Raw genomic sequence first — 72,089 nt, 5'->3', positions numbered from 1 at the left:
AAAATACAAGTGAATAGGGTGTGTGCGGGAACAAGCCCTTGGTTAGAGGCTGTAAAAGAGGATGTGTAAATGTGAAAGAACCAATGAAAAGGTGAGAAGAATCTACTGGGAGAGAATAAAGGGTAGCATGAGAAGATTTAGGAAGTGTGGAGATATTCTGGGAAGTGTGGAGATATTCTGGGAAAAGTGAAGAGGTGGAGAGAATCAAGGAAAAGAGGTGGAGTGAATCATGGAGAAATCAGTGGGATTTGATGCTTGATGTAAACTCTATAAATTGAGGCATTGCCCTAATGAGAATTTGCTAGTTTTTGAGTATCCATGCCTACATTAATCTATTTGTTAATGATGTTGATTCTAGTGTTTGATCCACCATAGCTCATCACATTGCTCAAATTTCAACATGGTATCAGAGCCATGCCTAGAATCCATCAGATTTATGAGCCCATTATCTAATTAATTAGGATTAGTAGATAATTAAGAAATAATCAAAATTTTAGTTATTTTTCACTTCACCCCTTCACCCCCAACCAGTGGAGGATCTCATTCACCTTGCACACATAGAATTAGGGCAAACCCTTTAAGCATATTGTAGCCAACTCACTTGCCTTCAAGCTCATCAAAACGGCACAGCAAACCGCCAGCGAAGGAGGGAGAAATCGTTGTTGCCATATACATAGGCAGTGATGTGTGTGAACACACTTAGGACCACCGGGGTACTTTTTCTCTCTTTAGGAGGTTTTTTCCCCTGGCTTGTATATACGCCCATCATTCTAGGGCTAACTTATCTTTTGTACATTGACACAATCTAATACACTTTGTGTTGTGTGCATTCTTGCTCCTTCTTCTCCAAGCTTTGTGTGCTTTCCTGCAACCCTAATTCCAACAATTGGTATCAGAGCAGGCATCGGCTCCCAGGGCTACATCGCCAGCACCCTCCGACTCACGTTCTCCGATTGAGGTGAGTTTTCACGAGTGCTTGCAGGTCGTTTCGGGCTCCGTTTTTGCATTTCAAGTTCTGCACAGGTGTTTTCGTCATTTTCTACAGAAATTTCGACAGTGTAGTTTTCTGCAAAACAGGCATACGTACTCTATTGTGGATCGTGCTACATAGCACGAGTTGTTTTTTGTTCAGTAGTTGCTTCATTACAGGTAGCTTTTGCATCAGTTTCAGTCAGTGGCCACCATGGCTGATAACAGCAATGATGTATTTCGCATGTTGTCTGCTGAAGACAAACTGGATGGAGACAGCAACTACCCACTTTGGGCATACATGATGCAGCATGTTTTGGTTGCAAAAGGAGTGTGGAACATTGTGCAGGGTATGGATGTACATCCAGGTTCTGTGGATGTAGGATCTGTTGAGGATGTTGCAGGTTCTAGCAGCTCTACTGTTGCTGCTGTTTTACCCACTGCTGAACAAGCTCGTTGGGATGGTAAAGATGCGCAGGCTCATGCCTTGATTGCACTTTCTGTCAAACGTAACATCACCCCACATATTCGTTTAGCTAAAACAGCAAAACAAGCTTGGGATATTCTAGCTGGTTTGTATGCAGGTCGTAACGAGGCAAAAATCGCTTACCTGCATAAAGAGTTAGAATTGAAGATTATGCAGGAAGATGATGACATGAATGTTTTTCTTGCTGAGATTAAAGATCTCAAGGAACAATTGATTTCTGCAGGTGAGATTATTCCTGATCATTCTCTTGTGCAGACTATTCTTGATGCTTTACCTGAGACATATCAGACTTTTGCTTCCACGTGGAGACTTCTTAATGAGGACACACCTGATGCTGTCAAGTATGATACTTTAGTCAACAAGCTCTTGCAAGAAGCGCAGTCCAGGCAAAACAGGGCCAGGCAGCGTGCAGTAGATTAAGCATTTATTGCTGCCCACCAGCAGCAGCAGCAGCAGAGAAGAAGTGGTAAGGCAGCCCCTTCCACTATTTCTTCTCCTATTAGTAGGTCTGCAACTTCTTCTCCTTCCACAGGTAGCAACAATAAGTCTGAGAAGGCTCTTGATAAAGGCAAGAAAAAGACCAGGTGCAACTATTGTAAGGCAAATGATCATGTCATTAAGAATTGCCCTAAGCTAAAGGCTAAAGAGGCAAAGAAGAAAGAGTCAAATGCAGCCACAATAGCGGATGCTTCTACAAATGCAAATTCTGCAAATGTTGTGCAGGATACAGAATGGGCGTTTAGCGTGTATTGCCAGTATGACCCATCTGTACATGATGCATGTTTGGCAGTTTCTGTTGACTCTCATGTATGGTATTTTGATAGTGGTGCTACAAAGCACATTACCTCGCATCGTAATATGTTCACTTCTCTTGAGGCTGTCCCTAATGGGAATACTATCACATGTGCCAATAATGCTTCTTACCCTGTGAAGGGCATTGGTAAAATTATGCTTACTGCTGCAAATGGCAGCGCTTTCACACTTTCAGATGCTTTGTATGTGCCAGGGATAAAGAAGAATCTATTGTCTATCTCTGCGCTTACTAGACTTGGACTTGTAGTCAAATTTGTGGATGACAGATGTATTGTTCATGATTTGACTTCTGGTGATACGATTATTGTATCTGGCACCTTGTTTCGTGGGCTGTATAGGCTCAATTATTATGACAAGTGTGTGGAAGATTCAGCAAATGCAGTTTCTAATGAAAAGGCAGTTTCAGATGCAAAACTATGGCATGCTCGTTTTGGTCATCTGAACTTTGCTAGTTTGCTGCGTTTGCAGAAATTTGATATGGTTGCTTCATTGCCCCCTCTTGAGGCACCATTGAAACATGTTTGTGAAGGCTGTATTTTGGGCAAAATGCACTATTCTGCATTTCCAAAGGATGGTTCTGTGCGGGCCACTCGCAAATTGCAATTTGTACATAGTGATGTATGTGGGCCTATGCAAACTCCATCATTTGGTAAACACTTGTACTTCATGACTTTCATTGATGATTACTCGAGGCATGCATGGGTATATCCACTGAAGGCAAAGTCCGAAGTGTTTTTGTGCTTCAAACAGTTTTTTCTTATGGTTGAAAATGTATCCAATTGTACTGTGGGCACCCTCCGTTCTGATCGAGGGGGGGAGTACGTCTAAAGAGTTTGATGCATTTCTGGCTAGTCGTGGGACAAAACACCAATGTACAGTGCCGTATACCCCTCAGCAAAATGGTGTTGCTGAGAGGAAAAATAGGTCACTTATGGAGATGGCACGATGTATGGTCAAGAGCCAAGCTTTGCCACATGCGTTTTGGCTTGAGGCTGTCATGTGTGCTGCATATGTACTCAACAGGTGTCCCACTAAGGCCTCGCAGTCTATTACTCCATACGAAGCTTGGCATGGCAGGAAGCCTTCTATTGGTCACTTGCGTGTCTTTGGTTGCTTGGCCTATGCTTTAGTGCCTGTGCAACAACGCAAAAAATTGGATGATAAGGCTGTCAAATGCATTTTTGTTGGTTACAGTGCTGAGAGCAAGGGTTACAGATTGTATCATCTGCAGTCAAAGCGTATCTTGATTAGTTGAGATGTTGTTTTTGTGGAAGATGCTGTGCAGCCCTTGTTATCATGTACCAAAGAGACAGGTGTGAGCTCACGAGATGTATTTGATACGTTGTTGCCTCTCTTTACAGGTGAGAATTCAAATGTAAGTCCTAATGAGGCAAATATAGCCTATGCAGATTTCAAACGACATCATAGATCAGCCTATTTCTGATGCAGATTTACAGGATGTAATTCATGAGGATAGGGCTGAAAATGAGCAGGCTAGAGGTATGCCTAAATGGCTGGTGCAAACCTTGCGTGATAGTAAGATTGATGCACCTATGACTAGTCGTACTCGTTCAGGTTTTCAGCATGCCTCTTATACATCAGATTGTTATGCTTTGGCTGTGTCTAGTATGTGTGAAAAGGAAGAACCTCTTTCGTTTGATGAGGCACAAAATTCAGAAAATTGGTTGGCTGCAATGCAAAGTGAATATGATGCTATAATGAAGAATGGTACATGGTCTTTGTGTGATTTGCCTATTGGTAAAAAGGCCATTGGATGTAAGTGGGTTTTTAAGTTGAAACGAAAGCCAGATGGCAGTGTTGATCGCTATAAGGTTAGACTTGTTGCAAAGGGTTATGCTCAAGAAAAGGGCATTGATTTTGATGAGACCTTTGCTCCCACTTGTCGTATGACTACCATTCGTAGCATTTGTGCATTGGCAGCTCATAATGGTTGGAATGTACATCAGTTGGACATAAAGACTGCGTTCTTGAATGGTGATTTGCATGAGGAGGTGTATGTATCGCAGCCTCGTGGTTTTGTTCAAAGAGGGCAGGAAAACAAAGTGTGCAGGTTGAAAAAGGCTTTATATGGTTTAAAGCAAGCTCCACGAGCTTGGTATGAAAAGATACATGCATATTTGACTGCACATGGGTTTCAGAATAGTCCAACAGAAAGCACTTTGTATGTTAAACGTGTGGATGGTGTACATCTAATCATTGCTCTCTATGTCGATGACATGCTGCTCACAGGACCAAATGAGAGTCATATTGCTGATTTTAAGGCTGATTTGAATGCCTCTTTTGAGATGTCAGATTTGGGGCATTTGCATCATTATTTGGGGATACAATTTAAGCAGTGTGATGGAGGTATTGCTATGTGTCAGACAAAGTATATTGAGACATTGTTGCGGAGATTTGGCCTTGAAGACTACAAGCCTATTGCTACTCCAATGGAGACAGGTTTGAAGTTGAGTCTTCATGATGCTGGAGATCACTTTGATGTCACACTCTATCAGACAGCTATTGGTTGCCTCATTTATGTATGCATTACGAGGCTAGACATTCAGTTTGTAGTCTCACAGGTGAGCAGGTTTATGCATAGCCCAGGGTCTCAGCATTGGAAAGCAGTTAAACGCATCTTTCGCTACTTGAGTGGCACCATACATCTTGGGTTGTTTTATCCCAAGGGGGGATCGTTGCCGCCAGATTTACATGCTTTTTCGGACTCAGATTGGGCTGGTTGTTATGACACAAGAGTGTCCACAACAACAAGTGGTTTTTGTTTCATGCTCGGTAGCTCATGCATATCTTGGTTGAGCAAGAAGCAACCTATTGTGGCCACTTCTAGTTGTGAAGCTGAGTACAGGGTAGCTTTCACAGCTACGGTTGAGTGTGTGTGGCTCAGACGGCTTATGGCTGATTTGGGTGTTGGATAGGAGTCTGCCACCTCTATCTACACTGACAGTCAGAGCGCATTGGCAGTTGCGAGAAACCCAGTTTTTCATGCTCGCACAAAGCACATTGAGGTGCATTATCACTATGTCAGGGAGAGACTCTCAGCAGGAGAGATCAGCTTGGCCTATGTGCCAACACAGGACAACCTCGCCGATCTTTTCACAAAGGCGCTTCCTCGTGAGAAGTTCGAAGCTTTCCGCAAAGCTTTGGGCTTGCTCCCCTTTGTGGATTGATCTACTTCGGGCATGGCACTCCCCTATACATGAGTGCCAGCTCTCGTTCACACCATCACTCCCAGGGGGGATTTGTTGCCATATACATAGGCAGTGATGTGTGTGAACACACTTAGGACCGTCGGGGCACTTTTTCCCTCTTTAGGAGGTTTTTTCCCCCGGCTTGTATATACGCCCATCATTCTAGGGCTAACTTATCTTTTGTATATTGACACAATCTAATACACTTTGTGTCGTGTGCATTCTTGCTCCTTCTTCTCCAAGCTTTGTGTGCTTTCCTGCAACCCTAATTCCAACAATCGCGTTTTTACCAGGCACCTTTTTTCTGAGTTGTTTTTAACATTACTACTTCCACATATCAAAGGTCTCTAATTCCTCTTAGCCCAAGGTGTTTTCAAGCATGCTCTACAAGCTAGTGAAGATAGAATTCAGTTTCATCAAGTCTACAGTGAGATCCAAGCTCTTCATCAAATCTGCAGGTGACTTTGGTAAAACAGAGATTAAGCTTTCAATATTTGGTCAAATCTTGTGTTTCTTGGCTTAATCCTCTACTAGACTCATTGCTATTGATGCCTTTGAAAGCATTTGAGCTCATTTTAAGTCTAAGGCACCAGATCTGGACTCCCCGCATACTCTGTTTTTTGTACACAAAACAGAGCATTAATTTGCTAATCAATGATTAATCAGTGCTAATCACTATATTTTGGTGCAATTGAGGGTTCAACTTAACCATTAGGTATCTGATACAGATTCCTATAACTTCAGATTGCAATTCAGAGTTGGTTTGATACTCCAACCATCCTGTACAAATTGGCTACCCTTGATTTAATGTAATTTCTGGGAAAATTGTGCTGATAAATTTGTGATAATCATCATTTTGCATCTAACCCTTGGTTAATGCCTGTAAATCTCACTCAAAATCAAGATTATTCACAACCAGAGTTGCATTTGGGAATGTGCATAAGAATGGATGCTATACGCATTATGTATTAGGCACATGGCATCAGTGTAAATATGGGATCAGACACTGCCCTTGTCCAGAATAAGGTAAGAGGTAAGACCTTCCGCATAAATTTGGGTTTGCATTGCATAATGACACAAGATGAACATCAAAAGCCCAAAGAAACTGTCAGCAAAACATTGAAACATGTTGCTCACATGGAGCAAAAAGACCTGACGGACAAGCTCATGGCCCCAGCCATGAAAGAAGAAGAATATCTCTTTCCAAGAAGAAGATCCACACCAAGAAGATCTAAAGGAAGACATGGACATGAGAAGAGAAGCTGCCACGACAAGAAGACTGAAGACAAGAGAAGATGTGAGGCTCCAAAGAGTGAGGAGCCATGTGAAAATCTCAGAGAGAGAGAGAGAGAGAGAGAGACCCCACAACCCAATGTAACCTACCCCAACAAAGTAAAACCACCTCTGAGCCACCGATGATGTAGTCCAAGTGGTAGATAGATGTATGTGTGAGCACTTTAGTCAAGGTCGCGGGGGCACTTATAGTAGCCTTGGACACATAGAGAGAGAGAGTGTCAAGGACTATGGAGTTTAGGGACTTGAGGCACTGGTCGCGGGCTGTCAAGTAAGAAAGAAACTTGATACAGGGTCCAAGTGTGCTAAGATAACTTGAGGGGAGGTGTGCTCGGCATAGAGAGAGAGTGTGTCAAGGACTATGGAGTTTAGGGACTTGAGGCACTGGTCGCGGGCTGTCAAGTAAGAAAGAAACTTGATACAGGGTCCAAGTGTGCTAAGATAACTTGAGGTGTGCTAGGCACTAGTCGCGGACTATCAAGTAAGGGGAGGCAAACTTGGTATAGGGTCTACTAGGAGTATTCACTTGAGGGGAGGTGTTGAAAATACAAGTGAATAGGGTGTGTGCGGGAACAAGCCGTTGGTTAGAGGCTGTAAAAGAGGATGTGTAAATGTGAAAGAACCTCTGAAAAGGTGAGAAGAATCTACTGGGAGAGAATAAAGGGTAGCATGAGAAGATTTAGGAAGTGTGGAGATATTCTGGGAAAAGTGAAGAGGTGGAGAGAATCAGGGAAAAGAGGTGGAGTGAATCATGGAGAAATCAGTGGGATTTGATGCTTGATGTAAACTCTATAAATTGAGGCATTGCCCTAATGAGAATTTGCTGGTTTTTGAGTATCCATGCCTACATTAATCTATTTGCTAATTACCCACTAATTACGTCTTAATTATTTGCTAATCACTTTGTTAATGATGTTGATTCTAGTGTTTGATCCACCATAGCTCATCACATTGCTCAAATTTCAACAACTTTAGCACATGTGTATGCAATTTCGACAGATCTTCCACTTGCAGAGTGGTGGAACCAGGGCCACGTGATGGTTAGTTTTAAACCGTTTTTATCATTATGAGCATTTATGTGAATAATATTTTTTGACTCTTCCTTAATCAGAATATTGTGCAGATCTTCAAACTTGTGAATGTGCCTTCTAACTTGAGAACATGTATACCTAGGCCTAGTCAGCATGTACACATGCAAACCAGAGAGCACTTTTCTAAGTTTTGGTCTAAAAATCTAGATTTGGCCATCTGATTACTTCTTAAAGATGTATATTTTTGGATTTTTTATTTGATAGCATGCTTTATCTTTCTCTAACCTATCTAATAATGTGTACAATGCAATCTAATGGTTTTTATATAAAGATTAATGGTAAGATTAAGTTGTGAAATAAATAAAAACTTAGAAAATTACAAATGCAAGAAAGAATCAACCAAAATTAAATGAAATTGAATTGAACACTTACTTCTATCCATCTCACCCACACAATCCCTCATCATGCGTGCAACAAAGAAGAGGAAACTATGTAAGCAACTCATTTGTATAATGCCCGATTGTGCCCAACTAATATCTCAATAAGCTAGTTTAGGGGCTAAATTCGTAGTCTAAATGTACATCATCGGCATTACACAAGTTGTAAGCTCAATGTTTGGAATTACACAAGTCGTAAGCTTGGAGATTTCCCATAATCGTTATACATGAAGTGCATTGCATAGTACAAAAATATGGCTTGAAAAAGTTACAATGCATGGAGTAATGCTAGCCAATGTGGTTAACAAATGGGTATACATGTTCCATACATACTAAGGGGGCTTTACCTATGCCTTGGGTGAAAATGCAAAAATCCCCTAGATTTACGTTTTCATTGCATGATTAAGGTATATTTTTGCTAGTCTCTTACATACTAGATTCATGCTTTTCATAATTTGGAGCTGACACATTTGTTGAGATTGGTGGAAATGACTTTGATTTTGATTGCCAAGGGATATTTCTTGGCATGGGCGGACACACTTATGTTGCACATGTTGAAAACAATCGTCTCCCTTGCCCATGTTGGCATCTTTTACAATTACGAAAGCCTTGGTGAGCACATTTTGAACTAAAAGCTTGTCAAATATTTCATGTTTTCCCATGATGCCCATGTTTCAAACAATTAAGTACCTTGCCATACCCATGGTGGCATCTTTTACAATTACATATTTCAAACTAGAAGCTTGTCAAATACTTCATGTTTTTTTTGGTTGTTGTTAAAGAATTTTGGCATAGCCAAGGAATTGACTATGATAGTCTTTTTCCAACCCTAGTTTGGTGCCTATAACATTTATATCTTGACCCTTGGTTAAAGCTCTCATGCTACTTAAAACTCTTAGTGTGCAAATAAACATGATACCATGCACACAAATGGTTGAAACATGGTTAAGCGGACCCAAAAGTAGCGTCGTCAATGTGTGCTTTGTAGCACAAGAAGTAAAGGTTTATTTTTAAAAGATCAGGGATTAAATTTCAGCAAAATTTTATTTATACAAGAATTAAAGAGTTTTTATAGGTATGCCAAAGTTAATTGTCAAGTACTATGACATGGATTATTATTAGATACATTTATTTATGTGAGAACGTACCAACTCTCTTTTTGCTATAGAATTGAACTCTCTGTTGTGCTTTCTTCTAGCTCAGTGACTTCTTGTTATCAACATTTCTTTCTTCTATGCTCATTTTATCATCCTTCCTTTCTTCTAGGCTCATTAATTGTCAAGTACTATGACATGGATTATTATTAGATACATTTCTTTATGTGAGAACGTACCAACTCTCTTTTTGCTATAGAATTGAACTCTCTGTTGTGCTTTCTTCTAGCTCAGTGACTTCTTGTTATCAACATTTCTTTCTTCTATACTCATTTTATCATCCTTCCTTTCTTCTAGGCTCATTAATCATTGTTGTATGCTTAGTAACTTATTATTCTTAGCCTCTCTTTCTTTTGTGCTCAACAACCATTGTGCTGCTTCTATATTCTCTTGCTTCTAGAGTTAGGTGTTGTTGATTATTTATGATCCTTTTAAAAAAATGCTAGTGAGAACTAAATTGAAAGATATGTAATAATGTGTTGTATAATATTATCTTTTATGTATCGGTAAAAGATATCAATGTAATAATGTGTTGAGAACTAAATTGAAAGAACTTGTTCTCACATTTTGGATAGAGAAAACTCATGTATAACAGGAAGTATATTTAAATGTTAAGAAATTAGAAGAAAGCAGTTCTTACATCACTCCATGTTAAAGGGTGTAGATGTGCTTGTGATATATTTGAGCCTCACATTCATAAAGTGTTCTTTTTACATATTGACTTGTATCTGAGGTTTAAAGCCCATTTCTAGAGGCTAGCATTATTAGTCAATGCTCTTTTGAGAGAAGTTGAAATCATCCTTTTTACACAAGTTAAAGGATAGAAATACATGTTATTGTATTTCTCACATTGAACGGATATACATAATGAAGGCAATGCATCATCATAGTTGCATAGAGTCTTTTAGGTTACATGGATCATTATGCTATTGCTCTTGTGATATCTATTCTTTAAATGAAGGATTGAGTGAATATGGAGCCTATGACCATGGTGATTCACACAAGTGTGGGAACCTTATTTATATCCAAGACCTACAATAGCATGTTTCATAAGTTGAAGTGCCTCATGGGGGAATGCATGAACTTTGTTATAAGAAAATTTAAAGTTTGCACACAAGAAGATGTAGAGACAAAAAAACTACTATAAAGTTGTCTGAGGTTATTGACAATGGTGTAATGGATAAGGGAAAGAAGAAAACTCAAAAGATCATATCTGACAACAAGTAGCTTTGAGTAAGGAGTATAATGCAAGGAGCATATAGCTAAATTCGTTTTACACAATTTTAGATTCAAGTTGCAAGCATACTAGTTTGAGGAGTGTTTGAGAAACTTTTCAAAAGATGTGGTGTCTGTCATTGATTTTACTAAAATAATTAATATTTTAAAGAGTAAAATAAACGATAAGCATGGCATATTGATCAATGTACTATACTCATTCATATTATTTGAGACAATGTTGTAATCAAGGAATTGTATGTTCACATTTTAGGTGATAGAACACATGACACCATCTTTGTTTAGCATTTCTTTTTGCTTCATTGCAACTGGATGCATGATAAAGATATTAAGATGGTGTAACTTCACAATCATAATTAGGAGTAACTATGCCACTCTACTTTATATGTCAACATACTTTGGGTTGAAAAGTGCAGAGATAACCTATATTTTTTTAAAGTCAATCCGCTCAAGCCATGAAAAGGAGGAGTATGATTGAGGAAGGATAGTGAATAAATGAGCCCTAACACATGAACATTTAAAGACGAATGGTACAATGCCAAAGCATGCGATATTGTGTGCTTCTTGGGAGAAACATTAAAGAAATGGATTAAGTAGCATAAGAAAATAGATGTCAAATGAGTATTTTGGTAGGTTACAAGTAGAGACATAGACAAGTCAATTACATAGGGATGTGCAAGAGTTTGAGGGCCTCTGTCTGTGCATAGCATGTGTGGTTTTGCAAAGCATGATTCCACATAAATAAGGAAAAGATAAATAGTAATGCATGTATGTATAAGGTATAGAGAAGTCATATCATTAAGCCCTACATCCAAGAGTGGGTACATGTCCTTCATCCTAGAGTCAATGGATGAGAATGTAAGTGTTGAACCAATGTGAAGAGTTTCTTAGTGATTGGTCGTTAAATATGACAATTTTATTGTAAAGGTAGATGTGTGGAAGATGCAGAGTTCTACCGATTCTAAAATGCATGCATAGCCACCCACGTGCTCAAAGACATATGTTAGACTATGGCAATATTTTCTTTCGAGATAATACTATGTAAGACAAGATGAGCCATCATAGGACATGCATATTGCCTTAATCTTCTTGCATCTTGTGTTCAACTATGTGTTACTTTGCACATCTTGCTTGCACAAAGAAAGACCATCTATAAAGACATAGGACTGATACATCAATGCCCCACATTGGTCAATGAGGCATGCATATGCTGCTAGAGAGAAAAAGATGCTCTTAGTCAGCAATAATTTATTGTTGGCTAATAAATCCTCTAAAGTGATTAACTGATTAACCAGCGGGTCACATTACTGGATGGAGTCTCATGAAAGAAAAGAGGAGTATGTATTGTTATGATTGTTTTACAAAATTCAAAAGAAAAAGAGGATATTTCTTCTACTATTTTTTATTTAGCACTTGTACATAGATGGATAGATAGATTGGTTTGTTGATTGAGAGAGAGAGAGAGAGAGAGAGAGAGAGAGAGAGGTTCTAGGGTGGATGATATTTAAAAGAAGATTCCCCTCTTGATTATGGTTTGCATGAATTAAAGTGGTATGGAAACCCACCTTGCAAATCCATTTCTCTAATACATCTACTCCTATCTTGATTTCACTAAACACTATCATTAATTTCACTATTGATGGTCCAATTTTTAACAAGGAGAATGCTAAAGCCTTGTCTTTGTCTTTTACCATTATTTGAAATGATAATAATTGGATCATAGAGGTTTGACATTAAAAGTAAGGCATGGATTCTCCAATGAATTGTGTCAATAAAGATGAGGTTATCACTTAATCAACCATCTCAACACTAAACATCTAAGATGCCTCATGAATGGCAAGATACTTAACTTATTATATTGAGACTTATGCCTCCATGCAAACATTGTAGTGTTGCTACTAGAATCACCACTCCTCTATCCACCCTCAATGTGATAGTACACACAACTTGATCATCACTCATTGTTGGTCCAATGTGACCTTATTTGATACAACGTACCCTTACCTCTTGAAATGCCATAAGTTAGCCTTAAAATCAACATAGCTTTAAAGAGATGGCTCTTAATGCCACCAAAGTCTCATAAAATTGTGACTAACTAGATCTTCAATTTGCTTGAAACTTGGATTGTGCATGGTGGGTAGGCAAAATCAAACTTTGCATATCGAGTTAGGGTTCAAGAAACAAAAATAGCCAACATGTTTTAGGCATTTCAATTTTATTTAAAACAATTTGCATGCCCATGGGACGACTTCTTAAAGTATACATGTCTTGCTCCCTCTCCTTAGCATTTGTAAATCTTTTTTTCATACATGGTGTTCACATGTATGGTATTCACATACTTGGGACACATGCCATGTTTGAGTTGTTCACATGCTACATAGTTTTTGGGTGTTGTGGTGGAGGGTATTTGTGAGCATTCCTTGTTGTTGTCCACACACTTATGTGTCTTTCACATGACTTTGGATTGACTTAGGCTTATTCACGTGAATTAGTGTATTATGGACATGTTTGCACAGCTTGTGAACATGTTTAAACATCTTGTGTGCTTTGGGGAGTGTTTCCATACCTAGAGGTATTTTGTAGAGATTGTTCATACGCCTCGTGTTTTTTGTTGTGAGCCTTTTTCACATGCCTCATGTTTTTTGTCACTAGCCTTTTCACATGCCTAGTATTGAGGGCATGCATTGGGGGCTTTTGTTTCACATGCTTTGTGATTAGTGAGGTGTTTTTTACATGTTTGAGTGTGTTGGTTGGTGTTCGCACACACTATGGGTCATTCTTATCACCTCTATCTTCTTATGACCGACACACTAGAAACTCTCATCTATCACATCAATATCACTATATTAACATCTTAAATCCTTATCTTAGGAGTGTCACTCATGCATTGACTTCATGGCTCTACAATCGATCTTTTGAGTTCTCATTTTGTGTCATGGTTCACATACCTTTCATCGAGTTCACACATACTTTTGGTACTTCGAGGCTTAGACCTCTATACCCTCATTTGTTAAAAAATGCTATGATGAGGTGGCATACTCATGCCATGGTTGGATGTTCGAGCTTGTGGGTTAGTTGCCTAGTCATTTGAGGTGTTATTTGGATGAGGATGATATATGTGCCACATGGTCCGCACATGGCAACTTCATTAAGTCATTGCTTGGTTACCCTGACATAGATGGTTCGGCATTGTTTGCATGGGATGAGTCTACTTTTGATGACCTATATGAGTTTCCTACACTCTTGAGCCGCCATGATTATGCTCTTGTGATGGTATAGATTACATCGACATTGAACTAGAAGAAGATGATGATGTATCTTATACACATGATGATGTATCACACTCACACACATATGATGATATTGATGTATCACACACACATGCACATGATGATAGTGATACATGTGCACATGGTAACATGGACACATGGACACATATGCACATGATGATGATGTATGTGATTGTGAGATGTGTGAGCTAGATCATGTGGGCATACGGATGCATTTGATTATCATTTAGACCAACATTCGATTAGTGATACATCCATTACACACGAGGTTAGAGATACTCCATAGGATACCCATGAGCATACGATGTATCATGAGGAGAATAGGCCTAAGTTTCTTGTGTTAGATGTGTTAGGCTATTCCTCTAGGGCTTTCACATGTGGGGATATGCATGAGTGTAGTGATGACTTCACTATGGTGAGACCTCATAGGAGAGGCACAATTATACACAGGGATCACATGGATCTAGATAGCTCTGCATTTGACGTAGGCATTCTTATAGATCCAATGATTATGGAGGCACCATTGATGGAGACATATTATACTTGTGATGATATAAGAGTTTTTGATCCGAGCATTGACTTGGATTATGATCCATTTTTGTGTGATGCTCGTGGATGCTTATGTATTGATATGGATATAGTTTTTTGGGCATTCACTTTGGTCATACCAAAGATCACTGTATGTATTGATATGAATATAGTTTATTGGTCATTCACTTTTGGTCATACCACAGATCACCTTATGTATTGATATGAATATAGTTTATTGGGCATTCACTTTTGGTCATACTAGAGATCATCTTATGTTTGATATGGATACAGTTTATTGGGCATTCACTTTTGGTCATACCAGAGATCATCTTGAGAGCCTTGTGCTTATTGATACGGTACGTCATCATGATACATTTAGCTTTGACCTTGGTGGATATCTAGACCATGATACATTTATCTTTGACCTTGGTGGATATCTAGACCATGATCTTGGTGGTGTATCTCATGGATTATTACTTGATCCAAGCTTCCTTGGTGACCACCTTTCGACGGTGGGGCAGTATTATGTCATATTTGATCCAGGTGGGCCATTGCATGTTGGTGACTTGGGGTGATACCACTTACCCTTTTGATCTAGGTGACACGTGATTTATGGCTACGATTAGGCGACTCCTTGGTTTCACATTCAACCTCGAAGGATGGATTGTTTGCTTCATCATACGTATTGCACTACATTCCTTTCCATTTGATTCAAGAGGGGTCATACACCCTTGATGATGACATTGACATTTGGCTTTGGATGTGATTTTTGGCTTTGTATATAGTCTATTGTATGTGTTTGTTATGCACGACCACCCTTTGATTTCAAGGACGAAATCATTGTAGGAAGGGATGGTTTGCAATAAAGCTATTTTCCACTAGCACATTGGGGTTGAGGCACATGGGCTTTGGGAATGGGCTAGTGTGGACACATTTTAGGGTAAGTGGCTATGTAAGTCACTTAGTAGACAACTATTGTACCTTTGTGACCCTTTTATGACTATTACGACTTTTTGATCATTGATCATATTTTTCTTGGAGCTCATGATTTTATGGCTAATTCATGGCAGTCTTCCCATATTTAGGTGCTACTCCCTATGATGAGTGGATCTATGGTATTACTCCCTTCATTGTTGAAATTTGAGCATAATGATGAGCTATGGTGGATCAAACACTAGAATCAACATCATTAACAAAAGTGATTAGTAAATGATTAAGACGTAATTAGTGAATAATTAGCAAATAGATTAATGTAGGCATGGATACTCAAAAACCAGCAAATTCTCATTAGGGCTATGCCTCAATTTATAGAGTTTACATCAAGCATCAAATCCCATTGATTTCTCCATGATTCACTCCCAGAATATCTCCACCTCTTGCCTGATTCTCTCCACCTCTTCTCTTTTCCCTGAATATCTCCCAGAATAACTCCACACTCCTAAATTCTCTCATGCTACCCTTTATTCCCTCCCAGTAGATTCTTCTCACCTTTTCACAGGTTCTTTCACAATTACATCTTCTCTTTTACAGCCTCTAACCAAGAGCTTGTTCCCACACACACCCTATTCACTTGTATATTTCAACACCTCCCCTCAAGTGAATAATCCTAGCACACCTAGACCCTATACCAAGTTTGCCTCCCCTTACTTGATAGTCCGCGACTAGTGCCTACACCTCCCCTCAAGTTATCTCAGCACACCTGGACCCTATATCAAGTTTCTTTCTTACTTGACAGTCCGTGACCAGTGCCTTAAGTCCCTAAACTCCATAGTCCTTGACACTCTCTCTCTCTCTATGTGTCCAAGGCTACTATAAGTGCCCGCGACCTTGACTAAAGTGCTCACACATACATCTACCACGTGGCCTACATCATCGGTGGCTCAAAGGTGGTTTTACTTTGTTGGGGCAGGTTACATTGGGTTGTGGGGTCTCTCTCTCTCTCTCTCTCTCAGAAAAGATGATCCGACTCCACTTCCTTTGGAGCCTCCATGAAGTTTGCCAATGTCGTTCCTTCTTCACTGGGTTTGCTGTAGCAGTCTCTCACCATGTGTCCTGGCTTTCCACATTTGTGGCAAGTGAAGGTCCTCCCTCCTACTCTGCCTCTTCCTCGTCCTCGTCCTCGAGAGAATCCTCCTCGGGTGAAGAATGCTTTTTCTTCTCCTGATGTTGAGTCGAGCCCTTTCTTCTCTTTGCCTCTACTCTCTTGCTCTAGTAGAGCTGCTTCTATCTCGTGTATCTTCAATTCAGGTACATTCTTTAGTGTTGCTACAATGTTTTCATAATCTCCTTTGTCCACACTCTTCAGAAGTACAGCTAATGCTTCATCATCTTCTACCTTTTTGCCAATAGCTTCCAGCTGTTGCTTAATGCTTTTATATTTATTCAAGTGTGTGATTAAAGGTTCACTTTCCTTCATGTCCAATTTGTAGAATTTCATTAACAGATTTATCTTGGAATTTTTTGCTTGTGTACCAAATAATTTATTGAGTTCATCCCATGCATCTTTTGCCCACTGTATCCCTGTGATGTGATGCATGATTTCATCATTTAAACTGAGTGCAATAAGTCCCAATGCTTTTTCATTCCTGCTCTTCCACTCATTTTCCCCTCTCTCTGGGCATTCATCTCTCCCTTCAACTAATCCCCACAGATTTTTCCTCATCAGCAAATACATGGTTTTTGTCTGCCATGTATAAAACTGTTCCCCATCAAATTTGGCTATTTCTTGTGCTGAACTCATGGTGATGTGAAGGGGGTCTTACCTCTTGATCCAATTTCAAGATTCAAGGGCAGTGTCTACCCTTTTACAACTCAATCTGGTGTTTAATAGATGATTACAACAATTTTATCAGCATAAAATCACCAGAAATTACACTAAATTAAGGGTAACCAATTTGTACGGGATGGTTGGAGTATCAAACCAACTCCGATTTCCAATCTGAAGCTATAGGGATCTGTATCAGATACCTAATGGTCAATTTGAACCCTCAATTGCACCAAAATATAGTGATTAGCACTGATTAATCACTAATTAGCAAATTAATGCTCTGTTTTGTGTGCAAAAAACAGAGTATGCGGGGAGTCCAGATCTGGTGCCTTCCACTTCAAATGAGCTCAAATGCTTTCAAAGGCATCAATAGCAATGAGCCTAGTAGAGGATTAAGCCAAGAAACACAAGATTTGACCAAATAATGAAAGCTTAATCTCTGTTTTACCAAAGTCACCTGCAGATTTGATGAAGAGCTTGGATCTCAATGTAGACTTGATGAAACTCAATTCTGTCTTCACCAGCTTGTAGAGCATGCTTGAATACACCTTGGGCTAGGAGGAATTGAAGCAATTTGATTTGAGCAAGGAGAAATCTGCAGTTTACTCAGAAAAAAACGCGCTGGAAAAAACGTGGAATTCTCTTGAATGCGCCAACGGTTTGCTGCGTTTTCTTGATGAGCTTGTAGCCAAAGATGTTAGCTACCATATGCTAGAAGCTTGTGCCCTAATTTAGAGTGTGCAAGGTGCTAGAGATCCTCCACTGGCTGGGGGTGAAGGGGGAAGTGAAAAACTAACTAAAAATTTAAATTTTGCTAATTATCTACTAATCTAGATTAATTAACTAATGGGCTCATAAAACTAATTGATTCTAGGCATGGCTCTAATACCATGTTGAAATTTGAGCATAATGATGAGCTATGGTGGATCAAACACTAGAATCAACATCATTAACAAAAGTGATTAGCAAATGATTAAGACATAATTAGTGAATAATTAGCAAATAGATTAATGTAGGCATGGATACTCAAAAACCAGCAAATTCTCATTAGGGCTATGCCTCAATTTATAGAGTTTACATCAAGCATCAAATCCCATTGATTTCTCCATGATTCACTCCCAGAATATCTCCACCTCTTGCCTGATTCTCTCCACCTCTTCTCTTTTCCCTGAATATCTCCCAGAATAACTCCACACTCCTAAATTCTCTCATGCTACCCTTTATTCTCTCCCAGTAGATTCTTCTCACCTTTTCACAGGTTCTTTCACAATTACATCTTCTCTTTTATAGCCTCTAACCAAGAGCTTGTTCCCACACACACCCTATTCACTTGTATATTTCAACATTCATGAGTGCATCCTTCATCTCTATCCCTAGATCCCTTCATTGCATTGGTATCAAAGCCATGATTCCCTTCATTGCATTGGTATCAAAGCTATCTCAACTTCATTACATGGTTCTTGAAACAAGAGTACCATCTTCACTTTGCTCCACCACACAAACTTCACATGAGAAAATGGCGAACAACTTTTTTTAAACACCCTACTCTCTCCCTCCCTCTCATATTTTCTCTCTACAGATTGCACTCTCTCTAACACACACACAAGACATTGCATAAATTCTAAGTGAATAATAGTAAATCCTTTCTCTCCCTCTCTTTCTCTCTCTCTCTCTCTCTCTCTCTTCCCTTCAGGATAGCCTATGCATGACGACTTTAATTAGCCCAACCTCATATGTCACTCCCATACCCCACATAATCTATCCTCTTCAACACTATCAATAACAAAAGGGCTCTATTTAAAGTTGCATAATGGCAGGGTGAAGATTAGCATTTCGCACACTAACATCATATGTTAGCCCCCATTCTCACATAAATCTTTAATAGAGCCATTTGTGAAGGTTCCTTCCCCCTTCCCGTGCCCTGTGTTGCCAGACCACAAACACCATTGTTCCCATCTATAAAGTAGGAGACCCCATGGATTTTAATAATTACAGGATTACCATGATGTTTAGTTTAGCTTTATAGTGTTTTCCTACATATACAAGGATCTAAAAGGAGTGGCATCAACACAAGATTATCTACTTGAAGAGCATGCAACATAAACCAAACCAAACAACCAAGTTTAAAATGAATTCTAACTATGTTGAATATTTAAAAAGGTAAAATTCTTAAAGATAGAAATCATACTTCTTATGAAAGATGCAAAATGGCTATTTCCCATAATTATCACGTCCCAAAGAGAATGGGAAGTTGAGAGTTTGTGTAGATTAACATATTATTCTCTATTTGAAGAGCATCATGCAACATAGGATTCTCTAAGAGAATGTAACACGCGACTCTCTACTTGAAGAGTATGCAACATAGGATTCTCTACTTTGAAAAGTAGGTAGCACAAATTAAACCAAAAGAAGTGGATCCCAAAATGCATCAACACATGATTATCTACTTGAAGGATCTAAAGGGGTGTATCCCAATTTTCATCAACACAAGATTCTCTAGTTAAAGAGAATGCAACTCAAACCAACCAAACAACCAAGTTTAAAATATGCCAAAATTTTGAAATGGAAAATGAAAAAACTCTTTCAAAAATTAAAATGGAAAAACTCTTATAGGTAGAAATCATATTTCTTATGGAGGATGAAAAATGGATATCTCCCATAGTTATCATGTGTCCTAACAAAAAGAACTCCTAAGAGAATGGGAAGTAGAGAGTTTATGTAGAATACGATTTGAATACAATCAAGTGTTGACGGTGTGCTAATACTCTTTGTAGTTGAATGGGGAGCTTATGATAATTAAATAAAGCCATTTGTATTGTGTAATTCTAATGTAATGTTTGATAGAAGAAAGATTAAAACATTCAAGGAATATCTCCTAGAATTTATGAAGACCTTTTTGGATGATCTTACTATCTTTGGTAACTAGTCTAAGAACTTAGAGTTTTTACAATAATGCTTCAAAATATGTAAGGAAGTAGGACTCAATCTCATGGGAATCACACAATATAAACCAATATCATTTTTTATTTTTTTATTTTGTATGGAATTGTTACATGTATATAGCATTTAAATTCTTTATTAGCCCCCCTTACACTTAGGTGCTATGTTACATATGTATAAAAGTGAACCCCTTGAGAACTTTTTTCCTAGAGGACTTAGGTTTAAACCATGAAAAGAGGTCTTTTGCTATTATCTTTGATGTCTTATTGGGAACTCATATATTTTTAAAAAAAAGGAAATGAAGTTGATACTAAAAAGATAAAAGTAATTTGACTAAATCCCCCTAATAAAAGATTTATGGGACATGGGTTTTTTAAATCAAAGATACATTAAATACTATACCAATATTTCATTTTGTCTCAGTAATCCAACAAAATAGGATTAGCAATAATCGGTTCAAGGAACATCAAATAGCTTTTCATACCTTAATGACAAATTATCTCAAGCACTATGTTACAACAATTTGAATGGAATAAGGAATTCCATGTATATGGATGCATCAAACATGGTTGTGTACTTAACTAAAAAGAGTCAAACAACAAGGATTAGCCCATCTACTATGCCAACAAATGGCTATCCAAGGCTAAGGCACCCTATAACTCTAAAATTTAAAATGACACACGATGCACAAAAGATCATGCAGCCAATTATTAATGGTTTTATAAGGTTCGCTCAACTTTGCTTTATCTAATCACCGAACCAATTTTGACAAATAGATTAGCATGATGATATTGTGAGAATTTGTTTACAAAATTCTCACAATATCACCAAACCAATTTTGGCAAATAGATTAGCATGAGGATATTGTGAGAATTTGTTTATAAAATAGTAGTCCATGAACAATAAATGCACCATGTACTACCACACTATCTTTCTAAAGACCCTTAAAGTTTTTCACGAGTGAAAATAAGAATGAGTGAAAAGTCCCTTAAAGTTTACAAAATAGTAGTGCATGAATAATAAATGCACCATGTACTATCTATCTAACGTCTTGTAAAGTTTTCCACCATGTACTACCACACTGTCTATCTAACGTCTTGTAAAGTTTTCCACCAAGTGAAAATACGGATGAGTTAATACATGAAATTTTTGTTTTGCATTTACAATGATATGATTACATGTTTGAGTTTCTTAAATTAATGAGAATAACAATATGTTCAAGGTTGATTGAAGAAGAATCAAAGAAGGTATGTTTAGTGAAGTTTCCAAGCTTAGATAAAGTAGAATAAATGCAAGGTTAATGTTGTTCAAAAAGATAGAAAATTGGGTTTGACAAGAACATTGAATTTTGGATGTTTGAAACAAGGGATGTTGTTCTTCTTGTCCATATAAATAGATGTTAAAAGTAATAAGGGAACACATTGATTGACAGACTAGAGATGGAGTTCTTATTTGTGAATATGTCAATGGATTTTTGCTAAAACACTACTAAGGTTTTTCTTTTCAAGCAACGGTCCATATAAAAATTAATAAGGGAACATTTTAGTTAGAACACTAGGTGAAAGTATTCTTGTCCATATAAATAGATGTTAAAAGTAACAAGGGAACACATTGATTAATACCTAGAGATGGAGCTCTTATTGGTGAGTATGTCAATGGATTTTTTTCTCAAATACAACAAAGGTTTTTCTTTATAGTTGGTAAATTTTATTTATTATGAGAGAGTAAATTTAAAAAAGAACAATTAATCCAATATTACATCAAATGTGTGTGTAATAGATTCAAGTACTAATCAGCCTTGTGTTATCAAAGGAAAAATCTAATCAATAATAGATTTAGCATCGAATTCTGATGCTTTTTTTTGAAGAGCTTAGTCTTTACGAGTTAGCCAACAAAATAATAAGATTTGTCTTTATCTTCTCCCCTCGTGTATGCACTTAGGGAGTTTTTATCAATGAGCTACCTAACAAAATGGTGAGTCTTCTTTTGCTTTTACTCCCCTCCCCTCCTCCTAAGTAGAAGTCATTTGCATCAATAAAAACATCCCCACAAGCACATATAAGATGCTTGGACACTCTCATGCTTCATCATATAAACCAAGTGGATTCTCCTTTTAGGAATCCTCTATCTAAGTCAGAGCATCCAACAATAATACATGCACCATAAAAATGGGGAGAGAACACATAACCGAATTCTCAACTTCACAAGGCTAAGAGTTCCTCTTAGGTTACATATGTTTGGGCAAGGAACCTACGTCTCACGACACTCCTGCGATAAAACACCTGCTAACCGAGATTTATGTGCTCTAAACACCGTTTTGAGTATCTCATTGACCTTGGCCAATCTGCTTGTGTTTCATATGTACACATGAAAAAAGCTGATGCACCAATCTAAAAATCGATGAGCATCTTTTCTATAAATCACATAATGCAGTTTTCGACAAAAACAACATCTCTACTTAACCAAAATCCGCTTTGAGGTTGGATGGTAGAGTCTATATTCCTTGCTTTCTAAACTAAAAATAACACTTTTATAATAAAAATTTCCATTATGCACCTTTCTATGCATAGAAATTAAATTCAATGAAAACAACACTTTTATAATAAAAATTTCCATTATGCATCTTTCTATGCATAGAAAGATGCATAAAGGATTTATTTATTTCAAAAGTGTTATTCTCATTAAAATTGATTTTATGCATAGAAAGATGCATAAAGGATTTATTTTTATTTCAAAAGTGTTATTCTCATTAAAATTGATTTTATGCATAGAAAGATGCATAAAGGATTTATTTTGATTTCAAAAGTGTTATTCTCATTAAAATTGATTTTATGCATGAAAATATGCATAAAGGATTTATTTTTATTTCAAAAGTGTTATTCCCATTAAAGTTGATTTTTATGCATAAATAGATGCATAAAAGCATTTTTATAAAGGTGTTATTCCCACTGAAGTTGATTTTCATGCATAAATAGATGCGTAAAGAATCTTTATATCAAAATTAGAACTCTCTTAAATTCTAATGTTTAAATTCTATGAATAGATGTAATAAGATGTGATGAGAATCAGATAGATGTGAATGAATGGATGGATGGATGTGATGTGAATAGAGGTAATGAGATATGAAGTGAATAGATGTGATGAGATGTGATGTGAATCAGATATGTGTGAATGAATGGATGGATGAATGTGATGTGAATAGATGTGATGAATCAGATATGTGTGAATGAATGGATGGATGAATGTGATGTGAATAGATGTGATGAGAGGTAATGAGATGTGAGGTGAATAGATGTGATGTGAATCAAATAGATGGGAATGAAAAAAAAAAGCTTCACGGACCTATCTCACATCGTGTGAAGTAGAGACTATCTTGCGCCGTGAAGTAGCTCGCATGAGGTAGATTTTTTTCTTCTTAGGACCAATCTCACACCATGAAGTAGAGGCTATCTCACATTGTGACTTAACTTGCGTGAGGTAGTTTTTTTTTTTTTTTTAACTTCACTGACCTATCTGACGCCGTGAAGTAGATGCTATCTCATGCCGTGAAGTAGCTCATGTGAGGTATATTTTTTTTATTTTTACTTCACAAACCGATCTACTGTCGTGAAGTAGAGGCTATCTCACGCCGTGAAGTAGCAAACATGTTGGACAAGAAGTGAATGAAACAAGCCCAAGCCTTAGAGGCTCCCTGACCCCATTCAAAAGTTAATCATAGAACCAGTAATAGGAAACCTTACAGCATGCCAAAGGCCATAGCCAAACTTGTAACCATTCTTAAGAAGATACAAAAAGAGCCAGTTCAAGAGCCTATGCTTGTGGAACTAATTCAACTGGATTTTGCATTACTAGATTTAGTGAAGGAGGACAAGACTTTCATCATAGAAGAGGGTCATACACCATGATCCTCAAAAGGCCTTACATAAGAGATGTAATGCTGGTTCATGTGATTAGGAAACCAATTAAATTTGTATAGCAAGGATAACCAGTCCTTGAAAATAAACTCAAAAATAAGAAAGACTCATCCCATGGTCAAGGCATTCTCGCCAATGTGTCTGATACAATTGCCCAAACCACATCAATTGATATTTGTAGAGCTTGTAATAGGATGTTGGATGGTGAAGATGAGAACCAAGAATATAATATGAGCCTGTCCCAAAACCTACTGACTCTGAGGATTGGATTTGTAACCATAGACACTCTTCCACAAAAACTCAGGACAAGGTTTGGATAATTAGATGGTGGCAAAATCACATCCCTATTCGTGCTTAACACATTTGAAATAGAACTGGTGGTGGTGGAACACGGTTGCCTTCAGCTAGAGTTCCCCTCCTAGCTGCCTTGCGAACGTATTTTTTTGCCGAGCAATTTCCAACAAGCGAACGTATTTTTTTGCCAAGCAATTTCCAACAAGCGAATCTTCCTTTTTGGCGAGCGCTTTTTTCCTTTATCTCTCTCTACTCTCTTTGTAGTATGTATCTCTCTCCCTCACTCACATTCTCTCCTCTCCATACCCAATCCCTACACTCCCTACCTCTCTATTGTCCCACTCTATCTCTCTCTCACTCCCTAATTTACACTCTCCCTCTCCCCCTCTCTCTAACATCTCTCTATACACCACCTCTCTCTGCCCCTCACTTATTCTTACACACCCTTAGAACAAAATATTAGTACAACATCCTTGCAACAAAAAAGTGGACAAATAAATTAGTGAAGAAAGTGTAGCATTCTATTCCATCCATTAATCATACATAATGTTTAAAGTGTTGCAATCCCTTCCATCCATATTAATAAAAAGTCATGTCATTACATACAAAAAAGGTCTTCATGCCCTCAGTGGACAAGGACATTAGCCATTGAAGTTTTGGAATCCCTTTGCATCCATATTGTTCAAAAGCCAAGTTCAAAAAACCAAAAAAAGGTCAGCTTAATAATACAAATATTTGTACTTACACTCTAGGCCAACTCCGGGTATGTCCTGTGTCTATTCAGAGCCTCAGCGACATCACTTTCAGTCAACATTGGTTGATGAATAAACCTTGGCTGAGGTCGAGAACCCTCAGGTGCACAAAGTATAGGTGCTTACATGCAAGATATGGATTCCTCTTTTCAATCCTTCCCATGAAATCTGGACAAGTGCATGTTGGATGGCCTTTGATATGCACATAAAGTAAAATAAGCTATTTTTTCTTGAGATGTATTTTGAGCCCCAAAAAGCTACTTTGAGTATAATCAATTAAAATACAGCAAGAGGAAGTGTGGGCTTACTCTTATGCAGGAGAAAATCGAACCCAATCTTGTGTTCTTACCTCTACTCTTTTATTTTTATGAATTTAATATTTGAAGGATCCTCGTCACCACCCAATAAGTTTAATATACTAGTTAATTATATTGCCGTTTCCAACAAGTAGTCCATAAGGGTTTGCATAAAGGGAAACATTCTCTAGTGCTTCCTAAAGAGCACCTCTAAAATTGATTTCAGAAAAATACATGTTTTAAACATTCTTTGAGTTTTGAGATTTATTTTCTATATTTATTTTACTAGGCTCACATGAATTGACTCACGTGTTGAGTCTCACCCCTATTGATTCACGCTTCTTGCTTCATGTCTAGCTCTCACGTGTGTTGACTCATGCCTATTAACTCATGATGTCTATAGGCTCACGAGTGATGCCTTTTTTGTTTGAACTTGGCTCATGTACTTTATTTTTATAAAATAGGCCTACTTGGGACATGGAATTTTATGCACTAGACTTATGATAGGGTTGGTGTATAATTATTGGGAAATAATTATACTCTAATACTCCAATAATTACAAAGGACAAGAGTTTTCCTTGAAAATTGTAGTTGGGTACAGATTGTATGACAAGAAAATCCTCAAAGGGCATGAGTAAGTATGTCCTTACAAGTCTTTAAGGCAGCGATAATTGATTAGTATATTATGAGGTATACCTACCTTTGGACTTATATATGGAGTCAGTATTAGGTATACCTACCTTTGGACTTATGTATGGAGTCAGTATTAGGTATACCTACCTTTGGACTTATGTATGGATTCAGTATTAGGTATACATATCTAGTTGATTAGGACAATATTAGGTATACCTACCTAATTGATTGGTATAATATTAGGTATGCCTACCTCTGGACTTATGTCAGGTCTTCAGACGATGGCTCACATGTTCAAACTCACTGCTCACGTCTCCAAGATCACGGTGGCTCAGATCTCTAGGCTCGCGTGTGTTGACTCTCGTGTTTACCTCACATCTTTTTTGCGAGACTATGGGCTCATGTCTCTCAATGTTTGGTCTAATTTTTAAAGTTTTTTAAGGTTTTTTAGGCTTTATGAGAGATGATTAAGGATCCTTATCGTAGCTAATGGTGATTATGCAAGTGTTTAACTTTTTGATTGCTTTTTTGTTGGTTCACCATGCTTGTAAGTTATTAATTCCAACAATGTATGAAAATTTATAAAATGCGTGAACAAAAATCAATTATCCTACTCTAATCCACACTTAATGAAGCTTAATGCTTATGCTTTCAGGGTGGATAGCACTTCTCATCATAATTGGTAAGCTATTTCTTGGCTCATTGCACTGAAATCTAAGCCTTTTGGGCATGCAAATCAACAAAAGAGAATGCCCTAATGTAAATTAACTTCAAAACACAATTAAAAGCAACAAAACCAACACATTGAACAATGAAAAACCGTATGTTTTTTGAGGTGTGACCTCTTAATATCAACACTAGGTAATATTGGGTAGTCTTAATAGCTTGGAATGAACAGATGAATGAGCTAAGTCCTAGACTAGTTACCATCAGTGGCGTAAAAATATGTTCAAACCTTAGCCTTGCCTAAGCATATGTCGTTGGGTCTTGCCTTAGAGAGGCAAATACAACTTCTCAATGTGGATGCATCCGTCATGTCCTCACTCAATTATCACACCTTGGAATGCTCCATACCGATGGGGTGACGGGAGAGCTCTCTTCGCCTAAATGGAGGCAAATAGAGATTGTCCTTCGTGATGGTCCTCTCACAAAAGGTGGAGAAAGAAGAAGCTAATGAAAGAGGGAACCTACAAGAAAACCTATTCAAGCAAGCAGGTATATAAGTCACTTATATATAAGTATACAAGCATGAATCCAATAGCATACAAGCAAGCATGAGTAGAGAAGAGAACAACTTACAAGTATTCTATTGCAAGGGAATAATTGTATATTGCTTATTGTCAAAAATGACTTATATACAAGTGAGTAGTTTTTACACTAAGCCAGCCAAACTTAAAAATGGTCCACCAACATGTATTGTTAGTCTTAAGCAAGTATGTATACGAAGTCCTTAGACTTTCCTTATTTGACATTAAGCACAAGGTAAGGCCACTTTATTTATTCCACTGCCATCTTACAAAAGGTAATAAGTGCCCATTTGAACAGGTAAGATGAAAAAGTGCCTTAGGATAGGTCAAGTGGGTGAGACCATGTTAATCTACGAAGTAGTTAATAACTTGTTGGAAAGCTCCTAGTACCTATTCATTTTGCTTCAGGCAATGCCCTATATGCCTCTATTTCTACTTTCAAGAAAAGTCAACCACTTCAAGTTGACCCATGAAACAACATTGAAATCGAGAGGTATATGGCTTGAATGAAAGTTAATTGATGAGGCTTTTAGACCAAGTTCAGTCCACATAGATTTTGACCAAATTAGGGTTTTATGTCCGATCAACTTTCTCTCTCATTAACCTAGAATTCGTTGAGGTTGACGGCTCATCTCATAGCTCTTGGATAGTGCTTTCTAACCATTATATTCATTCCATAAAAGCTCGAAGAATCCGTGACTAAAGTAGGGTTTTGTACCTCAATTGTGAGCAGTCAAAATTACCAAAATATGAAATTCTTCTACAACCAATACAATTGGAATGTGTCAATACATGTCAAATGATATCCAAAGCATCATCCAATGCATAAGAAGGCCTCCCATGATGTCATATCCGATACATGTGTTCAACCAATATGTCAACCGTCCATGCATGTGACCTCTTCAATGCCTTTATTTGCCTTTGTTCATGAGCATCAATACATTCTCATGTGAACCGAGTATGTAATGAGGATAAGTTTACTGTTGATGATGAGGTTATCCCATCTTCCTCCACACGTATCTAATCCTCCCACTACCACCTTTTCAAAAAACACTTGTGGATAGCAAAATTTAAGAAAACTCTCCCTCTTGGCTCCTCTTCCATCTCTAGCCAAGAGTACCCTCACAACATACTAAATTCTATGAACTTGGAATTGAAAGTTGCAACATAAAGAGCTTGCAAATAAGGTTTATGGAAAAGAGCACTTACAATCCATAGCATGGATTGTAAGTGCTTCCACCATTTTCATAATCCATATACATGGCTCTCAATTCCAACGACCACCATTGCATCAACACATGTCAACCAAGAAATGTGCCCTTATGAAGGCATGTATACTTGCTTAGAAAGGTAAAGAATTACACAAGATTCTTCCCAGTGCATTTAAATGCTTCCAAATCCATCAAATTGCTTCAAATACCCCTCACTCACCTATGCTTAGGCAAGCCTTGAAGTAGTAGATCTAAGTGCATTTATTGTAGGCGACCAAGAAATGTGCCCTTACCAAGGCATGTATACTTGCTTGGAAAGGTAAAGAAATGCACAAGATTCTTCCCAATGCATTCAAATGCATTCAAGATTCTTCCCAATGCATTCAAATGCTTTCAAGTCCATCAAATTGCTTCAAATAACTCTCTCCCCCTTAAGCTTAGGCAAGCCTTGAAGTAGTAGATTGCTGTAGGTGTCCAAGAACAAGCTCCCCTTCACCTCAAAATCCGCCACCTTTTGCTAGCCTTTTTGCCTCTTGCTATTTCAAGTGCCAGAGATGAGATCTAGCTTGGTAATGCTCCAAAAATGCCTAATACTTCTTGTGTAAGCTTGGGAACGCTTGTGAGAAGCCTAGGGTTTATGAAAAGGCCTCAAAAGATCGTAAAGTTTTCAAAAACTCAGGAAAATATTGTAGAAGTCAAAATTGGTAAATCTAGGCATCTCCAAACAATTCAAGAAAGCTTCTGCCAAGCTTTGGGAAGATTGTAGAGAGCTATGGTTTGAAAATAATTCAAGAAAAAATTAAAAAATAAAGGAAAGACCTGAAATTTAAAAAACTAGGGTTCGTGGAGCCTTGATAGCACTGCAAGAAATAAAGGTTGCACTCATCACATAGAGTACACACATACACCATCTCATGAGGGAGAAGGTCACAATGGAAGCTTTGAGCAAGAAGATGATTAATAAAATGATCGGTGATTATTAGTTATTGTGAGTAAGGTTTATATATTTGTCATATATACCTTTTACCCCTTTCCACACTCACTTATTCTCTTGGGCCCCACAAGTAGCCATGCCCATGGCCCCTTCAGCTTGACCACCTGTACATTACAATATCAAAAAACTAGTCTTACTAATACATCTCATAAATTATGGATTATACACTTCAAAGTAGCATACGGAACTTGAGTTTACTCATTAATTAGGGTTTGCAAGCTTTTAGGCCAGATTAATAACTTCATAGAAATAGGGTCCATAGAATTAGCCTGCAACCCGCAACCTATTTAGCCTTGCCCTCCCTTTCTGAGAAAAGAAGCACAAGCTGAGTTGTACACAAGCATCAAAAGCCTCACTGTTCATAGTACCCCAATAACTATCAGTGTTTGTTTCTGTCCAAAACGAACTGATCGACCTGCCTCTTCAACCTACTGCATATCGGTTCGTGACTTCACGAGAACATGTTAATGCTTGCAGAAGAAGGTTACTCTACCATAGAATAGGCCACATCAATGAAACCCTAGGGTCATCTGGTTGCTTAGCATAGCGCCAGAAACAGTAGACAGAGTTTATTATGCAGAAGAAACAGAGCCAAATGGCATCTGTTACAGAAAACAGAAGGGGGAACCCTGGAAAAGCAGTGATACAAAACCCTAAGATTGCTAGCAGAAAGCGAAGACAAAATCCTAGACAGAAATCCTGACATGAGAGAAAACCTTACCCAGCAAGCATATACAGGGCACAAACCCTAAAAGAGATCAAACCCTTCCAACATTAGTTCCGGTTGGCAATTCTAAATACACAATGGGCCCTTCAGTGTTCAGAAAGCAGATGAGCATTTTCTTGGTAATTTCCTTGAGAAATCTCCTCCACCTCATTTCCTCCCAAGAAATCCTCTTGAAACTTTGTACTCAATTCAAGTGCTCCTGCTGTCTCCTGTTGCAAATCTTCATATTCCGATTGAAGTAGTGCCTTGCCCCGATCCTTCGGGTAAGTCCAATATAGGAAAGTATATACAACACAGCAGATTGCCATAGGTGCTCCAACTGCTGTATAAAGAGCCTCAGCTAATGCTTTTGCGTTTCTCCGATCAGTTAAACCCTGGTCAGCACCATCAGGAAACAGGACATACCCGTACACCTTCTGAGCAAGTAGACCGACAACTGGAGGAGCAAAAGACGCAAGCACCGACTCAACTGACCGATCCAATGCATAGACGGTGGCTCGTGACTTCTGTGGTACTATTTCCGCAAAGATTGGGCTTTTCATTCATACAAGCCAGCATAATTAGAAGGATATTATGCACATGTTTACAAAGGTTAGAAATTGGACTGATATGATGCAGCATGGTAATGGGGTAGGTATGAACTTACTTGTTGGTTGCTGGTGCATTCCAAGTTATACAAAAGCCGACAATGAAGAGGGTAGCCCCATGGAGTAATGGTATAGCGGGATATATAGGTAAGCCTAAGAGTAGAACTGCTGCCAAAGGAACTGCTAGACCTGAGCTAACTTGAGAAAGAATGATTCTACCTGAGTTGGGTAGGTGTCTAGAGAAAAGGTCGCCCATATATCCTCCAAACAAGCCTCCAAGTGATCCTGCAATTATGAATATGCCCATGAGCAAGGCTGTCATATTGTGGGAGAAACCAATAGCCTCTAGCCACATTGGAGCAAATGCCAATGCTGCCCATGGAAAAGACCCTGCAATTCCTTGCGCTATAATGACTTGGAATGTCCGGATTTGGATCACCTGCTTTGCCTCCAAAAACATCTCTTTAGTACTTGACCACACCGTAAATGCATCTCTTCTGCTTCCTGTATTGCTGAATAACATACACACAAAAAAAACAATGCACATATCCATTAACAAAGATACTCTACTTTGTAAAATAGTTCTTATAAATCTCTCTTTCCATTTTCAGAAACTTCTCACTTGTGTGGATACCCTCCACAAAAGAAGAGCCCCAAAATTCTAGGGTGTGTTGTGTCATGTGTACAGCAAGCGAACAGCCCCCATTAAGGATGGTCTACTTGGGAGAGCCACAAATTATTAAAGGAACAGAAAACTTACCGAAACACAAGAAACTTACAGCTACTACTTTTTCCTACTATATATATATAGATACCTAGATGAATCCAGGAACATGCCCAAATTCACCTTTTAGGAATGTGCATGTTATATACTCATGGTAGTCAACCCACAAGACTATATAACTATCAACTCCATTATGCATAGTATGGACTAGATACTATGACATCCCCACTAATGTCATCAGTGCCCAATAGTGGGTGTAGAACTCTCTATCAAGATATGCTCTCACACACGCACTCCACCCACCCCCCGCCCCCACACACACACACACACATAAGAGCATATATTCACACAAAGCCCTTCGTACTGAGTTTCTGTCAAACCTCCGGAGATGCAGGGCAGACTCAACCATAATGAAGCCTAGCACTAAGGGAAGTAGCAAATAGAAAGAATTAGTACAGCAAATAAGTAGTTGATAGGGCAAATGCACCGCTAAAGATAGAAAGAATAAGCACAATATCAACTGGCCGCAACTTGAACGAAAACTTCACAATGTGAAATCCGCATGTCCGCTAATACGGCTGAATTATATACCTAGATGAATCCAAGAACATGCCCAAATTCACCTTTTAGGAACGTGCATGTTATATACTCATGGTAGACTGTAGTCAACCCACAAGACTATATAACTATCAACTCCATTTGTTGGAAGGTTGGCGATTTCGAGCGTGTGATCTATGGCTGGAAGGTGCCTTGGATTATCCCATAAGTGGAAGCATGGGAAGTTGAAGAGCCATATATAGGTTAGAGTGGCACCTTGTCATAATCATCTCCTCCGGCCGGTGTTTTGGGAGGCAGCTCACCGAGAGATGGGAGCCCGGTGGAGGGATGTTGCAGTGCCCGTTGGGGGTGTTCATGGTGCTCGATGGTGATGCGTCTCCTACGTGCGTTAGTCTTCCGCTGCGCATTCTGACATGGTATCAGAGCCCGGGCGTGTGTGGTCTTGGGCGGCTCAGGCGTGTGTGGTCCTGGGCGACCCCCTCGCGCCTCGGTGGCTTGCCGAGCTCGAATCGAGGGAGGGTGTTGGAAGGTTGGCGATTTCGAGCGTGTGATCTATGGCTACAAGGTGCCTTGGATTATCCCATAAGTGGAAGCATGGGAAGTTGAAGAGCCATATATAGGCTAGAGTGGCACCTTGTCATAGTCATCTCCTCCGGCCGATGTTTTGGGAGGCAGCTCACTGGGAGATGGGAGCCCGGTGGAGGGATGCTATAGTGCCCGTTGGGGTGTTCGTGGTGCTCAATGGTGATGCGTCTCCTACGTGCGTTAGTCTTCTGCTGCGCATTCTGACACCATTATGCATAGTATGGACTAGATACTATGACATCCCCACTAACGTCATCAGTGCCCAATAGTGGGTGTAGAACACTATATCAAGATATGCTCTCACACACGCACTCCACACACACCTACTATATCTCTAAACAAGCCCTCTATGTAAAAAACCTGTCAAAGTGACTCAATGCTGACAAAGTAAACCTAGCAACTGATTTTCCCGCTAAACCCAAGTTGCCAAGAACCACTACAAACACTGGCTGATAAAGGAAAAGGAAAAACTTAACGGTGAATTAGGAAAATTTGCTGTACCACCAGGCTGCTCAGATGGGAGATGTTGGAGAAGTGAGGGCTGGAAGAATGAAGAATAAGGGACTTGGGGCACCCTTCTATAGGGGAACACATGCCCCTCTTTACTGGACCCTGGTTGCTGGTCGTGCAGAAGAGAGCCTGTACAACCAGCCCTTCTTGCCCCCAAAAGGGCCTGCCCTGTTTCACTGGCTGGCTGGCTGGCTGGCTGGCCTGGCCGGCCCAAACCTGGCCACCCAGCACCCATTGGGCTAGATACCCATGGGCCATCCTGCTGCCCGCCCTAGCTGTTGACAACCCTGTGAAACCGATCCCGTCAAGTGGGAAAGACTCCGTTGGACACCCACACGCTTAATAGCACAACTTTAAAACCACAAATATGAAATGGACAACTTAAAACAACTTGAAATTTAAATGAAATGAAATGGAAAGATGGACACCAGCACTGGGGCCGGAACGGGCCGACCCCCCCCCTCAATATATGATATATTTATTGGGAGTATTTAATGAATACAATGCTCCATGGGTTCCAAGAACCAGATAATGTCCATGTACATATGAAAACAGTACCAAACAAGTAGGCTCGAATTTCGATGTAGAAGCTCGAAGCAGAACGACCACTAGTGTGGTCCAATCGCTACGGTCCTGTGCTTTCACTGGACTCCGCAGAGAGCGCCTCACTGGTGTTCCGAGACCACGCACAAACAGGCGCTCTCGTACTAACGCCTGGCTCTCCCGATCTCAGCACCTTTGGACCGAGGTTCGCCAATATAGCTTGGACAACCCGGCACCGAACGGGTGTTGGCCGAGCGGGATGAATCTTTTATCAGATTTAAACATAAAATACTTTATTCAAATCTGAAAATCACTTACTTGTAGATGGTTGATAGAAAACCAATACTTGTGGAGTTTGTGTGGAATATGAAGTCACCCTTGTTGAAGAAATAGTTGCCTCGTGGTGAACTATCAAGATAAGCACCACCACGAAAGACCACAGCCGCCTGCTGTGAGAGAAGGAGCACAACTTACTGGTGGAGGACAATATCCTGGAAGCAAGATGCCAATGGTTGGTGATGCACACGCAGCCTGTGAGTGATGGACACAGCCACCTGGGGGAGCAATTCAGTAGTAGGCTTGGTGTGCAGTTTAGTAACGCCTGGCTGCAGTGCACAGCCGCCTGGGGGAGCAGTAGAGTTGAGACGTGGCCTTCAGATGGTGGCAGCCGACTCCGTGTAGGCAGAACATGTGATGGGCGCCTGGCTGGGAGGAGAAGCAGCCACCAGCAGTCAAGGTGTAGTTGCCTGTATGTGAGGAGAGCAGCCGCCTGTAGTGCAGTACAGCCAGCCGCCTGGGAGAGAGAGCAGCGTGGAGTAAACAGTCACCTGCAACAACACTCAGCCACCTGTAGAGGCAGGCGCAGCCAGCAGCAGAGGGTACTCAGCCACCTGTAGAGAGGTACGCGCAGCCAGCAGCAAAGGGCACTCAGCCACCTGTAGAGAGGTAGGCGCAGCCAGCAGCAAAGGGCACTGCAGCAGTCGTTGAGCAGGGAAGGCAGCCGCCTATTGGAGGAGCAGCCGGCTGGAGGATATGGGTGGTGGAGCAGCTGATTCGACAGCAAGCGTTGGTGATCACCGGGTGATGAATCAACGCCAGAGAGATGCGATGGATCCATGCTTGAAGAAGGGAGTCTCTTTTTAATAAAATTAAAGTGAAGATACAACTAGAGATTTCCCACGCATGCATGAAGGGGGACTAGTGGGGGTAGGTGACCATGCCCACCCCCACACTCACTTAAAAGTGGGGCTCCCCACCTTGGCCCCAAAGTGGGTGCCCAAAGGGGGTGCCCACTTTTAAATAAGTGTGAACACCTAACCTTATAAAACAAAGGGGTTAGAATTAAATATTAAAAACTACATGTGCAACATACTTACCACCTGTTCACATGCACTAAAACTCGTCAGAATACAGAGCAGACTTCACGACTCACTGGCAGGCGTCCCCGCACAGTAAGTAACACGTCAAGCAGGCAAACACACAAATACATGTCATGCGAAAACAGTTTCAAGCATGCAAATCATGTGTGCATGTGCAAATAGTAACATGGACATATCTCCCGTTCATGGAACAAGTACAAAATATCTGTCGGCACAAAACTGGCACGACATAAAACATAAAAACCTGGTCTTCCTATGGAGTGACAGTCCCATAGGTAAGACACAGTTCCAGGCACGAGTTTCCCTATGGTGTGACAGTCCCATAGGCAAAACACGGCACGAATACTGGCTCTTCCATGGCGTGACAGTCCCATGGGTCGAACACAGTCCAGGTCATACACGGGTGGCACTGGTCTGGCTCCCGTCCATACGACACCATCCTGCTAACACACGAGTGGCACCAGTCTGGCTCCCGTCCATGTCAGCAAAATACTGGTCTCTTCACACGAGACACTGGCCTGGCCTCAACAAGTGAACGAGACGCAAAAACTAGGAATGGACCAAATGGTCGGCCAATTGGTGACATCCCCCCGGGCTTCTAAAGAGTTGACCTCAACTGAAAAGCCTCAAGATATGCCTGCAACAACTGCGGATAATCTGCAAAATAATCCTCATTTACCCATTTGGCATCAATAGGCAAATAATTCTTAAATTTCACAAGGTATCTCCTGGAAAGCTTTCCTGCAGGTAGCTTTCTCTCCTTGTGAAAAACAATCTGTTCTGGCTGGAGGATCTCCTCAAGCTCTTCAATCTCTGGCGGATCTTCTGTGACAGGCTCATCAGGATCTGGCCCCACATATTTCCGAAATAGACTCACATGAAAAGCATTGTGAATCTTCCAATGACTAGGTAAAGCAAGCCTGTAGGACACTTCATTGATCTTGTGAATCACCTTGAAGGGTCCATAATAGCGAGGAGAAAGCTTAGGATATGATCCTTCTCGTCCTGGCCTCTTCCGAAGCCTAGCCTTCTCAAATTTCAGCAATACCCAATCACCTTCTTTGACTTCCATGTCCCTTCTATGCTTGTCAGCAGGCATTTTATGCTTATCCTGAGATCTTGCTATGGCTGTCCGCACCTGACCAAAGGCAACATCTAAGTCACGAACATATTCATCAGCTGCAAATATCTCATCCTTTGTTCGAAGGATAGGTGGCAAGACCACTCTGCCATAAATAATCTCAAACGGAGCCTTGCCCGTGGAAGCATGGATCGTATTGTTGTAGGCAAACTCAACAAGTGGAAGATACTTCTCCCATGCAGTCTTTTGATCTGCCACATAACACTTCAATAAATCCAACACAGCTGAATTTGCAGCTTCACTTTGGCCATCCGTTTGGGGATGATAAGCTGATGAAAACTCAAGTTTAGTACCCATATTATCAAACAAAGCCCTCCAAAATAGGCTTGTAGTCCTGGGATCTCTATCCCCAACAATGGATTTAGGCATACCATGATGCTTGAAAATATTAGCAAGAAAAAGCTTTACCATATGATCAGCTTTGATGGTTTTCTTGACGGGCAAGAAATGAGCTTGCTTGCTAAACCTGTCCACAATAGTCCAAATAGCATCATTCCCATGCTGGGATCTAGGCAAATCCATAATAAAATCCATCGTGATACTTTCCCAAGGTTGCGAGGGAATAGGCAATGGCTGAAGCAAACCTGGAGGCTTTTGCCTGTCAAATTTCACCTTTTGGCAAGTAATACATGCACGCACATAAGCCTCAATGTCTTTACGCATGCTTGGCCAAAAGAAGTACCTCTAAATCATGCGAGTAGTAGGCATAATACCTCTATGACCAGCATATGGTGGGGCGTGACATTCGTCCATAACCTTTGGACGCAAATCCTTCACCACACATAGGCAATTATCCTTCATAAGATAACCCTCGTTGATAACATAAGAGGCATGTGAATGACCAGCCATCAAATCAGTCCATATATGGCAAAAATCAGCATCCAAATGATACAAATCTCTCATAGCAGATAGATCTCCATGAGAGGCCACTAAGACTGCAGCAACATAAGGCCTCCTAGATAATGCATCGGCCACTACATTTTTCTTTCCTGGAGTATGCACAATCTGAAAATGAAACATGGAAAGAAAGTTTGCCATTCTCATCTGCTTCTCTGAAAGCTTTGTTTGAGATAGAAAGTATCTCAAGCTTTGATGATCTGTCTTGACTACAAATTCAGCCCCAAGAAGGTAGTGTTTCCAAATCTTTAAGGCGTGAATTACAGCCAAGAGCTCTTTCTCATAGATGTCCATATGAAGCTCAGCATCATGCAAACGACGGCTCTCGTATGCAACTGCATGCCCTTCTTGATTTAGGACAGCTCCTATGCAATCACCACAAGCATCACATTCAACCACGAATGACTTGTGCAAGTCAGGAACAATCAATACTGGACCGCATATGATCGCATGCTTGAGCTGCAAGAAAGCATCCTGTTCCTTTGAAGTCCATTTAAAAGTAGTTTTCTTCTTCGTGAGATCATGTAGAGGAGTGGCAATCATAGCAAAATGCCTTATGAAACGCCTGTAATACGAACATAATCCCAGAAAACTACGTACTTGATGTACGTTTTGCAATTCGGGCCAATTCCGAATAGTCTCTATCTTTGCAGGATCCATTGTAACTTCATCCTTGGATACAATATGTCCCAGATAATGAATCTCTGAAAGGAAAAACTCATTTTTCTTGGCATCGACGAAAAGTTTATGCTTCCGCAACTCTTCGAACACTGTGACCAAATGAGTTCTATGTTCCTGCTCATTCTTGGAGAAAACCAAGATATCATCAAAGAAGACTCCTGTAAACTTGCGATGGGGTCGGAATATCCTATCCATCATTCGATTAAAAGTAGCAGGAGCATTGGTGAGACCAAAAGGCATTACCAAGAATTCATATAATCCGAAGGCTGTCCTGAATGCAGTCCTATGGACATCTTGTGGCACCACGCGTATCTGGTGATAACCACTCTTCAAATCAAGTCTGCTAAAGCAAGCCGAACCATCAAGCTTATCCAAGATATCATCAATACGTGGAATAGGAAATCTGTTCTTGATGGTAAGCTTGTTCAAAGCTCTATAGTCCACACACATACGGAATGATCCGTCCTTCTTTTGAACAAGAAGCACAGGAGAGCAGTAAGGTGAGGAACTGGGCTGAACCAAACCTTTCTCTAAAAGCTCGTTTACCTGCTTCATAATTTCTTCTTGTTGTGCAGCACTCACTCGGTATGCGGGTTTGTTAGGTGGAGAACTACCTGGCACAAGATCTATGCGGTGATCTTCGGGCCTTTGGGGAGGTAATTCACCTGGCAACGAGTCACCAAAACAGTCGTTGAATGCATTAAGAAAATTCAGCCTATCATTAGACATAGCATCAACATTTTGATGATTTGGCACAAGACTATCACGCACAAAAACCAAGTACGCTGAAAGACTCTTTTTCATTGCTTTATTAATTTGGATGTGTGATACAACTGGGATGGAATCCCCTTCTTTGCCAGCATCAATAAAATGCATGCGGCCTTTGTGCATAAAAGAAATCATATTAGACTTGTAGTCTTTGCGGGGCTCAAGCCTATGGTGCCACGGCTTGCCAAACAATACATCACATCCGTTCCGTGGAGCAGCCCTGTATATGGATGCGCAACTTCCCTATCAAAGGGGTAACCTGCACCTCTTTACCAATAAATGCAGCTTCGGCTTCAATCTGAGGTCCCATGTTTTCAACCTCAATACCCAATGCAGCTGCCATTTGCATAGAGATGAAATTGTCAGTTGCACAGTCATCAAACATGAAGAGTGCGGGCTGATCCTTGATTTGCCCCCATGCCTTGCAAACCATACGCTCTTTTGCATCATGACTTGTATTACCTTGCACATCAGGAACTGCATGAACATTTGCTTTGGTGTGCTTGTCCTCGTGCTTTGGTTTGCGATCTGGGCATTGCCGAAACATGTGGTCTTTGCTACCACAAGAAAAGCATTTTCCATCCTTGGCATATTGCTCTCTTTGCTCTGACGTTAAGCCGAATTTGTTCTTCCTTGGGCCCTGTTCTTTAGATGTGTTATTTTCAGCTTTACCACCCTTGTAAGGCTCCCGGAAGTTCTTTTTAGGTGGTTGTCCACCCTTTTGCTGATTTGGGACAGCCTTGTCCTTCCCCTTGGAACCTCCTTGATCCTGCTTGATCTTGAGCACCAATTGCTCCGTAGCAAAAGCAGAAGCTGTAAGTTGTTGCAACGTATGTTTCGGGTGCAATTCAATACCCGATCTATATGCAGGTTGCAATCCAGAACGAAACTTCCTCTTTCTTTCATCCTCTATGATTTGCATGAAGGGAGTCACTTCCAGCAACACTTTCCAGAATTTGTTAACATACTGTTGCACACTTTCATTATCTCTTTGTTCCAGCCTGTCCCACTTTTGAGTGAGAGTTTGCTCCGCATTGGGTGGCAAGAACTGAGCATAAAATCTATCTTTGAATTCCTTCCAAGAGGAGATGGGATCCTTGGTGATCTTTTCAGTGATCCACCAATGGACAGCAGTCCCTTTTAAAAACATGCTAGCATGGCGCACCTTTGACTTTTCTGTGAAATCCTCATCGCTAAAAGCAATGTCGAACTGTGCCACAAATGCTAACACCTTAGAGGCATCATGTTCACCATGAAAAGCATCAAATTTGACAGATTTATCACCTGCTTTGAATTCCTTGAGCTTCCTAGCATGGGGCTCATGGTCTTCTCTTTTTCTTTTCCCCTTATCCAACGGGGTAGCCCTATCTGCATGGGCTCCATGGGCCGTCATAGAAGCTTCATGGGGCACGGTGGCATGTGCTCCACGAACTCGAAACTCAGATGCATGTGACTTACCTGCACATGGCATGGTCTCTCCGTGAGACAACTCAGAAGGCAAAAATTTTCTGGAAGTAGACCTGTCACCATGAGATACATGTCTGGCATGCATGTGACTTTCATGCCCTCCATGAGCACTGGCATACAAATATCTATCAGGCTTTGTGCCTTGTGGAGAGGATGCATGTCAAGAGGTGACAGTCACCTCTTCCTTTTGCATAAAAGATTTCAGCCTTTGGGATGCGGGATCTCCATGCTTCAAACGAGGTGGATTTCTGAATTTCAGCTCTCCGTCATCCCCCTCTTTGATATCACCTTTGCGAAGGAGATAGGCAAGTGCCAACTCCCTTGGTTTCTTGCCCACTTCACAAGCCATTGATTCAAAGGTTACATCAACCATAGCATCAGCCTTCCTGGCTTCAATAGCACTTTGTAGATGGGGATCTTCATGCAAAAACTTTAATTCTTGCTCTTGAGCCTGCAAAAGTTTTCTCATATGTTCCATTTCAGCCCTCATAGCATCAGGCTCTTGTTCAAGCATAACTGTCTTCCCTGGAGACAGTTGACCCTTGGATTCACTATCCATAACCCTTTCAAGGGGCTTGTGCCTACCTCGCAGGGCATCAGACCCACGAGAAGCACTAGATGGACCCCTCGAATTTGGTACTTCCAAAGGGTTGCCTTGGCTGTCCATTGTGTTTTAAGTTTGCTAAAAGCGGGATGTCCAGTACACAGGTTCGTTTCCCCACTAGGAAGAGGGAAACAACCGTGCTCTGATGCCAATGAAACCGATCCCGTCAAGTGGGAAAGACTCCGTTGGACACCCACACGCTTAATAGCACAACTTTAAAACCACAAATATGAAATGGACAACTTAAAACAACTTGAAATTTAAATGAAATGAAATGGAAAGATGGACACCAGCACTGGGGCCGGAATGGGCCGACCCCCCCCTCAATATATGATATATTTATTGGGAGTATTTAATGAATACAATGCTCCATGGGTTCCAAGAACCAAATAATGTCCATGTACATATGAAAACAGTACCAAACAAGTAGGCTCGAATTTCGATGTAGAAGCTCGAAGCAGAACGACCACTAGTGTGGTCCAATCGCTACGGTCCTGTGCTTTCACTGGACTCCGCAGAGAGCGCCTCACTGGTGTTCCGAGACCACGCACAAACAGGCGCTCTCGTACTAACGCCTGGCTCTCCCGATCTCAGCACCTTTGGACCGAGGTTCGCCAATATAGCTTGGACAACCCGGCACCGAACGGGTGTTGGCCGAGCGGGATGAATCTTTTATCAGATTTAAACATAAAATACTTTATTCAAATCTGAAAATCACTTACTTGTAGATGGTTGATAGAAAACCAATACTTGTGGAGTTTGTGTGGAATATGAAGTCACCCTTGTTGAAGAAATAGTTGCCTCGTGGTGAACTATCAAGATAAGCACCACCACGAAAGACCACAGCCGCCTGCTGTGAGAGAAGGAGCACAACTTACTGGTGGAGGACAATATCCTGGAAGCAAGATGCCAATGGTTGGTGATGCACACGCAGCCTGTGAGTGATGGACACACAGCCACCTGGGGGAGCAATTCAGTAGTAGGCTTGGTGTGCAGTTTAGTAACGCCTGGCTGCAGTGCACAGCCGCCTGGGGGAGCAGTAGAGTTGAGACGTGCCTTCAGATGGTGGCAGCCGACTCCGTGTAGGCAGAGCATGTGATGGGCGCCTGGCTGGGAGGAGAAGCAGCTGCCAGCAGTCAAGGTGTAGTTGCCTGTATGTGAGGAGAGCAGCCGCCTGTAGTACAGTACAGCCAGCCGCCTGGGAGAGAGAGCAGCGTGGAGTAAACAGTCGCCTGCAACAACACTCAGCCACCTGTAGAGGCAGGCGCAGCCAGCAGCAGAGGGCACTCAGCCACCTGTAGAGAGGTAGGCGCAGCCAGCAGCAAAGGGCACTGCAGCAGTCGTTGAGCAGGGAAGGCAGCCGCCTATTGGAGGAGCAACCGGCTGGAGGATATGGGTGGTGGAGCAGCTGATTCGACAGCAAGCGTTGGTGATCACCGGGTGATGAATCAACGCCAGAGAGATGCGATGGATCCATGCTTGAAGAAGGGAGTCTCTTTTTAATAAAATTAAAGTGAAGATACAACTAGAGATTTCCCACGCATGCATGAAGGGGGACTTGTGGGGGTAGGTGACCATGCCCACCCCCACACTCACTTAAAAGTGGGGCTCCCCACCTTGGCCCCAAAGTGGGTGCCCAAAGGGGGTGCCCACTTTTAAATAAGTGTGAACACCTAACCTTATAAAACAAAGGGGTTAGAATTAAATATTAAAAACTACATGTGCAACATACTTACCACCTGTTCACATGCACTAAAACTCGTCAGAATACAGAGCAGACTTCACGACTCACTGGCAAGCGTCCCCGCACAGTAAGTAACACGTCAGGCAGGCAAACACACAAATACATGTCATGCGAAAACAGTTTCAAGCATGCAAATCATGTGTGCATGTGCAAATAGTAACATGGACATATCTCCCGTTCATGGAACAAGTACAAAATATCTGTCGGCACAAAACTGGCACGACATAAAACATAAAAACCTGGTCTTCCTATGGAGTGACAGTCCCATAGGTAAGACACAGTTCCAGGCACGAGTTTCCCTATGGTGTGACAGTCCCATAGGCAAAACACGGCACGAATACTGGCTCTTCCATGGCGTGACAGTCCCATGGGTCGAACACAGTCCAGGTCATACACGGGTGGCACTGGTCTGGCTCCCGTCCATACGACACCATCCTGCTAACACAGGGGTGGCACCAGTCTGGCTCCCGTCCATGTCAGCAAAATACTGGTCTCTTCACACGAGACACTGGCCTGGCCTCAACAAGTGAACGAGACGCAAAAACTAGGAATGGACCAAATGGTCGGCCAATTGGTGACACCCTGAGCAGCCGGTCTCTAACAGAAGGCACAAGTTTCTACATGTTACATTGGTATCAGAGCTCGATCTTGTGACGTATACAAAGAGGAGCCCTAGTTTTTTTTGGCTTACTTTGCTCCGAGCAGGGAACTCATGAAGTGTCCCAACTCCTCACTTTTTGGGGATGGTTTGTTTTGCTCCGGGCAAGAACTCATGACCCACCCCATCCCGTTTTTTTGTGGATGATTTGTTTATGCTCTGGCGAAGTCGTCGCACCTCTAAGGGGCAGATTGAGAGCACCAACTTGGATGCAATGCCTTCCTTACCCGTCCTCGTTGCAATGAGTACCAATCAACTCATTACCTAGATTACACCTATGGTGACCGAGATGATGCAAGCCTAACAAGGGTAAGCCCAACGGAGCGTGCAGTGACAGATGTAACCACATGTATGAGAGAGAAAGATAGAGAGAGAGAGAGAGAGAAGGGGGAGAGAAAGACGGGAATAGGGGTTTTGCACAGTACACCACACTGCTGAGCGGGGAACGGGCCATGTGTCATGTGCAAAGGTTTTGCCCATGGACATGTCCTGAAGCTAGTCCTGAAGGGGCAGCCAGAAAAGGAGATTAGAACCAGAGTTTTTGGAGCAGGACGTGCAGATTTGGCAAGTGTTGGACTAGGAGAAGGACAAGGAGGACTTGTCGGCTACAAGGTGTCTTGTCGGCTGCAAGAAGCTGCTGTTGGCTGCATGGGACAGGTCGGATCTGCTTTTATGAGGAATATGTCCAGTTGGCTGGCCGACCAGCAGTCGGCCAGCACTCTAGTTGTCCAAGGGGCCTATATAAAGGCACTAAGGCTCATTGTTAGATTCATTCACTCCCCCTTCGGGTGTGGGTCTAGACTAGGACTAGAATAGGTATTTTACTACCTTTTCAAGGCAGCCCATGGCTGTAAGGATTATGTACCTTTTTGTACCATATGAAATACTGGATTTCCAGCCATCTCTCTCTCTCTCTACTCTCCCTTCTGTCTGCGTTTTTGCATCAGCATGTTCTAAGTGGTGTTTAGGGCTGAAACAAGACTCTCAGAGCTTCCGCGTGTTACACCCCGCCCCCTCTTCAGAAATTATTTCAGGAACAATCCACGCACTTTTCCAAGCCAGGACCAATACAACAAATGAATACAATGTCAAACAAAAGTGTCGATGTCAAGATCGGGCCGAAGTCGATGTCGGGGCACAAGATAACCGATGCCGAGCTCACCACGAGGATGACCCACAAGAGTCTTACACCGGGCTAGTACCAAAATCCAATGTTTGATGTTCCCAAATATGCACAAGGCTCTTTGCACTCAATCCGGACGAAAGGTAATCCCAGGAGGTTCACACCACGATGGTGAATATAGGACTTCACACGATAACCCCTCCTTAAGGGCAAAGAAACTGGCAACGTTGATACTCTTAGAGAGGTACTGGGCTGATAGCTGGCGCTAGTACTGGCGCTGTCTAGAAGAGCAAGCCGCAAAGATACTTGTTCAGAGCAAAAGCGGTGCTCTGGTGGTACACAGGGCTGAGGCTGTGCACAGGGCAGAGATAGGCGAGGTGGTGTAGGTGATTGCTGTAGACAGAAGCGGCGCAGGCTTTTCAGGGCAGCGCCAGCTACATGCAGAGGCGACGCTGCTGCGGGCGGAGGTGGCGCTGCTGTGGGCAAAGGCAACACTACTGTGGGGAGAAGAAGTGCAGGTGGCGCGGAGACTTCAAGGTGGCAGAGTAGTGGCACTGCTGGGGTGGCTATCACCGGCTGAGATGGAAGAGATGGGTTGTGTGAGAAATAGGGAGAAGATGATAAAACTTCACAAGATCTTCTTCAAAAATCCCCACGAGAACTTCCTATGCCTCACCAAGAGGATATTGGCTCCTTATGTGCTTGATGGGGGACCATTCTTTTGCTTTTCTTTTAAATATTATTTTAATAATAGCCAAAGTTCTTAATTTGCTTTTACAATCTTTAGGGCCTTGCTTTTTGGCCTTGGAGCAGCTTTTTGAAAAAACGGCTTTTAGCTTTTGATCCAGTTCGATGTCCTTTTTCCAATGGTGCCCTCAGCTTTTTGGTCAACAAAGTATGACTTTTGCTTTTTCCTGCTTTTTGACCAAGACGGGTGCTTTTTCCAATGCCAGTATTAGGAATCCTGGTTCCATGTGTCCATCATCTTGTCCATGTGTCCGAGCATGAGTTCTATCACGTGAAAAGAGCTTGGAGGACCAAATAGTTACAACAAGCCTCTTCTCCCGCATTGGCGCCCATCCCCAAACCCGAGAATATCTTATAGTTTCGGAATGATTTCAACAAGAGCACGAAAAGACTATGGAGACTTTACACCTCGAGTTTCAGTCAAAGCGGAAACATGAGGCAGAACAGAACAAACTCCGTTTGGAATTTGAGATCGAGCTCTTCTATCAAGAAGCCACGACAAACAACAATAGGCAGAGTACCATGGACTCCATGAACAACGATGTGAGAAAGACACTTCGTTCCTCGGCCAATTTTCTCAACACTTGCTGCTCCGAACCATGTCAACCACTTCCCTGAAAAGATAACATTCAATAAGTATGCTGGTAAGCTTGACCATATTGTTTTGCACTCTTGGGTTCATTAATTTGAAGCTGTCCAAATGTCTGATATGGAGAAAGTTGTTTTAGCTAATTGGCACATCTCAAGTGACATGTGTATTTGGTGGCAAGATTGGTCCTAGGGCCAAATAAACCAAGAGGATCAAGGCCAATATGAAGGAACTAGTTCATTTCCAATTAAAAAAGACAGTTCCTAACACCACAATATCTCTTGAGACTTTCGTGGGTTGCATTCGAGCTCGTAACTAGTGCTCCAATACGCAAACAAGCCACTAATTTGGCCTTACAATTGTGTAAGGCCACACAGATGCCGAGAGGTTGTGAGCCTTCCTATAAGTAACCGATTGGGGGGTTCACACACAACTATTAATATGATTAAACACTTAAAATAAAGGCACACAGCCCGTGGACTTTGTGACAAATCTACCTTTGAGTGCCAAGGAACGTAATACCCAATGTTTAACCACTGCTGATAACTTTAGCAAATTTGTCATGTCATCTTGTGTCAGTCCAACACCATTGTCGAGGATATTTCCCGTCTATTCATTAGGTTTTGGCACCGTGTTTGTGGACTTACATGCACCATAGCATTAGACTGCAATCCTAAATTTACTATTCATTGTTTGATTATTCCGTTACTAAATAGCGCTTTTCACCCACAAGCAGATGGCCAGACAGAAATCTACAACCCATTGGCCTTCGACATGTTGAAATGCTAAATACACGACCAACAAAGTAAGTGGGAAACATTTAATTCAAGCTATGCTTAATGGTTCTTTTCATCTTCTATTGACGAGACTCCATATGAGAAAATGTTTGCACGACCATTCAAGTCACTATTGACTAGGACAGTGTCCAAAGTGCCATGACGTGTTGGAGGCAATAGAAGATCACCTTGCCAAAGTGTAAGATGCCTACACAAAACAAGACAAAAAGCACCGACGAAACGTGAAGCATTCGGAAGGGGATTGGATGTATCTTTGGATCATGAAGAAACATCAGTTGAAGCAAGTGGGCAAGCAATGCCCAAAGTCATCGTTTCAAAGATTCAGTCCTTTCTCCATTTTGAAGAAAATCATGAAGCTAGGCCTTCTGCCAAATTGGACAATGCATAATGTTTTTCAGGCTAGTTGGCTAAAGCCATTCTCAGGTCCTCGTCCTTTAGAGGTTCCATATAAACCCAACTCGAAGGTGATTGATGAGGGAAAGGTGTTGCTTCCAGAACAAATAGTCCTCCACTGCTTTAAACATGGCTCCGACAATGGAAAGCATGGGTAACTCACAAGTTTCACAACATACAGACCCACGAAGCCGTCTGGCTTAACAAGGAGTTCTTCACCGAATATCCCGCATTGTTGATAGATTAGTCGGAGGTACTGCTGATCGTGTCAAAAAGTTAAGCACACGAGATGTCACATGCATCTTTCACTTGGATGCCATGTGGACATATAGTACTTGACAAAATGCAAACTTGAGGCCGGATAACAAGCATTTTGTGAGCCCTTGTCCAAGGACGAGTCACTCATGTTACCCCAAAGGGTGCTGCACCGTCTTGTCATGCTTGTCTAGCACCGTCATTGTAACCCAATGGTAGTAAGGTATGATGTGCAAGGTGACCGAGAAACTTATTAGACTTCTATCTGTCAAACTACGCAGCGGAGATGATGACCAAATGTGGAAACACAAGAGTGTCACCAATTGGCCGACCATTTGGTCCATTCCTAGTTTTTGCGTCTCGTTCACTTGAGGCCAGGCCAGTGTCTCGTGTGAAGAGACCAGTATTTTGCTGACATGGACGGGAGCCAGACTGGTGCCACCCGTGTGTTAGCAGGATGGTGTCGTATGGACGAGAGCCAGACCAGTGCCACCCGTGTATGACCTGGACTGTGTTCGACCCATGGGACTGTCACGCCATGGAAGAGCCAGTATTCGTGCCGTGTTTTGCCTATGGGACTGTCACACCATAGGGAAACTCGTGCCTGGAACTGTGTCTTACCTATGGGACTGTCACTCCATAGGAAGACCAGGTTTTTATGTTTTTATGTCGTGCCAGTTTTGTGCCGACAGATATTTTGTACTTGTTCCATGAACGGGAGATATGTCCATGTTACTATTTGCACATGCACACATGATTTGCATGCTTGAAACTGTTTTCGCATGACATGTATTTGTGTGTTTGCCTGCCTGACGTGTTACTTACTGAGCGGGGACGCCTGCCAGTGAGTCGTGAAGTCAGCTCTGTATTCTGACGAGTTTTAGTGCATGTGAACAGGTGGTAAGTATGTTGCACATGTAGTTTTTAATATTTAATTCTAACCCCTTTGTTTTATAAGGTTAGGTGTTCACACTTATTTAAAAGTGGGCACCCACTTTGGGGCCAAGGTGGGGAGCCCCACTTTTAAGTGAGTGTGGGGGTGGGCATGGTCACCTACCCCCACTAGTCCCCCTTCATGCATGCGTGGGAAATCTCTAGTTGTATCTTCACTTTAATATTATTAAAAAGAGACTCCCTTCTTCAAGCATGGATCCATCGCATCTCTCTGGCGTTGATTCATCACCCGGTGATCACCAACGCTTGCTGTCGAATCAGCTGCTCCACCACCCATATCCTCCAGCCGGCTGCTCCTCCAATAGGCGGCTGCCTTCCCTGCACGACGACTGCTGCAGTGCCCTTCGCTGCTGGCTGCGCCTACCTCTCTACAGGTGGCTGAGTTCCCTTTGCTGCTGGCTGCGCCTACCTCTCTACAGGTGGCTGAGTGCACTTTGCTGCTGGCTGCGCCTACCTCTCTACAGGTGGCTGAGTTCCCTCTGCTGCTGGCTGCGCCTGCCTCTACAGGTGGCTGAGTGTTGTTGCAGGCGACTGTTTACTCCACGCTGCTCTCTCTTCCAGGCGGCTGGCTGTACTGTACTACAGGCGGCTGCTCACCTCACATACAGGCAACTACACCTTGACTGATGGCAGCTGCTTCTCCTCCCAGCCAGGCGCCCATCACATGCTCTGCCTACACAGAGTCGGCTGCCACCATCTGAAGGCCACGTCTCAACTCTACTGCTCCCCCAGGCGGCTGTGCACTGCAGCCAGGCGTTACTAAACTGCACACCAAGCCTACTACTGAATTGCTCCCCCAGGTGGCTGTGTGCCCATCACTCACAGGCTGCGTGTGCATCACCAACAAGTGGCCTCTTGCTTCTAGGACATTGTCACCCACCAGTAAGTTGTGCTCCTTCTCTCACAGCAGGCGGTGGTGGTCTATTGCGGTGATTCTTGTCTTGGTGATTCACCACGAGGCAACTCTTTCTTCGACAAGGGTGGCTTCATATTCTACACAAACACCACAAGTATTGGTTTTCTATCAACCATCTACAAGTAAGTGAATTTCAGATTTCAATAAAGTATTTTATGTTTAAATCTAATAAAGGATTCATCCCGCTCGGCCAACACCCGTTCGGTGCCGGGTTGTCCAAGCTATATTGGCGAACCTCGGTCCAAAGGTGCTGAGATCGGGAGAGCCAGGCGTTAGTACGAGAGCGCCTGTTTGTGCGTGGTCTCGGAACACCAGTGAGGCGCTCTCTGCGGAGTCCAGTGAAAGCACAGGACCGTAGCGATTGGACCACACTAGTGGTCGTTCTGCTTCGAGCTTCTACATCGAAATTCGAGCCTACTTGTTTGGTACTGTTTTCATATGTACATGGACATTATCTGGTTCTTGGAACCCATGGAGCATTGTATTCATTAAATACTCCCAATAAATATATCATATATTGAGGGGGGGGTCGGCCCGTTCCGGCCCCAGTGCTGGTGTCTATCTTTCCATTTCATTTCATTTAAATTTCAAGTTGTTTTATGTTGTCCATTTCAAATTTGTGGTTTTAAAGTTGTGCTATTAAGCGTGTGGGTGTCCAACGGAGTCTTTCCCACTTGACGGGATCGGTTTCAAGAGCAAGTGCAGAAAATAGACAGCAATGGAGAGAGAGGCATGTAACTCTACTGTGTATACACAAGAAGATCCCAAATACAATACAATGTGGCAAGGGGCTGTGGGGCCATTTTATATGGCTCCCAAGCAGCAGTCGGCCTGTTCATAGGCAACCGACATGGCCTGAATCTCCACGACCAGCCAAGATCACTAGTCGGCCAGCAACTCTCTGTCGGCCTGTACAGATCTAAGGTCGGAGACCTGAAGGTACAGTCGGCCAGCTCATAGGCCCTCCTGCCAACACAGGACTGCCACCCAAGCCACATAAAAAATAGGAAAAATGGGGGAAAAATACGGGAAGTGAGGAAAAATGATAACAACACCTACAAGGGTGGGCACACCTACAACAAAGGCCTTGGTGTCTACATAAAGACAGGAGATGACTTCTAACACCCCCTCTCAGCTCCTGGCTGAGAAACCAACCACAGGGAGCTGGGGTGCTGCCTGAGCAAATCCTGAGATAGCGACTTCGTGAAGAGGTCCACCGTTCTATCCTCCGTCGAACAGAACTCTAGCAAGATGTCATCAACAAAATGATCTGTTCACGAACAAAGTGCCTCTGGATGACCGTGGGTTCCTCCAGTGGAAACCCAATCCTACCATGCAACCTCTACAACCTCACCACCGCACAAGCAGCATCACAAGCAGCCCGGTACTCTGCCTCTGTCGACGACAAGGCAAAAGATGACTGCCTTTTACTGCTCCTGGGCTTGAAGTAGATCTCCTCGTGTCCGGATCTCCTCCCCAATCTGAGTCACTCCAACCGTGGAGTCGGACTCCATCCATCAATCCCCCTCCTATGTAAAAGAGTCCATGATCCTTCGCATGCGGCAAAAACCACAAGATACGTAATCCGGCCTCCCAAAGAGTCATCTCCAACCATGAGCTCAACTGCCTCATCAGGAACCTCCCGTCCAATCTGGTATTCATCAACCAAATCAATGAACCATTCTGCTTCCGAGTCAAAGAGGCATCACACTGCTCACAAGGATCAACACCTGTTATGGTGGAAAGCCAAGTCTTGGAAACCAGCTCAAGACCATGCAAGGCCTTCTGAAACCTGTCAACCACCCCCTCTGAATCCGGAACCACAAAGCCTAGAGAATGTGCAACAACCACCTCCTTCTGCAAGTAATCAACTGCCACCTACCTGGCTTTCCAAGAGGTCCCCGTGAAAGAACATCCTCATCTACAGGAGTTTCTTTGTGCCGAATACTACGAGACATCAGAGTATAAGTTACCTGTTCAATTTTCTCTGACTGACTAACACAAGAACCACCAACATCAGTACTGGAAAGTCCCTGCCAACTGCTACCATCAACTGGCAAGCTATCCTCCATCTGATCTCGGAGAGCCTGCACCTGCAACGTATCCACACTTAAGTGGCCATTACCAGACTGCCACTCATCACAAAACTGAGGACCTGGGAGAGAGAGTGCTAAAAGCTTGTAAACTCCATTCTCCACTCTGCCTTCCCAAACTACCTGGCTTGTTGCCTTGTCCCGGAGAGCAACAAAATGCTCATCAAACTCCACCCATATGCCAGTCTTGCAAACCTGATGCACTGACAACAGATGAAAACCAAGTGACGGAGCATACAACACCTGGGAGGAATGCTTCCCCCCTCTGTCATCGGGAATTATCTCCAACTTGCCCTCACTGTGAACTAAGATAGTGGATGTATCCCCAGTAAGAATACAACCAGAATACCTGCAGAGATCTTGTAAATTTGAACGGGAAGGAGTCATGTGCCTGGAAGCACCACTGTCTAGAATCCACTCCGGAGTATCCGTTGCGGAGAGTCCTCCAACCTCCTCCCTGCCTGAAAAAAATGAAACATCGGTGTCCATCACCTCCAAGTGCACAAAAGCTGATGTCTTCATGGTTGCTGCTGAGGAGTCTTCCCCCTTCTCGGTCTTCCGCTTGGGACACTGCCACCACTTGGACCTTCTAACTCCAGGGTGTTCAGCCTGTAAATGTCAGGAGTACACATCTGCACCCTTAACCTTCGAGGAGAGATTCATTCACACTCTTCACCTCTTTTGGCTTTGAGTCATGCTCCCTAATTTCAAGGAGGTTACCAGATACTCCTAGAAAGAATCCCACACCTTGAAAATGTCCACCTCCTGCTACTTTCATCCACATGGCATTTCTCCATTGGCTAAGTAGTAATCACATGATGCATCGTTAAGTAGGCAACAGACCACATGTACATGTGTGTACACTATTTATAAGGCCTATTTTATAGTGGACTATTGCACCCTAATGGAGCACATACGGGTCGGCCATGTGGATGAGCTTTGACTGGTCAAAAAAAATATTTTACATAAGCATCTGGTGCCATCTTCTTAAGTAAACTACAAACAGGGAAAATTCAAAAAGAAGCACACCTATGACTCCAACCCCCGTCCCTACCCTACCCTGCCCTGCGAAAAAACGTAAATGTGCTGGTGCTAAGCTGTAGCAGATACAGTCAAGCACCATTGTTTATCTGCCTTGCCCCTGGCTGCCCTTTTCCCCACATTTGTATACCATTACACTGCTCCCTTCTTCGCCCTTCAACACCTGCTTAGCAAGTAACCTCCTCTTTCGTTGTGAACAATCTCTCTATCCTCCTAAACTACTCATGCGGCACAGCAAGGCTCTTAGTTGCCAAATGCACGTACCAGCTCATCATCCCATGATACCTCAGGCTGACACATTTTAGTTCAAGTGTAACATGTTTCCTTCTTGGCCAGAGTTCAGGCAACAACAGGATTTAGGTGCTTACGGATTGTGATGTTGGGAGCCGCGAGGATCCACAGCAAATAAGTAGACTAGAATCCCCACCAGTACACTCACGAACGCAACCAGAAAGAAGGAGAGACGCCAGCCGGCAATACCAAAGAAGACCTCGCCAGACAGCAACACTGCACAAAGCCCCCCGACGACAGAGCCTAGGTTTCCAGTCAGTTGGAGCCATCCAAACGCCATGCCTCGGTTGAGGTCGTTGGTGGAATCGGCAACGACGGACTGAATGGCAGGCACCACAATAGCCAGTCCTACACCGTTCAACGCCCGCGATAGGGCTACCTGGCAGGTTTTGCAGGAGCTCAACATTTTTGCCGACAATAAACAACATGGTTCTTGCGGTGCTGGTTGAGATGTGAAGTGAGTTACCTGGAGAAACGTGGTCGAGATTCCGACGAGAAGCGTTGCTACGGACCAGGTGAGGGCGCCCAGCGCGATGACGGTGGAGCGGTCATGGTACTCCGCGGCGTAGGCGGCCAGGGGAAAGCAGGCAGCCTGCACGAGCGAGCGCATGAGGGTGAGGGAGCCGAGGCGTGCCGGCGAGGCGTGCAGGGCGAGGCCGACCTCGCGGTAGGCGCCCGGCAGCAGGGCCTCGTCGGCGCGCTCCATTATCGACGCCAGGTTCACCAGAATGAGCGTAGCTGACGCCGCCATGGCTACCATCACCGCCGTTAGCAGCACAGCCACACGCCATGGGCCATCAAGAGACGAAGTTCATTTGAACCTTCTCGTTTTTTTTTTGGGAACAATATAGTTATATAGTTATATATATTAATATTAACAAAAGCTGCCCTTTACAAGAAGTCGTCCTAGTTCCTTTCTCTTAATTACATTACATCAAATAAAGATTTTGGAACCAACGGACCACACCAAGGTTCAGTGAATTGGGACCACACCAAGGTTCAAAGACAATTCACTGTTAAGTAATCTCCAGATGAGGTCCCACGTTTCATCCTCCCAGACAAAGGAAGATTGATACCCCAGTTGCATACAAGCAATAATCATGGCCTTAGAAGTGCAGCCCTCAAGAGATTACTTCTCCAAGACCTCCCCTCTTAACCAGATTTTCACTAGTGGCCTAGTTCCCAGGGAGATTTCAATCAATGCCATATAAGTGTAGATTGGCCGATTCTCTTTCAGGTACCACCTCCTTGTTTTTGGCCCAAACTTGGGTTGCCTTGCTTTCATATCAAACCCTGAGTATCCCTACTTGATGACAATTGTCAGGATGCCCTAGTATGTACAAGAGTCTCTTAGACTGTAGAGCAAATCATCTAATCCCAACTTGAAGTGCCTGAATTAATTATACCATAGCATCATCATTCAATTTACTGACCAACACATATGTACACATTTATACAACATTTATAGCACATCTATCCCAAGACTAGTTTCTTTTAAAAGACTATGATGTTTCTAGAGTTTCATATCTCCTACAAACAACAGAATTTGATTATGTTAAAGACCAAATCTACAGCCCTATCAGTAGTTACAAATCTACGAAGGACCCCATCCCCCCAGTATCCTTGCACTCCTATGTTACTTGAGACCCATTTCTCAATTTTGCCCCATACCCCCCTAATAGTATTCTGGGGTTCTTTAGATTGGTCAGTTCCTCACAAAATCATGGGATAAAGATATTCATATAGAACTCATTATCGGATAATCAATTCATTCAGAACATCTCATTCATATCTTTAACACAATAATGGTCCATTAGACCAAAATTTCCATTTGAACAATCCTCCATGTGAGGATTTCAATTATACATATTTTTTTATTTTTTATTTTTTGTTGTCATCCCCTTAACTTGATCCACTGGGTCAAGTGTTAACAGTAGCAATTTGTCAGCACAATCCACTAATCTCATAGTGATTTGCTAAAGCCATTATCGTCATTCCAGTTATGAACATCATCATAGGGACTCGTCCCATTCATCCTTATTGTGGTTTTGTTCAGCTTATTACATTTCAACCAAAATTCAGGAATCATTATTTTTCAATCAGAATCCAAATCAATTCATCAGTTCTCAACCAGAATTTTAAAATCATATCAACCACATTCGAATTCATCATCTGGATAGCATTTTTGCTTATAATTTCAAGATCTTATATTTACTCGTATATAATGCCGGTAAAGAGCTACAGTTATACCTTCGGTACATACGGGTAGTCACGGTCCTTGGAATTATAAGGTAAATACCATCATGTCTAGGCCTCAAGCAAGTCAGGGATGCCATATAATTGCGGTACTTCCATATGAAGACCCAATTACCAATTTATGAATTTCAGTCTGAATAACAATTTGTATGAATTTATCACACAATTTCAACCTTTTACTGCTACTTCATCAATTTTTGATATTTTTGGCTTCTCAGTTGATCCACTTTAGCCAATTTTGCTCTGATACCAGTTGTAAGATCCCTGTCCCCACCACCGCGCAACGAATTCAGGGGTGCAGCGGAAGTAGCACTTCTTGCGCGGGGCAGGGTCTCACACTTGAGGCCTTGTCCACGGATATCCGGACAAGAGACTAATCCATCGGTTCTTCCAAAACTGAACCCGAAAAAACTTCCCTTGCCCAAAAAGCTCTGGCGATTCCTCCAGGATAAATTTTTTTTCTCTAACGTAGTCAAAAGCCTTAACTAAGTGAACTGATCTGACCGAATCCGTAAGTCCCATAGTCAAATCAGGGAAAGATTGCACTTGGATCGTAGAGACCAACGCTTTTTTTCTCATTGAGAGGCACAGCCGTTGATTCTTTTCCATAGAACAATTACATGCCTTCTTGGAATGAGATCATAGAATATCATGTTAGGCATGGATGGGTGTGGCAAATGCCATGCTATTATACTTAGGCTGGCTAGTTATGTTGGGAACAATCACAGGTATAGCAAGTGAATGTTTCGTACATTTTCTTTTAGACGATACTATTATGTGCCAAGTCCTTGTTTATTTTCTTACTATTCTCAATTTTAGTTGATGTTGTATGAGGAGATAATAGAAATTCACATATCTTCTAGGTCCTAGGTCATGGTGGGTGGAGAGGAATGCTATAAGACAAGACATGGAGGTCTTTCATCGCAGTGTGTGTGCGAGATCCTTTTTCATTTAGACATGTAGTCTTAGGTACCCCTCCTAGAATTGGGAAACCTAGAGAGAGAGAGTTCCACCTTGATAGCAGCAGCCAGAGCCGCCACAATAGCTGATGTAGTGGAGGAAGAAAGAGGACAGATTTATGCTGCCATTAAACATCAAGGGTAGAATCGTCAGTTCTCGGTCATTCATACTCTATCATAGCACAAGGGTAAGCACTTTAAGCTTTTGATTGATTCAGGCAGCAGTATGCATTCTTTTATTTCCCCAGGATGTTTGCGAGGATGTTTGCGCGTAAGTTAGTCCTAGATCAAAAAATAGGGAAACCTATGCGAGTAGAATGTGCCAGTGGGAAGATTCTTTTCACACACCATGAGACAGACCGTATTTAGTTTAATCAAGATGGGAATGTAATGGACTGCCAGTTCAGAGTCTTACCTTTGGGAATTTATGACGGAATCCTTGGGATGGATTGGCTCCATAAGAATGAGGATGACATTCACTGTCACAATGGAACCATCTCTTTCCTCGACCTTTACGAGAATCTAGTTCAAGGAATTGGAATTTCTGGATCCCCAATTCTGCAGTTAGTTAAAGCTTCTAAATTGTTGAAGGGACTCAAAAAGAAGCAAGCCGTCTATGTCGTTAAAATGAATCTAGTAGACAGAAAATTCAAGGCTTGAGTCAGAGTGGTTAAGTGAGTATCAAAGAAGGTGGATGCAGACCTTGTAGGAATTTGATTTTGAGATTGGCCAGGGAAGGAAAATGTGGTAGCAGATGTGCTCAGTAAGAAAGGTCCCTTGCTTGCAATAATATTGGTGTCAAATCCGTTGATCAATGACGCAAGAGAGAAGATCATGTAGGATAAATTCTTTGCCCCTATTTCTACCCTACTTATGCACCCTACTTATGCAGGAAAGTAAGACTCCTCAGGAGATTGGACGATGAATGGGTACAGATTGGACGATGAATGCATGTATTACAATAATCGCATTCCCAATGATGAGGGAACAAAGGGAAAAATTCTGAGAGAAGCCCATGATAGCCCGATAGCTAAACATCCAGGGTTCATAAAGACCTATATGTCTGTAAAGAAGAGCTTCTTTTGGCCAGGACTCAAAAAGGATGTACTTAATCATGTGCGTCAGTGTTTAGTATGTTAGAGAGTCAAGGCAGAAAGAGTTAAGATGCCAAGAAAGTTGCATCCCTTAGACATTCCACAGATGAAGTGGAAATGTGTAAGTATGGATTTTGTTACTAGACTACCATCAGTGCAATTAGGTTACAACTCCATTTTGTGGTAGTTGACAGACTAACCAAGGTTGCCCATCTGATTCCAGTAAAAGAAACCTACACTGCAGTGGATGTTGTCAGAGTCTTTCTCGAGGAGATTTTCAAGTTGCATGGCTTACCCAGAAGGATAGTGAGCGATAGAGATTCTAAGTTTACATCAAGGTTCTGGGATTGCATTCTTCAAAGCAGTGGGAACTTTCTTAGATCTCAGTATAGCCTATCACCTCGAGACAGATGGTTAGACAGAAAGAGTGAACCAAGTAATAGAAGATATCCTTCGGTCATGTTGTGGTGGCAGAGGACCCAGGAAGTGGTTAAGCTACTTACATCTAGTTGAGTTTGCTTATAATGTCTCTTATCACCGAAGTATCGGGATGAGCCCTTTCAAAGCTCTGTGTACGGACAAGATTGCCTCACACCATTAACTTGGTCCACCAACCCATTGATCAGGGTCGAGATGTCCAGAGACAGATGCTAGATGATATGGAGCAGCAAATGCAGTTAATCCGCAAAGATATTAAGGCTGCCCAGGATAGACAAAAGCAGTATACTGATAAGAAAACGGAGAGAGTGTTTGAAGAATCAGATATAGTCTTCATTCGAGTACGACCCAAAAGACGTTCTTTATCTCTAGGGAAGTACAAAAAGCTCTCTCCTACCGTACGCCGTTATGAAGAAACTAGGAGATCTAGCCTATGAACTTCTTCTACCTCCCCATCTGAAGGTACATAATGTGTTTCATGTTAGTTTTCTTAAAAAGTATATACCTGGATTGAGTCATGTGCTAGATGATGAGCAGTTGACTTTTTTGCCTCAAGGTCAGATGGAACTCCAACCCGAAGAAATCCTAGATGTCTCAGGAACAGAGTCCTTAGAGAATTTTTGGTCAAGTGAAAGTTCTACCCTTTAGAGGATGCCACTTGGGAAAAAGAAGATCAACTGGTAAAGGATTACTCCCACTTTTTGCGAGATGAGGACATCTCACGTTTTTCAAGTGGGAGAGGATGTAAGGTTCCTCCTCAGCCCCTAAAGATGTATAAGTTCTCCTTTAAGTCCCCTGTGATCATCCCCTTTTTCAGAATAAGGTATTATTTTTCCTTGTTTTTAGCCTAGAGAGAGAAAATATTCTAGAGAGAGATAATAAAAATTTGAAATATTTTTGGATAAGTATTCTCTTCTAGCCAATAGGAAGTGATCCCCTGAAACATAATTTTAATCAAAAATTTCTAAGTTGCATTAGATTTGGACAGTGTGGACCAAGGAAATCCCTAGTTCAAAGTTCTAAGCCTTATTAAATTATTTTGAATTTAAAAATGGGATATCCTTATCCATTAAGGTTGGAAAATAAAATTAAAAGAAAAATGAAAAAAATTAGATTTATCCACAAGAAAATAGTAAAGAAAGGCTCACATGAGGTGAAGATTCAAAAATCATGAGTTTCAGATATTTAAAGGAGACTTTTGGGAGGCCTTGTGACACCTCACGGGGGTGGGAGGAGGCCATTAAGGAGGCACCTAGATTTCCCATCATATTTCTAATTTTTAATTCAAAAAATAAAATATTTCATCTCTCATCTCTCCTCTTCTAAACTAGATCAAAAAAGTGGCCTAGCTAGTCTAAAACTTGTCCAAATTGGATCAAACTGAAGCTGGAAGCCTCTAGATCCTAGTTGGGCTTGGTTGGTGGCCTCCCTTACCTATAAATAGAACCCCATTCCTTTGTATTTTCATCTTAGTGTATTTACATGCTAGTGTAATTCTCATTTTAGTGTATTTCCGCCTCTCCATTGTGAAGCTTTGGTGCTTCACTAAACCTCTTCTTCTCTTGGAGATTACCCTCTTCTCTTGGTGGCCAAGCCTCTTCCTTGAGAGCTACACATCTCCTTAAAGAATCAAGCCAAAACCATGGTGGTAAGCCTAAACAATGATGTTTACTCTCTTGTTTAGATGTTAATCTTCTTCCCAACCTCTCTACATGCTTGGGAAGCATTCTATTTCATGGTTTCTTCTAAAACCATGCCCTTCTTGATTTATGTTGTTTAAATGAAGTAATGTTAATCTTCTATGCTTAAATGTATTGTTTTTTATTTATAATCACTCTTTATGAAAGAATACTCACTTGTATGATTAAATCCTTCTTGGAAGGTTAAACCTTAATTCTAATCTCATTTTCTTATCCTAAACTCTAAGCCTATCAAGCTAGAGATGAAGGTTAAATATTTTTATGTTTATTAACCTACTTGGAATGAGGTTAATTCATTTAAGCTTGTTTTTACGATAATAAATCTTATATTTATTCATTTTATGATGAAAGAGAGCTTAGGATAACATTCATATATTTATTTTCATATGGAAGCTATATTTGAATATTTTTAAAAATAAACAAGATGCTTAGATGCAATTATGCTTAGGTTTATGCATAAAGAATTTTTATATTAAAAGAGGAAGTCCCACCATATTTTTATGTAATTATGTTTATGCATAAATTTAATAATACTAAAAGAGAAATTTTCATGATATTCTATGCATAAACATTTTAAATGCTAAAAGAAGGTTTTTCGTGAACATACATTCATAATATGTGTATGCATAAATATCTAGATATCAAAAAGAGACATTTCTGTTATATTTTCATAATTATATTCATGCATGTATATGCATGATTATTTAGATGACAAATGAGGTTATGTGAATATATTATTATGTATATTCATGGTATGCTTATGCCTAACATTACAAGTAGATGTGTGAAAATATTTTAAATGTGTATATTCATGGTATGTATATACATGAATATTTTTGTTTATCAAAAGAAGAAATTTTATCATATCTTTAAACAGGAATATGCATAATTAATTTTAGTATCAAAAAGAGAATGTTTCATCATATTTCTATGTAGATAATTATGGCATGTTGATGCCTAGGTTCAAATGGAAGAGAGAATATTTCCATGTGAATATTTTAATAAAATGATACCCGCATATTTATTGACAGATAATTTAGAAAAAGAGATATCCTTGTTTAAATTCCATTATTCTTGAGTAGAGTTATTTATAGTTCTTTTATATCCAAAGTAGAATGAATTTTTTCATATTATTGGATGTTTATCCATAAAATTAGAAATCACAGTTATTTTAGGAGATAAATGGAGAAATATCTATAGGGAATAAATCTAGGAGTAAATTCAAGCATTTTGGTGCTAGGCCATGACCGCGTTAAAAAGGTGGGATAGTAAGATGCCTGCCTATCTTTTGAATCGTAAATTAAGTCAAAGAATTGTGACCATTCCTATTTCTTCGGTATGAAGAAGGAATAACCGTCTGATTTAGAGAAGTTTTCCCTAAGACCTGAAATCGTCCAGAAATAAGTTAGAAATTCATTTTAAATTGAAATTGATGGATGGATCACCGAGATACGAGATTCGTGATTTCCATTAAGGAAGTTCGGGTATTGAATGAAGGGTCTTGTAGAACCAATACTAGAGATGTTTTCTCGGAAATAGCTTTTCATGATATGGAAAAGAAACTTAATGGAAAAATCCTACTTGCATAGAAACTTTGTTTTTTGTAAAGGACTGTCTTACGCGAGAATGCTGGAGGAAGAATTTGGTTTTTTATTTAATCTAAGGAGAGTTTACGTTTGCAACAGCTAGCGAGGAGTCATCGAAGGACGCCTCTGATACGATGGACGAGGGCCGACGAAGCGGTCCCCTTGAGTGAAGTGCTAGGACACCTAAGGAGGATCCTAGAGGGTTCTGACTAGGAGATGCTTGGGCTCGTGGTTTTCGAGGATACCCATGCATATGTCGAGGGAGATCTTCATGGATTGGCAAGAAATTTATTTAAGTAAAGTGGAAACTATGAAATTGGATCTCGTTGGTTGACTAGCCAGTCTTCAACGGGGAGCCCGGATGACACTTTATTGGAAAACAATGGAACTGGAATACTGAGGATTATGATGGAAACATTGTGGTTTTATTGCAATTTTTGTCTTGAAAATAGTTGAATATGAGAAAAGGCAATTTCATATTGGGTGCGTAAGTAGTGTGTCTATTTTTGCATGAGTGCCGGCTAGGGGGCCTGGGAACTCTTTTCCCTGGTACCCAAGGCAAAACACAAACAAATTTTTATAAAGAGGGATCCCACCAATACAGTGGTTGGGTGGTTGGCTAACCCAGGGGCTGGATCGGTGGATTCCTACAATAAAGTTCAGTTATGTTCAAGTTATGATAGTTGAATTAAGTTATAGGGTAATTCTTGTTCTATGGGAAAGAATCAACGGCTAGACCTCACTTGAAGGGAAAAAAGCGATGATCTCTTTGAACCAAGTGCAAGTCCCTCCTTGATTCGGCCATGTGACATACGGGTTTGGTCAGAATATAAAGGATAGTTAAGGCTCTTGACCTTGTTAGATAAATTCTCGTTTAAAAGATTTTCCTGGAGGAATCGCCTGTGCTTTCTAGGCGAGGACAGTTTTTTCGGTTTCAGTTTTGGAAGAACTGCAGAACTAGTCCCGTGTTCGGACATTGGTGGGCAAGGCCCAGAGTGGGAAGCTCTGCCCTGCGCAAGAGGTTGCTTATAGCACTCCGAAGTTTGATGCGCAGAGAAGGCAGGGGTCTCAGAGTGCTAAATATGTCCAAGTCAAGAGCTCACCTTGGCCTTGTCTAATCATGTAAGTTGGTCCTTGATTTTGAGCAATTGTAACTTTCCAATGTGGGTGCTTGTCCATCGTGTGTCCTCACTACGTTGTCACACCGGAATGACCCTTTCTCCCAATTGGGTGAAGAAAGAGCAGGAAAACCTATAAACAAACATATTCAAGCAATCATCCATGAGAATCCAATAGCATGAGAATCCAATAGTATACAAGTAAGCAAGAGTAGAGAAGAGAAGAGATCACAAGTACTCTATTGCAAGGGAATGGTTATATATTTCTTAGTGTCAAAAATGACTTACGTAGAGGTGACTAGTTTTCACTAGGCCAATTAAACTTAAAAATAGCTTGGCAACTATTACTAATCTTAGACTTTTCCTATTTGACATCAAGGTTACTTTATATATTCCAATGCTGTCTTCTTACAAAAGATAAGTGCCCATTTGTGTGAGTAAGATGGTAAAGCATCGTACAATAAATCGGGCAGATGAAACCATGCTAACCAACAATGAGTAAACACTTCACTTTTCTCTTTATTGAAATACATGCACATTTCCTAGTGTGATTATCAATAAAAGATGTATAATAATGGCATCCTCTGATTGATAACATCCGTATTGGTCCCCAAATATCAGAAAGCACCACATCTAAAGGTCTTTGACGTACATGCTTATCATGCTTAGCCGGCTTGCCCAAACTGGCACGTAGGGCAAAGTAATCATTGGACTCTTTTAATAGATCCACCAACTCCGAGGTTAGGATCTTTAGTAATAAACACATACTTTGTGCATTCAATACTTTTTTAAATTTGGTAAACCTATAACAATACTTTGGGATTGCATATTCTTCTGGTGTTAAATATTCACATGTGATTGTATTTATGCCAAATATCAATGTGTACAATCACATCTATACCATGTGCAAACATTGCAACCTTCACTTCAAGCATGCTTACATCTAATGTAAACATTTTGCTAACTTTGTTTCCCTTCACAACCAAGTGACACTAGTTATTTAAATCTTTCATATAGAATCCATGAGGGTTAACCTCATTTATAAACCTTGCTCATTTATTTGTATAGTAGAGACTGGGTTCTTTATTATATTTTGCATATAATTTGCATCATCTATGTTCTACATAATTATCAAAATAATGTAGTGAGAGATTATGAAGAGCGAGAGGGATAGGGAGAGGGTGTAACAAAGGGTCCGATCAACTATTTAATTATCAAAATAATTGAGAGAGATCAAAGAGAGAGGGATAGAGAGAGAGTGTAACAAAGGGCCTAATCAACTAGCCTCATCAAAAATATATGCTGATTTAAGTAAGGGCTTGTAAAACTCATCGTATCGCTCAACATGTTATATGGTTATTTATGTTGTCTTCTAATATAGTTCTTGCTATGCTTACATGGACATTGCATACTCTGCCAACCATGCTATGCTTACATGGACATTGCATACTCTGCCAACCATGCTATGATCCCTTGTTCAGGTTCTTTATCTAAAGATGGTGAATTCTATAGGTAATGGGGATTAAGAGAGATCAAGAGAATTTTATGGAGAAATGAAAATATGGCTTTCTTCAAGTAGGAGTATGATTTATGAGTTAGTAGGGGCTAATTGTTTTTCTTAAAATTTAAAACATTAAGGAAATAATTTATGGTGTCGGCATATGCATCAAAAACCGATGTGTATATCGACGTTCATACCTTTATATTGATGCTCATATTGACACTGAAAAAAAGATGCCCATACCGATGTTTTTTTTGACGTGATGGTGCGAAATTAAAAAACTCGAGATGCTTTTCTCTCTTTACTTTTTATTTCAACAGGATCTCTCTTGCCTTACTCTTTCTCTCTCTCTTGCCTCTCTCACCTTTTTCCCATCCCTCTCTCCATTTCAAATTTTTCATTTTAAGCAAGTAAGGGTTTACTATGAGTTAGGGTTAGGGTTTTTGTTAAGATTTGTAAGATTTTCTTTTAAAATTTGAGGGTTTTTAAAATTTTGCAAGCTCTTCTTCTCCCTTTTCTCCATCATTATTTTTCTCATTCTCTCCCTAAGCAAGGAAGAGTATCTAATGCATTAGGGTTAGGTATTTTTTGAGTTTTCTAGTCTTTTTATAATATTTGAGTTTTGGATTTTTAAAGATTTTGCATAAATCAATGTTTTCTTGTTTATTTTGGTTGGTTCTTTATTTCTAGGTTATCTTTCTTGAAGCTTAGAAGCAAGCAAACTCTCCACAAGCAAGCTCTTTACAAGTAAGCATTAAACACAACATATTTTCATATGACACACCCTCGAGTGTTGTGGGAGCATTTACTTACTTTATTTTAAGCAGTATTGGTTTTATACTCTATGCGTGCTTTCTCTATACATGCATAGAGTGCTTTATGAGTCCAATTAGTGAAGGGAAAGTATCAAATTATTTTAAGCAGTATTGGTTTTATACTATATGCATGCTCTCTTTATACATGCATAAAGTACTTTATGAGTAAAATTAGAGAAGGGAAAGTATCAAAAATTACACAAATGAAAGCATGTTAAGTTCTTAATGACCAACAAAAGATTAGAAGTTCTAGAAAAAGAACTACTACATAATAGTACTAAACCAAGTTTAACTATGAGACTAGCTAAATAATCCAGAGTATGCATAGAGTATACACAGAGTATAGAGTATGCATGCTCTCTTTATATGTATGCATAGAGCATGCATGATCTATGTATATAGAAAGAGTATGTATACTTATACATGCTCTCTACATACATAGAGTATACATGCATAAAGAGTATACATGATCTATGCTCTATGCATGCTTTATACATGTATAAAGAGTATGCATGCTCTATGCATACATAAAGAGTATGCATATTTTATACATACTCTATACATGCACATAAAGAGATTACATGCTCTATGCATACATAAAGATTATGTATATGTAAAGAGCATGCATACTCTATGCTTTATACTCTATGCATACATAGAGCATGCATACTCTATGCTCTATACATTCTCTATGTATGCAAACTCTATGCTTATACTATACTATATGCTTTGCATGTTATAAGCAGACATAGAGCATGCATACTCTATGTTCTATGCTAGAGTATGCATAATCTATCATGCATGCATAGAGCATGTATAATCTATGCTTTATATATGCATAGAGCATGCATGCTTTATACTCTATACATGCCCTATGCTCTATGCATGCATACTTTATAATCTATGCTCTATATATGCATAGAGCATGCATGCTCTATACTCTAGACATTCCCTATGCTCTATGCATGCATACTTTATGCTTTTACTCTATAATCTTTATGCATGCTCTATCCATGTACACTCTATGCATACATAGATCATATAGTATGCATACATATAGAGAATACATGCTCTATGTGTGCATAGAGCATAGAGTATGCATGCTCATGTGTCCTGTTGGTATACAAAAGGATAGAATAATCTTCTTTACTCTTTTCTCCTCTATCTTGGATAAAATCCATGGTGCTAGGGGTAGGACTACTTTGCCTGATTCATTAACTTGTGCCCCCATAAAGCTTTCATCTTTTCAATTTCCTTCAAGTTAGCTTACAATACCTTTACTGTATTTATCTCCACTTAAACGCTTCTAAATGATGCTTCCAACATCGCTAAAAATATATGAATGGGATCCAAGAGATGATTGATTAATAAATCATTCAAGTAAGGGAGTTGATGAAAAAGGGAGAGCCTCTTCATTCCATCTATAGTTCTTTATTACCGTTAACTCTCCATAATTCCACAACCAATCAGTTGCCTTCACTCTATGAGGTGGTCAACCAAGATTTCCATCCCATAGTGTGGATGATGCAATGGAAGATATCTTATATATATCATCTTCTTTAGAGTTAAAGAACGATGTGCATCCAATTAAGGTCCACAAATAGAACATGCATGCTATCCACCCACTGGTAGCAAGGCCTACACACCATATGTTATGATCATGTGAAAATCTTTCTTTCATGTTTGAAAATTTAAATTTATTAGTAACTTGAACACTCACCCAAGCCTCCTCGATAGTCATGAATAGTCCACATGAGTATTCCCTTTTTACTTGTTGATCTATTTTAAGGATGTTTAGACATGTCATGTGAATAGGGACACCTACCATTAGATTTGTAGTTCTAAGGGGAGTTTATAATAGAGATCAAGATAAATGTTATGGGGATATGAAAATATGAGTTGGTAAGGATTAATTTTTCCATGAAATTTAAAACATGAAGAAAATAAATTACACCATCGGTATAGGGATCAAAATGCATCGGTTTACCACCGACACAGTACATAATATTATTGCCTATACTAACGCTATAAAAAATTACTACCGACACATATACTAATGGCATGAAAATCAAAACTCAAGATTGGTTCTTCTTTACTTTTTGTTTTGAACTCATAGTGTGCCTTACTCTCTCTCTCTCTCTCTCTTAACTCTTACAAAGCCTTTCTCACCTTTTACCCATCCCTTTCTCACCTCTTGCTATCTTTTCCACTACAAATTTGCAAGCAAGGGTTGGTTTTTGTGTATTTTTTTATATTTTTAGTTTATTCATTTTTAATTATTTTTAAAAATTCCTCTATGCTTTTTGTACAGGGTAGCCTTTAAGCATCTCCCTCCCTCTTTTTCTTATCCACAGAGCCATGACAAGAGAGGTATTATTTTTTTAGTTTAGGAAAATAAGCTATCCTTTTGTTTTTTTAGTTTAGAAAAATAAGCTATTGTCTTTTTTTTTTCCTTTCTTTTTTAGTGATTCTTATGTGCTTTTTTGTTCTTTTGCAAGTTAGGGTTTACAAATAGGGTCTCTTTACTTCTCTCTTTTTACAGATTTACAACTAACCGAGGAGTAAGTCTATTTTGTTTTGTTTTGTTTTTTCTCTATTTTTGTGTTTTTTGCAAACTAATATCATGATTTTGGCTTTAGCTTTTTTTCTGCAGGCTCTGTTCTCTCTTCAATCCACTCCCAAACTCATAAAGCAGGTTAGTAATCTTTACTCTTTCTTTCTTCTATGTATAGCATCCTCGAGTGCCTTGGGGTTCCTTTTCTTGCAGGTACTTTGCTAAAGCTCTATGCAGAGATTAAGGCCATGCATCCAAGATCTCTATGTATATGCCCTATATAGATATATGCATAAAGTTGTAGGCTTTATCTATATGTAGGGATCTTTGTATGAGCTCTTTGCTCTTTGCATGCATGAGATCTATGCACGTAAGTGCTCTATGCTTTATGCATGCAAGAGCTCTTTGCTTGAGCATGCATGCATGAATCCCTATGTATACATAGAACATAAAGCTATATACATGTATAGAGCTCAATAATGTATACATATGAATTTCTATGTATGCATAGGTCATAGAGCCCTATGCATACATTGAAATGATATTTGCTCTTTGCATGCATGAGCTCTATGCTCTATGCATGTAAGAGCTCTATGCTCTATACATGCATAAATCCATGTGTATGGATAAAGCATAGAGCTATATGCTTGCATAGAGCTCAATGTATACATAGGGATTGCTATGTATGCATAGAGCTCAATGTATACATAGGTATTGCTATGTATGCATAGAACATAGAGCTCTATGCATACGTAGCAATCCCCATGTATACATTGAGCTCTATGCAAGCATATAGCTCTATGCTCTATCCATACACATGGATTTATGCAAGTATAGAGCATAGAGCTCTTAAATACATAGAGCTCATACATGCAAAGAGAAAATATCATTTCAATGCATAGAGCTCATACATGCAAATATCATTTCAATGTATGCATAGAGCTCTTTACTTCTCTCTTTTTACAGATTTACAACTAACGGAGGAGTAAGTCTATTTTTGTAAGATTCCTCCCCCAGCCCTTCTAGTTTCTCCCCATGTAATCAACCCCTCTTTTTAGAATAATAACAGATCTTGTTTCTACCTATTTTGACTTAGAGAGAGACAATATTCTAGAGAGAGGTTATTCAGTTTTTAGATATTTTTGGATGGAAAAATATCTCTTATTAAAATAAATTCTCCCGAAACAGAAGTTTAAAAAGAATTTCAGAAGTTGCATTAGAAATAAATTATAATCTGTTCAAAAGGCCTTAGCCTAAGGGTCCAGATTTTCTGAAAATTTTAGATTAAGGTTTTGAGGGACCAATTAGATTAATCCAAATGTAGGGAGGAGATATGACATCTTGCCAGACACACAATTTTACCAGAAACAGCACTCTGGTTTGTCCTGCACAAACTGCTATATTTCTGCACAGCGGTACTGTAGTACTCTCAAATGTCACAACCAATGACGTCAATGTGCATACATACACCCAATGGCAACTGTTGACCTCTTTGCAGCACCCACAGTGTCTGCACAGCCAATCTGTCTTCCTGGAGTTCTTAAAACAGATTTCTGCAGAGAATCGATGACTTACTCCCCGCAGTGCTTGAAATCGCCTGCTTTTTAAAAAACGATTGTCAAAACGCGCCCGAAACGCGTTTTCGGTCCAAAAAATGTTGTCCGATAGGACGGTATAGTTGCCCTATAGCTTTACTCCCGCGAAGAAAGCTCCTCAATCAGAGATCGTTTGTCGGTGCCTCCCATAGAGCTCTCGACAAGGGTGTAGTCACCAATACAAATAGGGAAGAGTAGTTGAAGCTCTTACCCTCGTACCGCTTCCTGTGGTTCTCTTGCTTGCAGCTCAGCCCTTAGCACAAACCAGGCTCTGATACCATGAAAAGATGCAGGGGGAAAGAGAGCTTGAGCTCTTGCAAGCACACACACACTCACAAAACCCTAATAGAGAACACACAAGGTGAGAGGCTGAAAATCTTCTTCTTCTTCATCAACACACCATATACAAAGATAAGAGTACTCATAATATGAAAGGTACTCAACCAAATACATACAAGGGTTCTCTATAGTGTGAACCCAACTAAATGAGCTGGCGCTATAACTATGCCAGTCTCTAGAATGGCTGTCACACAGCCTGTCATCCCATTGGCCGCATATCACCCAAGATCTCACCAACCATGCCAGTGGTGTAAGTGTGGGGCCTATCCCCCAGGTGGGTCATCAGTGTCCATCGCCTCACTAGACGAGCTCGATATCTCAACACCAAAACCTAGTTGAGTTTGAGTTTATACTTCTTTCTCTACAATAGCATCCAACATTGCGTTGGTAGGTAACACTTGCAGCAACATCTCTCTTCTCATGTTGTTATGAAGCCTCCACTTGTTTGGAAGAGGGATTTTTTCCCGAGTAAAGTAGCAACTTGGGGTTCCTTTGTAGTTTTTTTAGAATGTTCCTTTTTTTTTCTTCTCTATAACTTGTATTTAAGGAGGTGAATCAAATCCTAGATCCTCAATGGTGGGCCTCTTAGAGGACTTCTTCATCTCGTCACCCCTACTTTATTGATATAAAGAAATAGATTTAGCAAAACAATTACTAGTTGGTTCAATCAATCAAATCCATTAGAAATCAATAAGGTGGAGCTAACCATTAAAGTGAGCCACAACAAGGCAATCACAAAAGTAGATCAAGACAAAAACATGCAAGAAATAGAGCAAAACAAGCTTCTACAAGAAGAAGAAAAAAACAAAAGACATTAGACTTGTACACCAAAAAATAGATAATATTAATAAAAGAAATCTACTTCTATACAACCAAAAAAGCAGCATTTAAGAATGAATTTAGTAGTAAAGCTAATTTTTGTAGCAAAAAGGCAACAAGTGAGAGAACATTAAAAGAGTACTTACATTGTTGTAAAGCAGTATGGAAAACCAAAGGGAGAAATGAGCAGGGATGAACTTGTAGACCAAGAATTTTATGCACCGCATCAATATGGTTGCTAAGTCATTAAGGGTAGAGAAGAAGGAATAAGAACAATTGTCGAGATACAAGGTAGAGATAAAGCCTTTCAGAAAAAGATTGAGTGTAGATTGTTCTCAAACTTCAATTTACGTGCAAACTCGATGCACTGCATCGAGTTCATGGGGAACGGATGGAATCAAATAAAGGAAAAACTGAAAAGGAGAAGATCTTGCCTTAGATTAAGGCCACCTTCTCTTCTATCACCATATTTGCAACAATAGAATTCGGTAGTCACAGTGTGGTATAAACAATGTACAGAAGCCACGTAGCATGAAATCAAGCAAAGAGATTATTGATGTGTATAAAAAAGGATAGTAAGAAGATATAAGCAAGCAATAAAGTGCCCAAGGAGAAACCTATCATTTTTTTTGAGTGAAGTGCTTTTAGGGATATTTAACTAATAAAAAAGGTTACTTTTTAATTATTACATCATGATCACTATTTTTGGCATGCAAACTCGATGACGTGCATCAATTTTGTAGTAAACTCAATGCATAACAGATTTTGCATGGAGAGCATCAACTTTGTGTAAGAAACTATGCTTTTTAGGTCTAAAACACTAGTCATCTCATACAACCACCATGCATGTTTTTTTGCGCTCGCGGTCACTACATGACCACCAATTACACTGTCGAGATAGGTGGAAAAAACCAGTTAGGTTTTACTATAAGGGCCCTTCGGGCCAGGAGGTGGACCACCTCCCAGACCCCCTAAGAAGGGCCCCTCCTTTCACCCCCTAGCTATGCATCCTATCAGGTGCCTACGCATTATGAACATACCTTTACCTTGATGTCCCATACCATCAAGAGGTATAACTCTAATCCATCAGCATGTAGCTATAGTGTGAAATTGTAGGTGAGTAGTTATGATCCTCTACACAAGAGAACATAACATAACGTAGCCTCAAGATAACATCAAGAGACCATATCCTAAGCCTCCCTTAAGTGTGCCCCATGCCCCTATTATATAGGAGGGCCCTCAAGTGACTCTTGACTCTCCATTTCCCATGTGTGACCCTTGGATGCCTCACCCTAACCTTAACCCTTAAGGTTAGTCCTAACCCATGCTCCACTAGAGCTTGTTCCCATGCTCCCATGCTCACAAGCCTAATGTGGGTTAGCCTCCTAGTATATGCACACATAATGTGCATATAACACTTCCCTCCTCATGAATCGAGAATGTGACATCCATATCCACTACCTGTGATGGGGCCTTCCTATGTCATTGTTGCAAGTCCCAAATCTAGAGTTGGTGGTGGGTAGATGATTTAGGTGTCTAAGCTTGAGGGTGTCAAATCTCTAGAGGACATGTGGTCTCTCATGCAGTAAGTACTCCATGAGTGTGTGATACCAACATATGGCCAAAGAAACCAATGATGGATGTCTATGTGGTATCTTGCCGCTCAAATTCTTGCCCAAAAGTCTATCTATGTGGTGCCTGAAATCTAGTAGGTATACTCCAAAATACATTTGGTCTGTGTAATGCATCACCCTTAAGAAAGGCATGAACCCCTCTCTAAAGAGATGTTGGTAGCATCTCATATCTTGTAGTGAACTAGGCATCTAAGTAGGCACTCTATTTGGACTATCTTTGTCTTGCGCGTGCTACATAGCTCTTGCATACCCACATCTATTGCATGGGGTGCTTGTGTTAATCTGAAGGAAATGTTGCAACCCCCTAAATTGGCCAATGGCAATCCTCATGGCATGGGCCACATGTATGTGGAAAAAACACTAAACCCCTCGATGAATCCATCCCATGTGATCTTCTAAAAATGCTCTTTGTATGATTGGAGCTTCAAAGAGAGCTCATTCATCATATCCATGTGTGTACTGTGTGAAGCAAGATTAAATCCAAATGGATAATCCATTGATCTCTTGCATAAAAGAACAAAAATTAGGTAGAAATGGGATGGCAGAAGGGAAAACCATGAAAAATGGTGAAGGGATAACAAGTCATGTCAAGAATCTAGCCATTTCCTCATGTTTATTTAACTTATTGGGTCAACTATATATTGTTAGACTTTTTCTTTCATTACTTTTCACATGGAATATTGACTCAATTCCTTATGCAAGGGACTTGGGGTAACTTAAGGTTCATTCCTTCCCAAGGACTTCTTATAACCACAATGAATAGAAAATGCTTAAAGGAATTATCAAAGCCAACCTTGTCTTTAGACGCAATTCAAAAGGTCGATACCATGAATGTCTTAAGCTTGAATTGTTCATCCAATAGGGGTCCTCTTAGAGTCGAGATGATCTTAGATCCTCTCAAAGTAAGCTTTATATTCAAAACCTAAATCAAAACAAACCTTAAAACTTGGTTATGAACAATCAAGGCCATCCTATTACGTTTGATCATATTTTAACAAGAGAAGAGCATCATTAAACTTGGAAACAAGCTTGAAAACACTAGAATATGTTTAGAAGCATGATTTCAATCCCCAGGATAAGTTTTTTAAGAGAAGATTATTATTACATCATGTTAATCATCTCTTTACCTTAAGCTTCTAGACAATCTATGTTAAGTTTTTTATCTAATCAAAGAGACCTCTTTATGTCTTTTTCAACTCATCTATGTTTAAGACATAAACATGATCGTAAAAGAGGATTAGGTTAGAAATGGGAAAATTTTATCTTTAAGATTGAAATCGTAAAATTTTCGACCATTTAACCAACCCATATTCACATGGTTACACTCATAAAGTTTTAAGCTTTCTTGTTAAAGCCAATCTTACATGTAACGAGGTTATGTAGACTCTCCAAACATCTCATAACATGGTTA

At 40.7% G+C, this 72,089-nt stretch overlaps 1 protein-coding gene across 1 annotated transcript; it reads right to left on the bottom strand.

Annotated features, from left to right (window-relative positions):
- Positions 1–30,139: 30,139 nt before the first annotated feature.
- Positions 30,140–53,096, bottom strand: LOC147625820 (uncharacterized). Its single transcript, XM_086817394.1, has 4 exons — positions 52,737–53,096; positions 52,348–52,649; positions 30,872–31,324; positions 30,140–30,759 (listed from the first exon to the last, which is right to left on the bottom strand). The coding sequence occupies exons 1-4, from the start codon at positions 53,028–53,030 to the stop codon at positions 30,312–30,314; spliced, it is 1,497 nt and encodes a 498-aa protein (XP_086673520.1). The 5' UTR covers positions 53,031–53,096; the 3' UTR covers positions 30,140–30,311.
- Between the last annotated feature and the right edge of the window lie 18,993 nt (positions 53,097–72,089).

Source organism: Cibotium barometz, chromosome 23, assembly GCF_041138505.1.
Source record: "Cibotium barometz isolate CiBa-2024 chromosome 23, ASM4113850v1, whole genome shotgun sequence".
Classification (NCBI taxonomy): domain Eukaryota; kingdom Viridiplantae; phylum Streptophyta; class Polypodiopsida; order Cyatheales; family Cibotiaceae; genus Cibotium; species Cibotium barometz.
Note: the sequence above shows the minus strand (reverse complement) of the source record. Positions and strands in the feature narration are given on the sequence as shown.

Coding starts and splice junctions, on each gene's coding strand:
- LOC147625820 (XM_086817394.1), bottom strand. CDS start 53,030: ATGGTAGCCATGGCGGCGTCAGCTACGCTCATTCTGGTGAACCTGGCG. Junction 31,325..52,347: donor GGCTCCCAACATCACAATCC/GTAAGCACCTAA, acceptor TATGTTATTCAG/CAATACAGGAAGCAGAAGAG. Junction 30,760..30,871: donor AATGCACCAGCAACCAACAA/GTAAGTTCATAC, acceptor ATGAATGAAAAG/CCCAATCTTTGCGGAAATAG.